Here is a 71,596-nt window from a genome sequence, read left to right on the forward strand (position 1 = left end):
TGAGCACTACGAATGGCACAGATCAGGGAGGAACGCCGGCGAGGTAAGCCCCTGCCTTAGCATGTTCGTGTTTACTTTTTCTTCGATGCGTTTCTCTTACAGAGTTCTGGCATTTGTATGCCGGTAACAGGACACTGGCCTATGGCCCACATGACAGACACTGAGTACAAAGCAAACAATGAAAAATACGCCAAGTCTAATAAGAAGACGTCTTGTGCCCTGCTGTGTCACCTGTGACACTGGAGGCGGCAACAACGCCGCGCTCCGGCGGTCTCGCGCCTGGTGCCGTCGGAGTTGGTGGGCTCTGCTTCAACTGCCTGGCGGCGGATCACGTCGCGGCGCGTTGTACCTTCCCGTCACGCTGCTTGCTGTGTCGCTGCACAGGCCACCGGGCCAGGAACTGCAAGCGCCCGCGTTCTCCTAACCATGGCCGTGTCGGTGGATGGCCGCGCCGCCATCGATTTGGCGACAATGGCACCGCCGGCGACGAGGCTGTGCCTGACCCGTCGCTCGGCCCAGGACGGGGCCCAACATTCCAGTACGCGCCCTGCCTCATCGTGGGTGACATCAGGTGCCCAATCCAGACGGGGGGCCACATCTCGGTCCGTCGCCCCACACTCCGCGGCCGCGATCTGCGGGGGGCCGACGCACGCGTCACCTGCGCTGTCGCCTACCGGGAGGCTGCTGCGCCAACAACCAGCACTGCCATTCGAATTTCAAATTCAGTCCAGTCGCGTCGTGATTCCGCCCAGGCTGGACCCGGTGTTTTGTGCTCTGCGTCCTCAGCCAAGTCCCCGGCGACTGCTTTTTGAGCCGGAGTTCGCGGTGGCAAAAGCAGCAGAGTCCGGCCAAACAATGGCGACGTGGGTGGCCCAGGACCATGACTCTTCGTCCTGGATGCCGGTCCTGTGCAACGGACGGCTCTCCGCCGGCGCTCCAGCAATGCAGACAGGTGCCTCTCCTCCTGTAGGGGCTGATGTGGGCTTCGGCCCACCAGCAGGTGCACACGCGGCGGCCAGCACACCGGTGACGCAGTCAGCCCGCCAGGCCGCTGTTGCCGGATCATCTACAGTCGCGTCTTCCTCAACAATGCTGGTACACGGGACGGACCGTCCTACCCCTGTTGCAACCTCGCCTTCAGTCCAACCCATCTCTGTCGAGGACTTCATCGCCGGTCTCAAGCTGCCGCTCGAGAAGCCGCTGCTACAGTCACCACCGCGCCTTCGTGTCTCGCGCGTGCGGGTCGAGAACCTGGTGCCACGCCACAGTGATAGACTTGCTGCCAAGTCCGTCTACTGCAACCCGAACCCGAAGAAGCGAGTCATGCTCAGCAAATGGCAGCCATCGGCGAGCGCCCCATGGTCAGCGTCGGCGATGCCTGACGCGACGACCATCGCCACTCGGTTCCACGAGACGTTCCAAGAGCCGTTGTCGTCGTCCAAGCGTGCGGCGATGCTGAAGCTTTTCTCCATGGCTGTTGCTCGCGGGAGGCGGGCGGCGACGCAGGCATCTTGAGCAAGGGTTCGCTCAACGTCGTAAGCTTTTCGGTCACACATTTAGTTTCTTAGTTAGTTACAACAGCGTGCGTTCCACCGTCTAGCGGTGTCTTGTGTTCGTGTTCAACCCCATCGTTCATAGCACCTCGCCGTGATGTGATATTGGACGTGTAAAACTTCCAACTACTTCTTAATGAAATACGTGCTAAACACGTTCTAAAAAAAACTTTAGGACTTAATAAGACCACTGCAATAAAGCTAACTAAACTATGCTCGTTTTGTTATAGGCTTGTAAACATCCGTACAAGTAGTTGCTGACTTGCTGGATGTGATCTAACAGGGATACGTACAGTACTACTAGCTATTTCATCTGGTTCTTCCTCCAATGGTAGAGTTGTACAGACACCACAGTGGGAGCAACACTGCAGAGGTTCCAGACACTGTGCCACCTAGAATTCGCTCGCTCCATCACGAAAACCTTTCAGCGTTGGAAAACACGAATCATAATGCTTTCGCTAGGCATCAGAAATTCACAATGTTTTCGCTGTACACCAATATCCCGTCATGGAACAGTTCACAATTTACACATGATTCACGCAAGAATATTATTATATCCTCTCTTGTTGATGGCATGGCAATTGACAAGCATAACGAATTGGTGCAGTTAACCGGCAGAGTAATAATGCATATCTGCCCCTAATTAGACCCAATTGCAAAGAAGACAGTCTTGCTATTTTCTTGTCACCGTACACAACAATACAAAATCATCAGTGATCATGTCAGTTAATCCATTTTGTATCAAACATATACAGGAACCAACGCCTCAATGGAGGTATCGTCATTTGTCAGTCAACTGGAAAGCCAAGAAATCTGTTTATCAGGGTGACAACTGGTCTTGCATCCCCTGGCTCATAAGGAACTAGTGTCTCGAGGTCCATTGCCCGGATGGTCTCTCCCAATGTTTGTGGGCGTGCACAGAAGAGATGCTTCCTTTCAGCCAATTCTTCTGCTAATTCACTCTGGTGGTTGTCCATCAAATCTTCATTTACAACAACGATTAGTGGTTTGCCGAGTCGTAGTGTCTCAAATATGCTTCCTGAACCTGCCAGAGCTAAATCTTGAGAAATTTAACAATAAATTACATACACAGACAAGAGATTTCAAACAAAAAACTTAGTCAATCGCAAGGTCTGGCTTTTGAGTGCAGTTAAAAGCTTATTGATTCAGATATGCAGAACTGCTCGAGTTGCAACAGGGCACCATGCCGATCATTTTGAGCATCAATAACTTAAAATAAATAAATAAAAACTCACACTGCCTGGAACTTGTGATACATTGCTGCAGAATAGTCCTTACACAAATTATTCAATGATATGCAAATGAAAACTTTTGATAGTAAAAAGATGGAGCACATTCCAAACAGTAAAAAGGTTAAAATATATTGTAGTTGCAATTAAGGAGTGTACTTTTTACATAGCCTTGAAGTGTCTGGGATTCTAGACTAATCCAGCAATCTTTCATGACCGTAGTGGCATAATTCTTAACACTGTTGTAGTCCTTAATCATTTACTGGTTTTCTACCATCTATTAAGGATGGATGGTTCTCAAATCTCAATCACTTCATCAGATGGCAGGGTGAAAATAGTTCAGGTCCAAAGCATATAATAAATTGGTACCTATATTGGAAGAATTTAGTAGGTCATCATTCTTAAATAGAAAGAGAAGAACAAGCCAGATGAAAGTTTGTTGTTCCACATTTTATGGTCTAAAATAAAATTACTGGAAAATTCACCGACGCATCAAGTTCAAGCTAGCAATTTCAAGATTTAGCCAAGAAAAGATATGATACCATGGAAAATATTCCAACATCTTTCTATTTTTCACCATTTGGAAACACTATACTTACCTGCATGGCTAATAACTAGGGAAGCTGTTCTCATATTATCAGCGATGCTTGGTGAAAATGTAAAATGATCAACTTGAAGGGTAGCATCTCCTGAGACCTGTAGTCCCAAATAGATAAATACTATTAACTTCACTGTATAATTAGAAACAGGGGACTAGGGAATTACATGAATATTTAAAAAAGGAAGCAAGGTTAATACAATTAAAGTAAGCAGCTGGTGAAACAAGTTGGATATATGAATAAGGAATGAACAGGACCGCGAAACAAACATAGGTTTGTTTTCTCAAACATAAAGTAAGAACTGCTGCTCAGAAAACATCAGTTCACACACCCTGTTTACTTAAAACAACATTTGTTCGGGAAAAGTCTTCGTCATAAAGCATCTGAATCATTATTTGCACAAAATAATTTGCATGACATCCATTTGCCAAAAAAAAAGAAAAAAAAAACATGTGTGTTTCCAGTTGGCTTTTCATTTAAGATGACTTAAATTACCAGTTAGGAAAATTCCTATAAGAAAGAGTAGAAATTGTCACAATGCAAACTAGACAGGAATTAAATGGTTGATAATTTACCACAGATGTATAAGCATACTAACCTTCAATGGAACATATGTTCCTCGGCCCATCTGAATAAGAAGATTACTATAACCTTTTTGCAATAAAGCCTTCTTCACTTCTGGAGAATCTACCGCCATGACAAGAGCATCAAAACATGTGGTCCCCACCGTGACAAACACTGTTCGATGCTCGCCATCTGCCATCGATCTTAACAAGCAGTGGGCTGTGTGTAAGTATATTTCTTATGCTGCAAAACTGTAGGTAAAGAAAACAGAAAATTAGATAATGTTGTAATGTTAGGTAAACTTATAACAAAGATAAATGCAATATAAGAACAGACAAAACTGTTTGTTCCAACCAAGTACTAGGAGCTAGTTTCTTGGTAGCTAGGACCATGGGTGCAAATCTTGTGCAAACACTATGTTCCAACCAAGTACTAGGTAATGTATGGCAGGCAGTTTCTTACTGTGGTGGAAAACATATGAAACATGGTCCATTTCGAATTTGAATTTGAGACTTAAATAGCTTCCATAACCACAAGGATCATAGAAACGCCCACAGGAATAGTAATAAGGCACCAGATTTCAGGTGTGGAGTCCAACACTATGTTTTTTTTCTTTCATTACATGTTCTCTAAGAAATTATAATGTTGATTAAAAAAATGGCAAGCTTTTTGCCAAGATTTCGTAAAATCTGCCATTTGTATTGACTGCAAAACTTTAGCCCCAGATATGCTTCCATGGCTCAGCTCGTTTGCCAGCTTAAGCTGGCTCGTTAAGCTTGTGGCCTATGACAATAGCATACATGTATATAACAGCAAGTCCACAATACATCACTTCCATACTTAACTCAAACCACTTAAGATAACGAGAAATCGCACAGATCTTGGAAGGCTCAGGAGGATACATTGGTTCCTCTCACTAGTAGCCAGAAAATAGGTTGGTATTTTTCTGGTCATCACAGCCTCCAATCAGATCCAGCGACAAACGCAAACAAGAATGGCAATAATGGATCAAGGAGCCCCTATGTCAGCCAATTTATGAACAAACCTAATGCTCTGCACACCTGCAGTAGCAACCGAAAGGATTGCGGGGGAGGGGGGTGATGCCACAAGCAGAGCAGGAGGCAAGGCAGGACAAGCAGAGCAGAGCACGAGCAGGGCAGCAGCTCAGGACACTACAAGAGGCAAGAGCAGGAGCAGGGCGGTGGGGATGGCTGGGTCAGTGTGCGCCGGCGCGCCACCACACGGCAGCAAGGTGCAGGAGGCGAGAGCAGCAGTGCAGGTGTCGCAGCATGCCCCAGTGTGTGGAGTACCATTTTTTAGAGGAAACAGTGCCTTTTACTTAGGCAGCTTGCACATATGAGTTACAAACACCTTCCGGTGGGTCAAAAAACCAAACATGCCTTCCTATGGCATCATACAGAGATCTTATAGCTAAATTGTGAGCACTGACATTGGATTGCCTTCATTAATGAATAAAATCAGCCCTCTGGAAGTGCTTTGCTCTTTCTCTGATCTCCTCGATAACATGGTCATAAGGATTCAATGATCCGTCCCAGATGTTCTTAATCACATCAGTGCAATCACTACATCACAAAAACTCGCAAGTGGAGATCACTTGCCAGGGTCAGCCCTTCCCTGCAAGGCACTGCTTCTAGCGTCTCTGGGTCCAACAATCCTGTTATTACCTCCACTGAGGCCCCCAAGAAAGCTCCCCTCAAGTCTCTGGCCACCACTGCACCTACACTCAAGTTCTATGATACAGTTGCATCAACATTGATCTTCATGGAGCCTGCTGGTGGCAGGATCCAATGGGGGCAAGATCCCCATTCACGCCTGCTCGGCTTCTGTGCCGCTTGGGGTTTGGTTCGCTCCAAATCAGCAAGAAAACTTTACAAAAACAATGAGTTGAAAGTGGACTTTGAAAAGAATTTTTCTGGTAAATAGCTTTGCACCTCTCGTGCCATATAGCTCTAGGGTCACCAAAGCTCCTATAAGATCATCCCCCGATAACGTAGCAAAAAACTCCTCAAGCCATCCCTGGGCTCCTGTTATTGGATTTCACATGAATGTTCAACCAAGTCATCGAGAGCCCATACACACTTGGCCATATTGCAGTCGATGAGTGAATGCCTACAAGAACCCGTCTCTCCACAAATAGCACAACAGCTTTGTGTTGTCATATTTCTGGCATCCCCTATGGAAGAGAATGGCAAGCAAGATGCCATAGGAAGACCCGAACCTTGGTTGGCACTTGCACTTTCCACAGAGCCACCCATTCTTTCTCTTCCACTCTAGTATTCAATCAGCCAGGTCTCCCTGCCAACCATGCATTCGCTCTCTCCCTACTTAGCAAAAAACATCATCAGGTAGCCTGATGTAACAGTGAATAATCCCTTGTGGTGATAGTGCCAAGCCCAAAAATCAGCTTGTCTCCTCGTACTTAGAGGTATGTTGTAAATCACTTCCATGTCCATCAGAGTGAAGAAGTGCTGTATTTTTTTGCTTCCACGACAAGGTGCAGGAGGCAAGAGCAGCAGTGCAGGTACAGTGGCTGTACTGGATATCGTGCGTGCAACATGCCCTTGTGTGTGTGCAATACCTAGGCTTGACCGCTTGAGGGATGTGGTGCCTGCATGGGTTGAGCTGCAGTTTGATGGGCAGTATGGGCTATTTTTGTTGTTGCTTGTTGGGCTGTATGCTCCAGGGTCTAGCTCGTTTTGGCTCTGATCATGATGCAATAATCTATAATGATGCCTTAACCATAGATGCATCAAATTGATGCAGATGCCTCTAATTACTCTTGTTGTATACATCTGCTACCCAAAAGCTAGGGTATACTTGTTCTTGGCCAGGCTAAGCAAATTCGCCAAATGACCATTATTATTTAATCTGAAATTTGTTTTACCTTGATTTCATTAAACTTTTTGTAAGGTATACAAGCCTTGCATAATACCAAGCATATCTTTGAACTCCAGCATTTCATGCCTCTAACGAAGGCAGGGGTAACTGTTAAAATCCCTATTTCTTTTCTATGGATCATGGGGCAAGCGGCAAGCCCCTCCTAATTAACAAAAAAGAATAAAGAGCTAAAAATAACTAAAAATTAAAATCAAGAACATCTAATTGGCCGTTTTGCGATTTCTAAAAAGTGAGGAAGTGAGCCTACCACAACTGGTTGGAGCGACATGTGATCATGCACCAAACCTCTTTGACTCAAATTTGAGTGTTTATTTTCTTCTTATTAAAAAAACACATACTTCCTCCTAGGTTGGCCACATTTTTTTTTTAAGATTTATGAAAAGTGGCTTCCGTTTTGCCCCATGGATAATCAAGGCAAATTGATGCTGGAATTTTCCCTTTCAAGTTGTTACTGTTGAATCTTGTTAATTTAAGATTAAATCATTTTTTATGTCCATATACTCCATCTCATTGGGATTGCAATTTCCATAAAAGAAGGGCACTGAAACTGTAGCTGTAAGCCCTGCTTCCCAGGCACATTTAGTGTATTTAAGTTTTTAGTTAATCTATGTCATTAAGTCCTTGGGTAGCCCAAGAGTTGTGCGGGTACCCAGGCAGCTATTCTGTCTAGTTAAAGCTCTAGTGAGCTGTATGTAATCAATGCAGTACTTATCCTCTATATATTGCAATGCAGTCGCCTGGGAGAGTAGCCCTGGCTGATTATTTCTCTGTTACCTCCAACAATTGGTATCAGAGCCTAGGTTAGACACTTTCTCACATTCTCATCTTCTCATCTTCTCCATGACGTCAACCTCCTCTGAGCGCCGGGCTAGGAAGACCAAGGGAGCCACTGAGGGCGAGCTGGGCGACCCCTCTGGCAGGGCTGCGCGCCTGAAGGCAGCAGAGGAGGCGGCGGCGCTGGCTGTCAAGGCGGCACAGCAGGCTGCAGCAGCCGCGGAGGCGGCGGCCAGGACAGCGCAGGAGCTGCGGGCGGAGATAGCAGCAGAGAAGGGAGATGAGGAGGAGGAGGAGGAAGAAGAGGAGGACCGGAGGAACCGGCGGCCGCGGACTCCGCCGCGGGACAGGCGCCGTTCGCAGTCACCATTGCGTGACCGAAGGCGTCGTGGCGGCGGTCGCTATGAGTCGCCGCAAGGCAGGGTGGTCTACCGCGATTCCGGCAGCGGCACATCATGGCCAATGCTGGACAAGACCAATTATTATGAGTGGAGCCAGACGATGAAGCTCAGGATGCAGGCGCGCGACCTCTGGGAAGCTGTCGAAGGAGGCCCAGTGCAGTTTCGCGACGACAGGCGAGCTCTGGAGGTGATCGTCGCTGCTGTGCCCAAGGAGTTGGGGCTCCCGCTCCTCGACAAGGTGACGGCAAAAGAGGCATGGGATGCCATCGCTGCGACTCGTATCGGTGTGGACAGGGTCCGCCGAGCGACGTTGCAGCGACTGCGTCGGGAGTGGGAGAACATTGACGTCAAGCCTGGCGAGCCGGTGGAGGATTTTGCCCTGCGGCTGTCAACTCTGCACCAGCAGCTGGTGCTTCATGCAGACAGGGACATCGATGAGGCGCGTGTTGTGGAAAAGTTTCTGCGCACGGTGCCGACCAAGTACGCGCAGATCGTCGTCGCCATTGAGCAGTTCCTCGACTTCGAGGCGCTCACGCTTGAAGAGGTGACAGGAAGGCTCAAGGCGGTGGATGACCGTGAAGCGCAAGCTGTGACAGAGCCGGTGTCCATCAACGGCAAGCTGCTGTACACTGAGGAGCAGTGGCGTGCGCGTTTGAGGAAGGAGAAGAAAGGTGCAGAAGAAGCTGGCGGTTCTGGTTTCAAGAACCAGCGCGGCGGTGGCGGAGGACGCAGCCGCGGAGGTGGACGCGGACGGGGCAGAGGTGCTGGCCGTGGCGGCGGACGTGGAGAAGGCAATGGCGCCGGCCGTGTTGGCCCCAACACGTGTCTCAACTGCCATCAGGAAGGGCATTGGGCGCGTGAATGTCCCCAGCCGCGCCGTGATGGAACAGAGCGCGGCGACGGGGGAGGAAATCGTGGTGGACGCGGCGGCGGAAACCGTGGAGGAGGCCGTGGCGGCAGTAACCAAGCTGGGCAGCAAGGAGGACATGAAGGGCGTGCCCAGTTTGCTGAGTGTGAGGAAGATGCAGCTCTGTTCCTGTCTCACGGCTTCATTGAGATGGAACAGAGCACGCCGGAGCTCAACTATACAGCGCAGCGCGTTGAGTTCTTTGAGCCACGTGCGCGTGCTTATCTGGGAGCAGATGATGAAGAGATGGCTGGCGGCTGGTACCTTGATTCAGGCGCAACACACCACATGACTGGGCGGCGTGACCTGTTTTCAGACCTGAACACGGACGTTCGAGGCACGGTTCGGTTCGGGGACGCGTCCAAGGTGGAAATCAAGGGCGTTGGCTCAATTGTTTTTGAAGCAAAGACTGGTGAGCATCGTGTTCTTCATTGAGTTTATTTCATTCCGGCGTTGAAGAACTCGATCATGAGCCTCGGTCAACTTGATGAGAATGGCTCAAAGGTGGTGATTGATGATGGAGTACTGCGGATTTGGGAACGCAGCAGCGGTCGCCTACTGGCCAAGGTGAGGCGTGGCGCGAACCGGCTGTATGTACTGCATATGAAGACAGCACAGCCAGTGTGTCTTGCTGCGCGCAGGGATGAGGAGGCGTGGCAATGGCATGAGCGTTTTGGGCATCTGAATTTTGAGGCCCTGCGGAGGCTTGGCAAGGAGGAAATGGCAAGAGGGATGCCAAAGATCGATCATGTTGAGCAAGTGTGTGACACTTGTGTCACCACCAAACAGAGGAGGCGATCATTTCCTGCTGCAGCAACATATCGTGCTCAGGATCACCTTGAATTGGTGCATGGTGATCTCTGTGGGCCAGTTACACCAGCAACTTCGGCAGGTAATCGCTATATTCTGCTGCTTGTAGATGATGCCACACGATTCATGTGGGCAGTGCTGCTGTCATCTAAGGATGCTGCAGCAGATGCTATCAAGAAGGTGAAGGCTGCTGCAGAGGTGGAGAGTGGGCGTAAACTGAAAGTTCTACGCACAGATAATGGAGAGTTTACTGTTGCAGAATTTGCTGCTTATTGTGCCAATGAAGGAGTCAAAAGGCATTACAGTGCTCCTCATTCACCACAGCAGAATGGCGTGGTGGAGCGTAGAAATCAAACCGTGGTGGCCATGGCACGTGCCTTACTCAAGCAGCGCCAGATGCCAGCCAAGTTTTGGGGGGAGGCAGTGATGACTGCTGTGCATATTTTGAATCGGTCACCAACCAAGGCTCTAGGTGATGTCACTCCCTATGAAGCATGGCATGGCCGAGCACCCACTGTTGGCCATCTGAAGGTGTTTGGTTGTGTGGCATATACTCGCCGTTTGTCTCAGCTCAGGAAACTTGATGATCGTGGTGAAGCTGGAGTATTTATTGGCTATGCTGAAGGAGCAAAAGCCTATCGAGTTTTTGATCCAGCATCTCAGCGTGTACGTGTCAGCCGAGATGTGGTTTTTGATGAAGGAAGAGGTTGGGATTGGACATCACCAGCAGCAGGTACGTCTGGGGCAGCTGGTAGTGATTTTGTGGTGGAATTTCCTTGGGAGGAAGAAGTCCCTGGAGCTGGAGGTTCAGTGCAGTCACACTCATCTCCTCAGCCCCATTCTGCCTCACCTGAAGCTTTCCCAGCAGCAAAATCGGTGCTTGATGCAAGAGAAGAGGTGTCTGAGACATCCAGAACGCCTTCACCATCACCAGCTCCAGCCAACCCACAAGTGGAGCACGTGACTCCCTTGGAAGATGATGAGGAACGGCTGGATACTTATCACAACGACGAGCAGATGCGCTATCGTACCATAGATGGCATATTGGGTGGGGAACAGGAAGTTCCGCCGCCGGCGCAGCGCTTGTTCGCAGAGCTCCACCTCACCCACTCTGGGGAACCCATTTCTTATGCAGAAGCAAAAGATGATCCTGCATGGCAGGCAGCAATGAAAGAGGAGCTGCGCGCTGTTGAGCGCAATGGCACCTGGGAGCTTGTGTCTCCCCGAGCTGGCCATCGGCCAATTTCTCTAAAATGGGTCTACAAGCTGAAGAAAGATGAGAAAGGAGATGTGATCAAGCACAAGGCTCGGCTTGTTGCTCGTGGGTTTGTGCAGCAAGAGGGTGTTGATTATGAGGATGTGTTCGCTCCTGTTGCGCGCATAGAATCAGTGAGACTGCTGCTTGCTCTAGCTGCCCAGGAAGGATGGACTGTTCATCATATGGATGTCAAGTCAGCTTTTCTAAATGGAGAGCTCAAGGAAGAAGTATATGTCCAGCAGCCACCTGGGTTTGCTATTCCTGGGGAAGAAAGCAAGGTATATCGCCTGCACAAAGCTTTGTATGGGCTGAAGCAGGCACCCAGGGCGTGGAACGCTAAGTTGGACTCTACTCTGAAGGAAATGGGGTTCAAACAGAGCAAACATGAAGCAGCAATTTACAGGAAAGGTTCAGAGGGCTCAGTGTTGCTGGTTGGGGTCTATGTTCATGATCTGATCATCACTGGAGCAGTCAAAGATGAAGTAAAGGCTTTCAAGGAAAGGATGAAATCCACCTTTGAGATGAGTGACTTGGGTTTGCTCAGTTTCTACCTTGGCATTGAAGTGCAGCAAGGCAAGAATGGGACCACCATGAGGCAGACTCACTATGCCAAGAAAATCCTAGAACTGGGAAGCATGTCTGATTGCAATCCAGCAGCTACACCAATGGAAGAGCGCCTGAAGCTCAGCAAGCATAGCACTGCCAAGGAGGTGAATCCAACTCAGTATAGGAGGCTGGTTGGAAGCTTGAGATACCTGGTTCATACCAGGCCTGATTTGGCTTTCTCAGTGGGCTATGTGAGCAGATTCTTGGAGAAACCGACCACTGAGCACCAGCAAGCAGTCAAAAGGGTGCTGAGGTACTTGGCTGGAACATTGGACTATGGTCTGCAGTTCAAAAGAGCCCCAAATTCTGCTAGGTTTGTGGGCTACTGTGATTCAGACCTAGCCGGTGATATTGACTCCAGCAAAAGCACAACAGGTTGTCTGTTCTTCTTTGGCAACAGCTTGGTCAGCTGGCAATCTATCAAGCAGAGGGTGGTGGCTTTGTCTAGTTGTGAGGCTGAATATGTGGCTATGACTTCAGCAGCAACACAAGCCCTGTGGCTGTCAAGATTGTTGGCTGATTTGTTGGAAAGAAAGGTGGAGACTGTGGAACTGAGGGTTGACAACAAGTCTGCAATTGCACTTGCTAAGAACCCTGTCTTCCATGACAGGAGCAAACATATCAGAGTTAAGCAACATTTTATCAGGGATTGTATTGAAGAAGGCAGCATCAGGACTGAGTACATCCCTACAGCTGATCAATTGGCAGACATTCTCACTAAGGCTTTGGGCAAGGCCAAGCTTGAAGATATGAGAAGCAGAATTGGCATCAAGCAGATCAAGAAGGGTTGAAGCAGGTCTTAGGGGGAGAACTGTAGCTGTAAGCCCTGCTTCCCAGGCACATTTAGTGTATTTAAGTTTTTAGTTAATCTATGTCATTAAGTCCTTGGGTAGCCCAAGAGTTGTGCGGGTACCCAGGCAGCTATTCTGTCTAGTTAAAGCTCTAGTGAGCTGTATGTAATCAATGCAGTACTTATCCTCTATATATTGCAATGCAGTCGCCTGGGAGAGTAGCCCTGGCTGATTATTTCTCTGTTACCTCCAACAGAAACAGTTCTAAACCTGCCTACTAGCATTTAGCTGATAAGGCATCTATTTCCTCAAAACTATATATGGGTCACTGTATATACACTGCTAGTCTCTCTCAAGTATGGGGTACCTAGCATCATTGGCGGACCCAGAAACCGCAAACACATTTGCTAAGCAATTAAAGGTTAGAAATAGTACTTGGCAAACTAAAAGACATAATACTAATAATAGATATAGTAAAGAGCACAAATAACGACATCCATTAGAACAACATTGCATCGTTATCACTGGGTTTCGCAAAATTGTCATTAGGCCCAGAATTCATAGACTCAGACGGGTCCATGTGTCATTCAATCAGTGGCAATCATAATCAAGGAGGCAACGTATTGAGTGGCAAATTTCCAATTATTTGCTTAACCAAAAGATCATATGCCCTACTGTACAAAATATTGCAATGCCATTTTTAGAAAATAACAATTGGCACTCATCAATCAAAATAGGATGCGTTGATGCAACGATAATAATCACTAAACAGTAAAAATTACTCACTGTCTGGCTGACTGTGCAGCAGCAGGAAGGGCGGAAGGGCTTGGCCGTTTGGGGGCTGGGCGCCTGGCGCCTGACGCCCTTGCCGGCTGGGCCGCTGCTGGCCAGTGGCCACTGGCGGGCTGGGGACCGACCGGCCAGGCAGGCGGCAAGCGGCAGGCGCAGGCAGGCGCCTGCTGCCAGTGGCGGGATCTGCGCTGGGGCGGCGGGAGCCGGCCTGCCGGACGGGTGCTAGGTGGCTAGCCGAGGAGGCGAGGTCGGCCGGACGGGTTCGTGGGGTAGGAGGAGGCGCCGCCACGGAAGGGAAGATGGAGGCGCAGGCACGGTCGTCGCTACTCGCTCGGGAGTCGGGAGCGCAGATTGGGGGCTGGGCCGAAGGACACCTCTTTCGTGTGGGCTGCAGCTGGGCTAAACTGATGAGATTCACTTTCTTTTTTGGAAAAAAATCCACATTACCTCCTCAATTTTCACGAAAATTCGTTTTTCCTCCTTCAACTACAAAATCGGATAAAACACCTCCCTTAACTTTTAAAACCATTCATCTTACATTCCTGGCCATGTTATAAGCAGTTTTGAAAGCGGTTTTATCTTTTTCTTTTTTATTTATTTCGGCTGAATCTTTAAAAAATCATAGAAAAATTATAAAATAAAAAATCTAATTTTGTTCGACTCTACATGAGTAGATCTACACATTGAACATATAATATGGTATGTTTTAGTACAAAGTTTTTGCTGTGGCTTTAGATCTATGCTTTTATGTAATTAATTGGAATAATTCATAGCTACAGTTTATATGGTCCAATTGTGATGAAATTTTTATGGTGGGCTAATTATTATATGATTGAACTGTGGTAAAAAAATCATACTCATTAAATCATGTATAGCTTAGTTATATATTTATTTCTATTTAACATGCATAAACCTAAATAAAATCTATAATTAAGTTATACATAATCCAATGAGTATGAAATTTTTACTACAGTTTAAGCATACAATAATTAGCCAACATAAAAATTTCATCACAATTGGACCATAGAAACTGCAGCTATGAATTATTCTATTTAATTACAGAAAAACATAGATCTAAAGTTGCAGCAAAAATTTTGTACTAAAACATACCATATTATATATTCACTGTATAGATCTACTCACGTGGAGTCCCATAAAATTGGATTTTTCATTTTAGGATTTTTATGTGATTTACTATGACTTTTCAAAGATTCAGTTGAAATAAATAAAAAAAATACAAAACCGTCTTCAAAACTACTTATAACCGGACCAGGGAGGTAAGATGAACGGTTTTAAAAGTTAAAGGCGGTGATTTGCCCGGTTTTGAAGTTCAGGTAGGAAAAGCGGAGTTTTGTAAAAATTGAAGGAGGTAATTCGGACTTTTTCCTTTTTTTGGATCATCCTGAGGCTGCAGGCCCAAGCCCGGTGTCCAAGTCCGCCCCTGCCTTGCGTGGAGGAAGAAGACGACAAAGTGGCCTTTGTTTCGGTCAATTTCAAAACAACGAAAATGGTTGCATGACAAGGGAGTTTTGATCCATCCGCGACTTTATTTAGATGCGCATGTATTCATCTTAATTCACATGTGTTGAAGTGGATTGAAGTGAAGTTAAACTAAATTCCATTCCACTCCAACACATGTGGATTTGAGTGAATACACATGCATCTAAACTAAGACCTGCAGCGTGTTTGGTTCACGTCATAAAATGGTGCAGAATGATCCGAACCTGTCTCTGATCTTAAGCGTGTCACTCGGTTTGACGCATCAGTCTCTGTGGGGGTATTAACCCCTATACCCTTACGGCTAGGCTTGGACCGGCCCGGATCAGGGGGTTTGGCCCACTAGAAGACGACGCGTGGCCCGGGCAATCTGTTCAGAATCCCGCGTAAGGAATCAAGGTAGATTTGGAGGTCAAGCAAGATCCTGGTCGGTTAGAATAGGAATCCTTATCCAGCCACCTATGGCAATTGTAACTGGCTAGGATTAGTTTCCAGATCTGTAACCCTACCCCCCGGACTATATAAGGCGGGCAGGGGACCCCTCTAAAAAATACCTCTCATTGACATACAACAATACAATCAGACGCAGGACATAGGTATTACGCCTTCACGGCGGCCGAACCTGAATAAAAACCTCGTGTCTGTCTTGCGTCACCATCTTGTTTGTAGCTTGCGTATCTATCTGCCGACAATCTACTACCTTGGGCATACCCCTAGGTAGACTACCGACCATATTTCATCGACAGTGGCGCGCCAAGTAGGGGGTGTGCGTACTGCTCTTCAAGCGAACAAGATGGTCACCATCCCCGGTTCCATGGCTACGCCGAACGGCCTCGCGTTCACCATTGGCCAGATCACCTAGACCACCGGCTCCGACGACTTCATCGCCATGACCACGGAGGAGGCGCGGATTCAATCTGCGTTGACCACTGCTTCACCTGCATCGGCTATGGCTCCAACCACGGTGGATCTGGCTCCGGCCATGCCTACATCGTCTTCAGCCACGCCGACAACTTGTTGTCCGCTTCCTCGCTACAAAGGGAGGCAGATCGACAACACCGACCTGCTCGACTCCATCAATCGGGTTGGCACCAAACTTGCTGAAACCCTAGCTCTGGTAAGTTCGATTCAAAGTCAACCTAATGAGTAGGTAAACACTACCCATAACAGATCTACCCGACCAGCTCGGGCCGGTCATCCTACACGACTCGGTACGGATCTCGTGGTCACATCTACTCCTGAAGGGCGCTCCGTTCGTCGTCGGCCAGCCTCCGCGACGGGTCTCCGGCTCTTCGAGTACGAAGCCCCGATGAAGAACTACTAGGCCCAGCCCTACGGCCTGCGCGACTTTATCAACATGGTTCGGATTGAGGATTATCAAGAAGGATCCGTCCACACAGTTCAAGAGGGTGGCTCAAGCTCCTCGTCCGGCATCACATCTAATGCCTCCGTCCACACTGAGCTCTAGCATCATGATGATGAAGGCGTTGAATACGATCTGGATATCCCAGACCACGCCTCGGGGTTCCCACGATTCCCATCTTTCCCACCAAGGCGAGGGGACTTGATCAATGTTGTCAGTAATGATGAACCACCAGCAGTTGGCGAAACAGAACAAGAAAGGCTAGCACGCGAAGCACGCAATATTGACCGGTTTAATCGCCGACAAATCGAAGCTGAGGCAGAAGAGGAGGCACGACGCATAAGGGTCCAGCCACACGACCTTAACAATGCCTTCGACATGGTGGGGGACAAACAGGTCTTCAGGACTCCAAGCGCCAATGTAGCTGTTGCTATGGCGATAATGCAACGACTACCCAATACCCCGGAAACCCAGGCAGTTCGCGATGATATACAAGCTTACCTGACGGCTGCTATGGCCCAAACCGCAGAGATTGTAAATCAAGCCCGGGCCCCATCCGTCTCAGTCGAGTCAAGCCACAGCCACCAGTACTCAAGTCGCTCACAGCCACCCAACCAACGTGGCTTGCGCAACGATGACCCCTCAGACAACCGTCAAGGCGGAAATGGTGGCCATGATGGTGGTCGGGACGACAACCGCCGCAACTACCGAGACGACAACCACCGAGACAACCGCGACAATTGTCGTGATAACCGCGGTCGTAGGGTTAACCAGGGTGGCAACCGGGATCGCCGTGATGGCAATAACGATCTCCGCCATTACCTCGGAGAACGCGATCTGCGCGATCGCATTAACCAAAGAGCCCACGATCGTGCATCCCATGAAAGCTATCGCCGTATGGAATACGATACTGCCCACGGCCCTCCGGGTTTGAAGTAGTTTACTTCTCACCTTCACCAAGTCATATGGCCCAAGAACTTCAAGCTCGAGAAACTTCAGAAGTACGATGGTAAGGAGAACCCCGAATTATGGGTTATGCTCTATGAAACCGCGTGCAGATCAGCCATGGCTGATGAGCACGTCATGTCTAATTACTTCCCAGTCACCGTCGGCCATGTAGGCCACCAATGGCTGGTCAGCTTGCCGGCGAACTACTTTGACTCTTGGCAAGAGCTCAAGTAAGCATTCATCGACAACTTCATTGCTACTTGCGAGCAACCTGGCAATAAATATGATCTGCAGCGGATTCGAGATCGCAAAGATGAGCCACTGCAGGAGTACGTTCGACGCTTCTCGGAGATGCGTATCAAGGTCCCGTCAATCTCTGACAATGAGGCAATCAAGGCTTTCATCACTGGTCTCTGCTTCCATGATGCCCTATGGGACAAGCTCCTCCGCAAGAGGCCTGAATCAGTCATAGCGCTCCTAGCCACTGCTAAAAAATATGCGGATGCCGATGATGCTAAAAAGATAATTATCGAAGAAGCAGCAAGGGTTCCACGCTCCGACCACCCCCCACACCGCGACGACTACCGCGACAACCATGGTCGGAACGACAATTTTGACCGCCGCAACCAGCGCAACGACTCCCGCGACCACCGCGACCAGCGTAATCAGTGGCGTAACCGCTGTGACGATTACAGGGGCAAGCGTGCTCAGGAAGATGATGGCGAGGTCAATACCGTTAAAAAAGGTGGCGGACGTCGTAACTACGAAGAAGACTACGCCAAAGCATTGAAAGGGCCCTACCAGCTCCATCGTAAGTCAAACCATACCATGGAGAATTGCCACGTTCTCAAGTCTATCTACACGCGTCAACAGGCTCTGGATACGTCCGACAAGCCTAACGACGCAGGGGAACAGCGCAACGAGGACAACGATGATGAAGACGCAGATCCCTGTCACAAGTACATCAAGCCAACTGATCGTGTTCACACCATCATTGGGGGCAAAGTGTCCATCGAGACCAAACGAGAACGCAAGCTGCTCGCCCGCGCCTGCTTGATTGTGGCCAACGCCGACAACCTCATCGCCGATCCACAACTTCCTCCTTGGTCTCACCGTGAGATCTCCTTCAGCAGAAAGGACCAATGGACTGCTATACCTGAGCCAGGGCATTTTCCCCTGGTTCTCAATCCTTGTATCAACAAGATTCAGTTCGACAGAGTACTGGTTGACGGCGGCAGCTCCATTGACATACTGTTCAAGAACAGTTCGCCAGCCCTGAAGATAACCCAGGCTGATCTCAAGCCATACGAGGCATAGTTCTGGGGTGTTCTCCCCGGACAGAGCTCTACACCTCTCGGGCAGATCATGCTACCTGTGCAATTTGGTACCCCAGACCACTTCCGCACCGACTACGTCAACTTCGTGGTCGCCAACTTCGAAGGCACCTACCATGCTATCCTTGGTCGACCAGCGCTCACCAAGTTCATGGCCATACCTCACTACAGGTATTTGGTGCTCAAGATGCCTACTGAGAAGGGGGTCCTAACTCTCAGGGGCAACATGTACGCAACTTACACCTACGAGGATGATAGCTTCAAAATAGCAGAGGCTCACGACCTCTCTATTCGCATGGCCGAGACCACGTTCGACGTCAAGAAGACCCTAGTCGATCGCCTAGAGATCCCAGAGCTCGAGGCCCCATGCAAGAACATCAAGTCCAAAGAGTACAAAGCGATACAGCTGGTCGATGGTGATCCTAGCAAAACGGCCCTTATTGGGGCCAACCTGGATCCTAAATAGGAAGATGCACTCGTCAGGTTCTTGAGGAGCAACGTGAGTGTGTTCGCATGGAAACCCGCTGACATGCCCGGTGTACCTCGGAACTTGATCGAGCACTCCTTAAATGTCGATGGCAAGGCCAAACCTATCAAGCAGAAGCTACGACGGTTCGCTCGCGACAAAAAGGAGGCTATTAGGGTAGAAGTTACATGGCTTTTGGCAGCCAGATTTATCAAAGAAGTGTATCATCCGGAGTGGTTAGCCAATCCGGTTCTTGTACGTAAAAAGAATAATGAATGGAGAATGTGCGTTGATTACACTGATCTCAACAAACATTGGCCTAAAGACCCCTTCGGCTTACCTCGCATAGACGAGGTCATAGATTCAACTGCCGGTTGTGAGCTGCTTTCCTTTCTCGATTGCTACTCTGGTTATCACCAGATCGCTCTTAAAAAAGACGACCAGATCAAGACATCCTTCATCACGCCTTTTAGCGTCTACTGCTACACGACCATGTCGTTCGGGCTCAAGAACACCGGGGCTACCTACCAACACGCCATACAGGCCTACCTCAAAGACGAGATAAAAGATGACCTCGTCGAGGCTTACGTTGATGATGTAGTTGTCAAAACCAAGGAAGCATATACCCTTGTTGACGACCTAGAATGCACCTTTGCAGCCCTTAACACATTCCAATGGAAATTAAACCCAAAGAAGTGCATCTTTGGTGTTCCTTCTGGTATACTGCTTGGCAACGTCGTCAGTCACGATGGCATACGCCCTAACCCGGAGAAAGTCAAAGCTATCTTGGACATGAAGCCGCCCAAAAAGGTGAAGGATGTTCAGAAGCTTATCGGATGCATGGCTGCTCTCAGTCATTTTATATCAAGATTAGGCGAAAAAGGACTACCATTTTTCAAGCTGCTCAAAGCAACCGAGAAGTTTGAGTGGTCGGAGGAGGCAGACGCTGCCTTTATACAACTGAAGCAATTCCTTACATCACCTCCGGTCCTCACTGCTCCCAGAGAAGACGAAACCCTCCTACTTTACATCACGCAACTAATCGGGTGGTCTCCACTGCCATGGTGGTCGAGCGTGACGAGCCCGGCCATGTCTACAAGGTACAACGACCAATCTATTTCATCAGTGAGGTACTCAATGAATCCAAGACCAGGTACCCATAGATTCAGAAACTGATCTACGCCATACTGATAACATCCTAAAAGTTAAAACATTACTTCGACGGATATCGTGTGGTGGTCATGACCGAGTACCCTCTAGGAGACATCATTCACAACAAGGATGCGAACGGGCGCATCGTCAAATGGGCAATGGAGCTATGCCCTTTCTCCTTGGAATTCACAAGCCGTACTACAATCAAGTCTCAGGCACTTATTGATTTCATCGTCGAGTGGACAGACTTAAGCACACCTGCCTCTCAGGGGCCCGATGAGTATTGGACGATGTACTTCGACGGCTCTCTCAACATCGATGGCGCAAGAGCAGGAGTCCTTTTCGTGTCACCATCCAAGGAGCAGCTCCGATACGTCCTTAGGATTTATTTCCCAGCGTCTAATAACGCCGCCGAGTACGAAGCATGCCTACATGGTTTGCGCATTGCGGTCGAGCTCGGTGTCAAACGTCTCTATGTCTACGGAGACTCAGCTCTGGTCATCAACCAACTCAACAAGGACTGGGATACGACCAGCGAAAAGATGGATGCATACTGCAAATCGATCAGAAAGATGGAAGGCAAGTTCTATGGCATCGAGTACACACATGTGGTCCGGGACAAAAATCAAGCAGCAGATGCGCTGTCAAAGTTAGGATCATCCCGAGCCAAAGTCCCACATGGCGTATTTGTTCAAGACCTGCTCACGCCTTCCATCGAAGAGGAAGATCCCACGGTCGACAAGCCTCCAGACCAGCTTTTTGTGGCTACGGTTCCGGTGTCAAACACCATCGAACCGCCTCCGACCACTAAGGAGCCTGACTGGAGAGTACCTTTCATCAAGTACCTGACAGATGGTAGCGATTACACCGATCGGACAGAAAACGAATGCCTGATGCATCGCAGTAAGCAGTATCTGCTTGTCGATGGCAAATTATGGTGCAAGAACGCAAAGGAGGAAATCTTGATGAAGTGTATAACCCAGGAGGACGGCGAACATCTCCTGGACCAAATCCACTCTAGCTCCTGCGGCAACCACATGGCCTCAAGAACGCTGGTTGGCAAGGCTTTCCGAGCAGGGTTCTATTGGCCGATAGCCGTAGCCGATGCAGAGAAGCTAGTCTGCCGTTGTGAGGGTTGTTAGTTCTTCGCCAAGAGAATCCACATACCAGCACACGAGATTCAGACAATACCAGCCTCTTGGCCCTTCGCATGCTGGGGATTGGATATGATCGGGCCCTTCAAACCGGCTCTAGGGAAATTTACATGTGTCTTTGTGCTGATCGACAAATTTTCCAAGTGGATAGAGTACATGCCTCTGGTACAGGCATCTTCAGAAAAAAGGTTGTCATGTTCATCAACCAGGTCATGCACCGCTTTGGCATACCCAACATCATCATCACTGATCTGGGTACTCAGTTCACCGGGAACGCTTTTTGGGATTTCTGCGATGAAAAGAGCATAGTAGTAAAATACGTCTCGGTGGCGCACCCTAGAGCTAATAGACAGGTCGAGTGGGCAAATGGTATAATCTTGGACGCACTTAAGAAGAGGATGTACAGAGAAAATGACAAAGCTCTCGGAAGATGGCTCAAAGAGCTACCAGCCGTGGTCTAGGGCCTCAGAACCTAGCCTAGTCGCAATACCAGCGTATCACCATACTTTATGGTTTACGGTGCTGAGGCGGTGCTCCCAGCAGATATAGCCTTCAGATCAGCATGGGTAGAGAACTTCGATGAAGACAAGGCCAATGAAGTGCGGGAGCTAGAAGTGAATAGTGCAGAAGAGAAGTGGCTCGATTCTTGCGTACGTATAGCCAAATACCTTGTTGTTTTACGCAGGTACTACAACAAGAATGTTAAGGAGCGGTTCTTTGTGGTTGGGGACCTGGTCCTGAAGTGGAAGACGAATCAGGCTGGTGTCCACAAACTCACAACTCCATGGGAAGGGCCCTTCATGATCAAGGAGGTTACACGACCAACGTCTTATAGGTTAGCTCACCTGGACGGTACAGACGTACCCAATTCATGGCACATCGACAAGCTTAGGCGTTTCTATGCTTAACTACTAAGATATATACTCCTCTTGTACTTTCGATTTAATTCAATAAAGCTATTATGATTTCTCTGACCACTCTAATGTGTCACTTCGAAGTCTATTGTTATTCTAACTCAACTAGTCAAAACCGACCACCATTCCTTCCCGGGTTTTCGGAGCAGGCCCTGTCTCCAGTTCCTCCCAACGCGTGCATGGGATCTGCTCTCTACGCTACGGGTGATCAGCAGGTCCCCTCTGGTTTGACTTGTGTGCGTCTACGTGTGCATAGGCTATGCACCTCACACTCCGACCACAGGACAAACCAGGGCCATACAAACCTATCAGGATGACATGTCGACTAAACTGGCACAACTAAACAGAACGCTAACATGTTCTCACTTAGTTACACCAACACAAGATCCAAGCTTAAATATGTTTTCTACAAAACAAACAAGCTTATGCTGATATACAGTTACGTTATTACAAGCTTGCCTGAAAAGGTCCAAGTTTATAATAACATAACTACATCTTCTTCTATAGCTATAGCCTATACTATTGGCTGGTCAGGGCACGCGGCACCTACTGCTCGCTGGGCCTGACATCGTGCTCGAGTCTCAGGGACTCTTGTACTGGTCGAGCTGAAGAAGATGGCCCCGCCGATGCCTGGCTGGTCGAGACCGCAGGCTTCGCCGGTTGGCTTCAAAATGACGGCGCTTCCAGCTGACTTGTTGATGGTGTACCCTGTACAGGTGCTGTCTTGCCTCCACATAGGTTAATGTCGCCAATTATTTTTGTTGACAAGTCTAGCTAGGTCATCTGAAGCTCCTCAGCCTTGTCTGGATCTACCTCCTTTGGATATCCAGCCTCCAGGCGCTTGAGATCGATCAAGGGGTAGTGAGCATGCACCATGCTTAGCACATGTGCGCCTGTGTACTCACCCGCCTCCTTCACGAACTCCTGGAACCATCCCCATGCCTTTTGGCATCTATCGACCAGTCCCAGCTGTGGCATCCTTGGCACGTCCTCTGTAAGCGCTGGATCGATAAGGTTAAGGACCGGCAAAATGCCCGTTGCCACCTCCTGGCACCGGTTTTTCCATGTGTCCCGATCCTTGGTGATCTCTTGGCACTACGCCTTCCAGCCATCACGGTCTTTTATCACGGCCTCCAGATGCTTCTTGGCATTGACTTTTAAAACTGCAAACCGCACAAGCTATTAAAACGTCATACCACGACAAGATAAGGCAGGCAACAAAAGTGAGCAAAGGGGTTTGGAAAACTTACTTTTCAGTTCCTCTTTCATCTTGGTCGTGTGGTCCCAGAGCTGCGACTGGTCGTGCGCCAGTTTTCTATTGTCCTCCTTCAGGCGATCACGCTCCACGACCGCATGACTATTCTCCTCTCGGAGACGGACCACTTTGGCTTCTAAGCCTGTACTACAGCTGTTACTACCAACAATGCAACAACACTTGTCATGCACTTGTTGTGATAAAAGTGACTACTTACTTGTTCTTTCCTGCTCTTTGTTACTGAGCTGGACGACCAGGTTCTGGTTCTGGGACTCTTGCTCCGTCCTCTCATGGTTGGCGGCTTTAAGTTGGTGGTGCAAGCGTTCCACTTCTGCCATAAGCTCTTTATTGCTTGCAGTGATCCCCTCGATCTGGTCGAAGCATTTCTTACGGTACCTTGCGGTCTTCATTAAGTCCTATGTGTAGAAAGCTAAGTAAGAAAGTTTGACTAGACAGCAAGATCAGGTGGTGAAGCAAAGCATACCTGGACCTCCGTCACCAGTCGTTTCGCCGCTCGTTCAACTTTCTTAGTCTCTTCGACCTCTGGGATTTCCTCATGAACAACCCATTGGTCGTTCCGCCAGCATGACACATACACATGTTGTCGCTTGTCCTGTGGATGGCCTAAGACCTCCTCTACTTCGTCCTCTTCGGGCTCTTCTTCGGGTATCGGTGCTGGTCCGGAGTTAGCAGCTTCTGCGATCACTATGGCCTTCCCACGGGCTGCAGCATCGACAAACGTGCTCTATGCTCTCACCTCCAGCCGCTGCTCCTCGGTCTGTTCCGATACCCTTGGTGCTGAGGTGTTGCCCTCAGCAGGGTTGGTGCTCGGAGCACTTGTGCTTGGCTCAGCTCTTCCCTCGACCCCTTGCTCGGGGACTGTTGTCTAACTGCTTGTGTGCTGAGGCTCCGACGGACCTTCTGCTATGGGTTCCTCCATGGCTGGCTACTGGGCAGTCTTCTCTGAAATTGCTGGCGGAGCCACACCGCTCCCGGCTAATTGGTTCGGATTTTCGGTGGACGCTGAACTAGTACATACGAGATAAGTTCAGAAGGCAACCATATTCAACACAAATTGCAAGCTTACATCAAGGTTACAAATACTTACATGTTGGAGGCGCAGAATGATGTGGCGAAGGCGCGTCTCTTCGGCCGTGCTTGTTCCACGTGTTGTGTAGGTGACACCTAGTCTCCCTCTACATCCAGCACCGTCGCTGGGCCTTGGTGCTCGACCCCTACGCCGCTTGTCCTTCGCGTTGCAGTGGTTGGCGATGTGGGTCCCACCTGCACGGAGGACCCACCTTGCTCCATCGACTCCAGTTGCCTCCTCCTCTTTCGAGGGACGAGTCAAAAGATGTCTACATCCTCTCCCTCCTCTGTGTCATCGTCCGATAGAGTAAAGATCGCCTGACGATGTTTGCTGGCCGCCGGCCGCTTACCAGCAGCTTTGGCCGCTGCCTCCTCTCCAACTCCGAGCACGGCCCAGCCGACGTCCTCGACCCTAATGCTGGTCTGGGTGGTTGGGTCGGCAACTTGCGGCCAATCTACTCCAGGGGGTGGCGACACAAACACTGTCGCTCTATCCAGACCATTAATCTGGGATACAAATAGGAGTGAACACAGTAAGTTTCTTCTACAATATAAGACTACGGGTACAAGGCAAGATGAGTTACCTTTGGGGGAGGTCGGGCGAGCTTGAAAGCGTGCTCGATGTTACTCAATCTGGCATAATTTGGATCAGCTAAGTTAAATAGCTCTCCAATTCTAGCCCTGACTTCATTCTTGTCAAGTGCCTCCTGTCACGTCCTCGTCGGGTCTACGCTACCTTGGTACTTGTAGCCAGGATGTACCCTCCTCTGGCAGGGCTGGATCCGTCGGCTGATGAAGCTCTCGACCACGCTCGGGCCATCCAGTTTCTTCCACGGGATCATCCCAAATATTTCTGGAATCTGTTTTAGGTGCTCGGGCTTCTCCGACCAGCTTGTCCTCTTCTCCGGAATGAACCCCACGTCGCACAGTGTGATCGTGTTCGGCTCTTCATGGATGTAGAACCATTTCTTGTACCAGTCATCAAGCGACGTGTTCCATGGGTAGTGCAGGTACTGGGCCTTCATCCCATCACGGAGGTTGAGGTACACACCTCCGGCTATCTTCGAGCCGCCGCTTCCTTTCTTCCACAGACAGAAAAGATGGCGAAAAAATCGAAATGGGGCTGGAAGCCACCATATGCTTCGCAAAGATGAATGAAGGTGGCGACAAGGAGGATCGAGTTGGGATGCAGATTGCAAATCCCAATCTCGTAGTACAGACAGAGCCCCTGAAGGAAAGGATGTACTGGAACCCCAAAACCCCGCTTAAAGAAGTCTTCGAACATCATGATCTCACCTGGTTGTGGATCGGGGTACCCCTCGCCCTCCGACGCACGCCATCCTGCGAGTTCCTTGTTGTGGAGTACTCCCATGGTGACGAGGTCTTCAATGGTCTGCTCGTTGCTTCTCGATTTCCACCACTCCTTCGCCATGACTCCTGCTTTCTTCTGTGCGTCACTTTTCGCCATGAATCTAGCCTTGCTGATGAACGAGGAGACGGTGGAGGATTGATTGGTGGTGATTTCAGAGGTGTTAGGGTTGGCAAGAGGAAGAGGAAGGCTGCGGCTGCGAATGGTAATGGGGTTCAGTAAAAAGTAACTTACCAAGTCTATACTGTATTTAACCAAGAGTTCTGCCGTTTCGCCTGCCCGAGATTCTTGGGAGACGTGCGCACGCGCCGCAGACGGTTGTTTTGACAGCCTCGAGATCTACACCAATATATACGCCTCTTCATTATCAGTGTATGCACCTCTTCGTTACCAGTGTGAGAGGGCCCATGCTGACGCACCTACTTACAGGTGCCACGTAACTATTTGCTTGAAAGGACAAGAAGACAGTATGACGTGCTATACCCGTCTACTTTTTTGACCAGACGTGTCAGATTGGACTTGACAGAGCAAGTAAATAAATAAATACACAAAATAATAGTACAAGTGGCATTTGGTTTTTCGCCACACCTCTCGTGCTCGGGGACTGTCCAGACCACCATCGTGCTCGGGGACTATCCAGACCACCATCGTGCTCGGGGACTGTCCAGACCACTATCGTGCTCGGGGACTGTTCCGACCACTATCGTGCTTGGGGACTGTTCCGACCACTGCTCGGAGACCGCTCTCCTCGGCTACATGTGATTTGTACTCACATACAGTCGAGAGGCATTTATTTAGACCTTACTACAAGGCTTATACTTCGCCTTCCAGCAAGCTCGGGGACTACATCGGTACGATGCACCTGCTGGTGCATCTTGTATTGCTTGTACAATGATTGGATTCTTAACTTCAGTGGAAATTCTTTTTAGACCCTAGCACCACGTGCCTACGTCACCTACTACCAGGCTCGGGGACTAAGTGGGCACACTTCACCTTGCGGTGAATGTGCTTATTTTATCGACCCCTACGCTCTGACTGTTTGCCATAAATACTATTGTCTAAAGGTCACTTACATTTCTTTTCAGAAATACAAGTGGGCATACTTGATAAGGAAAGAAATCTTTTTTCTTTTTTCTTTAGAGCACCATGCATTCTTCGGACAACCGGAATCTTCGGCTATAATCGTGGTCTACTGCTCTCTGTTCTGACCAGAATGCTGACACATTCAATTGGTCAATGTTTCAACCAGTTGGAGATGACATGAAGACGGATCGCATTAGTCGAAGGAGATCGAATGGCATGTCACAGCATAATACATGGAGCTCGGGGACTAGCTGTGGGGGTATTAACCCCTATACCCTTACGGCTAGGCTTGGGCCGACCCGGATTAGGGGGTTTGGCCCACTAGAAGACGACGCGTGGCCCGAGCAATCTGTTCGGAATCCCGCGCAAGGAATCAAGGCAGATTTGGAGGTCAAGCAAGATCCTGGTCGGTTAGAATAGGAATCCTTATCCAGCCATCTATGGTAATTGTAACTGGCTAGGATTAGTTTCCAGATCTGTAACCCTGCCCCCCAGACTATATAAGGCGGGCAGGGGACCCCTTTAAAAAACATCTCTCATTGACATACAACAATACAATCAGACGCAGGACGTAGGTATCACGCCTTCACGGCAGCCGAACCTGGATAAAAACCTTGTGTCTGTCTTGCGTCACCATCTTGTTTGTAGCTTGCGCATCTGTCTGCCGACAATCTACTACCTTGGGCATATCCCTAGGTAGACTGCCGACCATATTTCGTCGACAGTCTGTCCAACTCGTCTAGCACCAAATCATTCCACTAGTAGGCAAAAGTCACAGACCAATTCGTTCCCTTCTAAGGCTGTTGAGACCTATTGCGAAACCCAAATTTAAAATGAGTCTTTAACACAATACTTATAGCCTCCAACAGAGTACCTATATGGAAGACCTATTTTAGACGTCAGGAGAGACATAACCAAAATTTGAACATCCTCTCTTCTGTAGACCTATTTTGCAGAAAGTGTTGTCTTTTGGATCTTTGTTGGAGAAGACCAAAAATATGTATTGAACTATTTATCTATAGCGCTACTCAAAGGACGAATAAGTTTTGTATTTTGGGTCGCGGATGTTGGAGACAGTCTAAACCATCGGACGAGCGCATTCCCAAACTCGAGTTCACTCGGTTCCATACGAACCAAACACAATCAAAAGCATCAATATCCAAGCCTACCAACAGTGGTGCCATGCCGGACCAACCAATGCTACATAGGATCCAAGTGTTTGATCCTTGCATCGGAGTTGCATGTGAGAATCTTGGTGAGAGTCTGCATTCATTGAGCAATTTTGGAGTAATGAGAGACGGGTTTATTAGGACCAGCAGTCCCACGATGGAACTGGTGGATGAAGCCCATCGCTGCGTCCTTAGTCAGATCCCAACCGCATGGCAGAACCCCGGGGCTGCATTGGCGAGTTTTCTTCGGTCTGGATCTGATTGGTTGGCTGCATAGCTCCTTCTCTAAGTCACCATAGTGCAAATTGAGTCTGTTTGTTTACCTCACAGAGTATTAGGTAGGCTAGTGTTATCCTCAAAGCAGTCTAAACTTGCATGTCGCTATCCCCTCAAATCTAGTGTATTCAGCTACGCAAGGACTAGCCCCGGGCATAATTGACCGAAGATTGAAGACCGAACCGAACTAACCGAGACTGAGACCGGAGTGACCGAGGCCGAAGTTTTTGGTCACTTGTTTGGTCCTGAGTTCGTACTACCTGAACTTTTTACGGGTAGTTCGGTAACGTGCCTCGGGTAACCGAACATTTGGATTTTGTTGACATAATGTGTACTTTAGACTATTATTAGTGATATAATATTTATTCTAGTGGGTTTATATCGACCATCACTCTTATCACTTTGTTTAATCTATATGTTGTATCATTATTTTCCCTTCAAATAGAGAAAATATTGCTAAAATTTGCCATAAATTATACTATTTAGTAGGTGTTTTGTCTAGTTTGGTCAGTTCGGTCATGACCGAGACCGAACCGAACTAACCGAGACCGAACTTGTTTGGTCCTGAGTTTTAAAATTAACCGATCGTTCTCTGTTTTTAGATGACCGAACTTTTTAAATGACCGAAGAACCGATCGGTTCGGTTCAGTCAGACCGAACGCCTAGGCCTGTCAAGGATGCATTTGCATCTGCACTGTAGGCCCTTGCACCCATTCTGCACTTCCCGCTCCTCTTCCCCTGTTGTTGTGGCCTCGCTCTGGCGGGGCGCCACCACCATGCCCTACCTCCATGCGCCTTCTCCCCTTCCTCTCCATGAGCGGGTCCTCGGAGGCCATCATGACCTCACTCCGGCATGGCACCACCATCACGCAGCTACTGTCCCTGCGCGTGCCGTCTCCTCTTGAGTAGGTCCTTGGCAGCCCAAGGGGTCCTTAGCGGACAGCTCGATGTGACAGCACAAGCAGGTGTTGCGTCGGACCTCTACCTCTCCCCAAGCGAATCCTATACCTCTTCGCGAGTGAGTCATTATAATGTCTGAAGAAGAGACATTGTGTCTAAAGAGTAGGTGCTGGAAGCCGCGAAGAAGAGGCATTGTGTCTGAAGAGTTGCTGCCATGGTAGAGCCTGCTCCCCTTATCGTCCTTTGTCTCGTCGTCGCCGGCCACCGCGTGATCCAAGCATGGCAAGGAGTAGCGCGGCGTCAAGGTCGGAAGACTAGAGGAGGGGGTGGTGGTGGGAGCCACTGCCACCGTTGGTGAGCAGAGCGCCGAGAGGAGCAGGAGGGGGGAGCGAACGAGGACGCACCTAAGGTGTTCGATGAAATGTTGGTGTTTTATCTCACACGGTGCAACACAAGCAAACAAGGACGTGATACCTAATACACCGAACCAAACACAGGCACAAACAATGCAACAAACTAATATAGCCCAACCAAACAATACTAAATTGCATTCACTTATGCAAGCATAGCTTATTCCACGTAACCCTTTATGCAATGTCAGTCTTGTGCGAGGAACCAGTTAGACCATCTCTGTATAGTATAGGTTTCTTTAACAAATCCCATCCTGAATGTCTCTAGCAATCTAAAGAATATTTCTATATCTCTTGAAGTCTCAACATGAGATTTTTTTTTATTTTTAACACTTTTTGTAAACTAATTTTAAATCTAACACTATTTTATTTTTTTCCCAAAACTAACACTTTTGCCCACGCCTATTTCCCTGGCCCGGTGAAACGCCTGTGCCGCGCCATGCATGGTGGTGTGGTGAGAGGGATGATGTGGCGACGACCGGGGTGCTGACCGATGACGTGGCCGGGTCTACTGCGCCACCGATCTTGGTGCGGCAGTGACGCGCCCTGATCAGTGGCGCGGCAGTCCCAGGTAAATATCGCCCATGAGCCACCCTCCCTCTGTCTGCCTTAACGCGGTGGACGACTTCCGCGCCGCGCCCTCCCGCCACTCCCAAGTGCTGTCGGCGCCCGACCCTCCTGAAAGGATCAAGATGCCCAAGAGGGGAGGTGAATTGGGCTAATTCTAATTTTTTTTGCAATAATTAAATCCTACGGTTAGCCCAATTAACCCCTTGTGCCTAGAAAAGTGTTTCTATTAATCTAACGCACAACGGACTTGCAACCTATGTTCCAAACTTACTCTAGCATGGCAATTCTATGAATGTAAAGACAAGTATTGAATTGCTCAAAGTAAATGCTCAAAGTAAATAGAGAGAGAGGAACGCGGCGATGTTTTGCCGAGGTATCGGAGAGTTGCCACTCCCCACTAGTCCTCGTTGGAGCACCCGCGCAAGGGTGTAGCTCCCCCTTGATCCGCGCAAGGATCAAGTGCTCTCTACGGGTTGATTCTTCGACACTCCGTCGCGGTGAATCACCCAAAACCGCTCACAACTTGAGTTGGGTCACCCACAAGCTCCGCCGGGTGATCACCAAGCCCCCAATCACCACCAAGCCGTCTAGGTGATGGCGATCACCAAGAGTAACAAGCACGAACTCTCACTTGACCACGCGAAGCCTAATGAGAACGGTGGATGCACACTTTGCTACTCTTGATTCACTAATGAGGCTACTCTCTTGGATTCTCAAATCTCAATTACCTCACTAGGACCTTGCTCTTCTTGGCACTCACAAACGTGTTTCTCAGCTGTTGAAATGAGCAAAAGTAACTCCACACACGAGTGGAGCTTCTATTTATAAGGCAACCTGAAAAACGAACCGTTATGAGCTTCTGTGGGGTGACCGGACGCTCCGGTCAGTTCAACCCGCACACCAGTGTTTAAGTGTTGACCGGACGCTGGCAGGGTCCGATCACCACTGACCGGACGCGTCCGGTCGCATTAAACCCTCACTGGAACCTTACTGTACTCGACCGGACGCTGAACCCCCAGGGTCTGGTCACAGATTCTCTCTTCTGGAACCTTACTGGAGTTGTCCGGACGCTGGACCTCAGCGTCCGGTCACTTCGACCACTCAGCGTTCGGTCACACCGAACACAATCTCCTTGGTCAAATGAACTGATCGGACCCTGCGGCCAGCGTCCGGTCGCACCGGAGCCAGCGTTCGGTCAGCATTTGACCCTCCATTCACTTCCAACTCTCGATCATATGTGAATGAAGTTTGCTCCAAAGGATCTTAGGCATATTGAGGAGCTACCTAGTGCTAGTTATAACAAGTGTGCACCACACCTAACTCACTAGACTCATCTAGGTCAAGCTACCCGTCCATACCCCCCTTAATAGTATGGCCAAAGGAAAAACAAAGTCCTAAACTACTCTAAGTGTCTCTCCAACTCCAATCGACACTTAGAACTAGTCATCCTTAACCTTGTCGTCCATCCTTTGAAAATCGAAACGATTTCCATCGTAGGGGCATGACCACCTTGATTGCCCAATTGATCTCCATTACCATGACCTAACTTAATTGCCTCTGCAAAACACACGTTAGTCATAGTAATCTTGTATTGTCATTAATCACCGAAATCCAACTAGGGGCCTAGATGCTTTCACCTCCATTGCCGCCTCCCTCTCTCCCTTCCCTTCCATTCCCTGGCTGCCTCCCTCCCTCCTCGGCCTCGTTCAAGGTAACGACGTACTTTTTATTTTCATTTGAATGGTGGATTGAAATATTATGAATGAGTGTTAAGGTTAGGAGGAAAATTATGTTTGGGAACTATGAGCTATGGTTTGGAGGAAGATATTAGTTTGATTTTTGTCAATGTTAAGGTTAATTATTTAGTTAGAAGTATGTTTACCATGTATATTTTTGTTGCTATAAGTGTTGGTTATATTATTTGAGTTGCAATGCAAATGATTATATTTTACATTAATTTGTGTTGTTTTGATTGATGTTTAATTTAAACCGTTTTATTAGATGGAAGACATATTTCGGGAGCAGTTGTGGCAAAAACGGGGTCATCCTAGAGAATTGTACCCCGACGAGTCTAACAAAGATGCCCCCATCCCTCCTGACCTCCCTGCCCCTGATCGTGATTGTGGTCGTCCAGCTGATGTGTTTCAATCGAGACATCCGGACATAGCGGCTCGTTGCTTCTACACATGCAGTCGTTTTAATGTAAGTAATTGTTTCCGTATGTTTTTTTCTTCATTTGTATTACTAGGTTACTAATATTTTGTTGAAATTTTGTTGTGTAGGCCCATGAGAGGTGCTTTTTCTTTTAGTGGATCGATGGTGCAGACAAGTTTGACCCCAGGTACCTCCTTTTCGATGATTGGTGGAGAGGGCGACATCCACGAGAGCACTTCGAGCGGTGGGTTCCACCTCCCCCTAACCCCCTCCAATGACGGCTAAGGATAAGCACTTAGCCGCAGTTAGACGACTCGAGGAACCTCCTCTGTGCGATTGTGGAGATCGAGCTGTGATAAACCCTGAGAATACGTTAGAGTTTGTGTGTCCAAACAAGCATGAAGTAAGTGCAAAGTGTATATGTTGAAATGTTGAGCTATATGTGTTCATGTACTAATGTCACCTTATTTAGGTGTTTTCAATGGCGAAGTGTCAGTTTCAAGGAGTGGTTGTATGGTCCTAAGAACCAATGGCCGGAAGAACCGCCAAAGGTTAAGAAAAAAGAAAGAAAGAAAGGGTAATTTACAAAGCACCTCCTGTCATGTGCTAATGTGGTGTTAAATCCTACTATGGCCTAGTCCCTTTCGGAGCTTAGAATAGGCTATTATTGCGGCCATATGGTTGACTATGATGGGGTTGGTTATTGGTGTTGAAATCCTAAAATTGTATTTTCTAGATTTTTTGAAGAATTATGATATAATTTTTCATTTGAACATGGCACTAGGAAATACAAGTGGGAATCTTATGATGGTCAAGATAAGTTCTTGGATGAATTGAAGGGGATGCAAGTAATTGCACAGAAGAGGGGATATGGACGTGACTATGTCGACCACTTTGTTAAACTGCGAAAGAAGAACATACGTGAGTTTGCTAGAAAGAGCGGTATTCGTAACCCGATCGATGTCAGGCTTGACAAATGGGGGTCGGAGAGACAGAGGGCATTAGAGGAGCATAGGGCAAGGAAGGCTGCAATGGAGGAGCAAACAATACATATGCAGGTCTTGAACGACCATGTTGCTGCATTGTGTGCAAGTGAGTCATTGGAAGCCTTCTTATTTTCGTTGCCTGCTTTTAAATATACTATAATCGCGTTGGTAACTTGTTGCATTTTATACATGAAGGGATTGGATTGCAGCGGGGACCATGCCGTAGAGGTGGCCCGTGCAAGTTATGTGGAAAACAAGTTACATGAGCACAGAACTCGAGACGGTTGCAGCGTTTTATGTCCGATTGTGTTGGACAATGAGGGGGACAAGGATGAGGACGACATTGCTAGGTTGAGCGATCTCATCACTCTAGCGGAGGCAGGCTTATAGGTGAAGAAGGATGAGGACGACACTGGTAGACTGAGCGAGCTCATCGCTCTAGCAGAGGCGGGTTTGAAGGCGGAGGAGGATGAGGAAGCGTTCTTCTCTTAAGCCGCAGAGGCCGCAGATGAAGTGGATGCCGCTTACTACAGGCGACAGACAGATCAGGGCAACGAGGGTAAGCCTAGCCATATGAACGAGGAGGAAGAGAACGTGTTCTTGTCTCAGGCCACAAATGAAGCGGAGGCCGCTTACTACAGGCGAAAGGTAGATCAGGACAATGCAGGTGACCCTAGCCACAACAATAGGGTTGTGGTAGAGGATTGGTACTCGGACGATGAGTTGCTTACTCAGTATGTTTCTGACTGAGGGTTTTTGATTGCGCCGTCTGTTAGTTCCATGCTTTATTAATGATCAATGTAGCTATGTACTAGAACTTTCATTGTGTTGTCTTGTTTTTCATTTGAACTATTAATGTATTGTACACTCTAGTGAACCTGTCGATCTGAGCCTCATCAACTGGGTCCAAGTAATCAAAGCGCTCTATGATCCACGACGACGAAACACCGGAACTTTTTTTGAAATTCACCAAAGAAAATGAGACCCGGTGGATGCAGGGAAAGCAATGCAAGTATTAAATAGGCTTGAATTGCTCACTTATTTTTCTTAGAAACCTTGTCGTCCGGTGGAAGAAAGCGAGTGAACCGAACCACCAGCTCCCTCTAGTGATCGTTGTCAACTATACCTGTCACATCACACTCCACGACCGCACGACTTTCTCCTCTCGGACGGACCACTTTGGCTTCTAAGCCTGTACTACAGCTGTTACTACCAACAATGCAACAACACTTGTCATGCACTTGTTGTGATAAAAGTGACTACTTACTTGTTCTTTCCTGCTCTTTGTTACTGAGCTGGACGACCAGGTTCTGGTTCTGGGACTCTTGCTCCGTCCTCTCATGGGTTGGCGGCTTTAAGTTGGTGGTGGCAAGCGTTCCACTTCTGCCATAAGCTCTTTATTGCTTGCAGTGATCCCCTCGATCTGGTCGAAGCATTTCTTACGGTACCTTGCGGTCTTCATTAAGTCCTATGTGTAGAAAGCTAAGTAAGAAAGTTTGACTAGACAGCAAGATCAGGTGGTGAAGCAAAGCATACCTGGACCTCCGTCACCAGTCGTTTCGCCGCTCGTTCAACTTTCTTAGTCTCTTCGACCTCTGGGATTTCCTCATGAACAACCCATTGGTCGTTCCGCCAGCATGACACATACACATGTTGTCGCTTGTCCTGTGGATGGCCTAAGACCTCCTCTACTTCGTCCTCTTCGGGCTCTTCTTCGGGTATCGGTGCTGGTCCGGAGTTAGCAGCTTCTGCGATCACTATGGCCTTCCCACGGGCTGCAGCATCGACAAACGTGCTCTATGCTCTCACCTCCAGCCGCTGCTCCTCGGTCTGTTCCGATACCCTTGGTGCTGAGGTGTTGCCCTCAGCAGGGTTGGTGCTCGGAGCACTTGTGCTTGGCTCAGCTCTTCCCTCGACCCCCTGCTCGGGGACTGTTGTCTAACTGCTTGTGTGCTGAGGCTCCGACGGACCTTCTGCTATGGGTTCCTCCATGGCTGGCTACTGGGCAGTCTTCTCTGAAATTGCTGGCGGAGCCACACCGCTCCCGGCTAATTGGTTCGGATTTTCGGTGGACGCTGAACTAGTACATACGAGATAAGTTCAGAAGGCAACCATATTCAACACAAATTGCAAGCTTACATCAAGGTTACAAATACTTACATGTTGGAGGCGCAGAATGATGTGGCGAAGGCGCGTCTCTTCGGCCGTGCTTGTTCCACGTGTTGTGTAGGTGACACCTAGTCTCCCTCTACATCCAGCACCGTCGCTGGGCCTTGGTGCTCGACCCCTACGCCGCTTGTCCTTCGCGTTGCAGTGGTTGGCGATGTGGGTCCCACCTGCACGGAGGACCCACCTTGCTCCATCGACTCCAGTTGCCTCCTCCTCTTTCGAGGGACGAGTCAAAAGATGTCTACATCCTCTCCCTCCTCTGTGTCATCGTCCGATAGAGTAAAGATCGCCTGACGATGTTTGCTGGCCGCCGGCCGCTTACCAGCAGCTTTGGCCGCTGCCTCCTCTCCAACTCCGAGCACGGCCCAGCCGACGTCCTCGACCCTAATGCTGGTCTGGGTGGTTGGGTCGGCAACTTGCGGCCAATCTACTCCAGGGGGTGGCGACACAAACACTGTCGCTCTATCCAGACCATTAATCTGGGATACAAATAGGAGTGAACACAGTAAGTTTCTTCTACAATATAAGACTACGGGTACAAGGCAAGATGAGTTACCTTTGGGGGAGGTCGGGCGAGCTTGAAAGCGTGCTCGATGTTACTCAATCTGGCATAATTTGGATCAGCTAAGTTAAATAGCTCTCCAATTCTAGCCCTGACTTCATTCTTGTCAAGTGCCTCCTGTCACGTCCTCGTCGGGTCTACGCTACCTTGGTACTTGTAGCCAGGATGTACCCTCCTCTGGCAGGGCTGGATCCGTCGGCTGATGAAGCTCTCGACCACGCTCGGGCCATCCAGTTTCTTCCACGGGATCATCCCAAATATTTCTGGAATCTGTTTTAGGTGCTCGGGCTTCTCCGACCAGCTTGTCCTCTTCTCCGGAATGAACCCCACGTCGCACAGTGTGATCGTGTTCGGCTCTTCATGGATGTAGAACCATTTCTTGTACCAGTCATCAAGCGACGTGTTCCATGGGTAGTGCAGGTACTGGGCCTTCATCCCATCACGGAGGTTGAGGTACACACCTCCGGCTATCTTCGAGCCGCCGCTTCCTTTCTTCCACAGACAGAAAAGATGGCGAAAAAATCGAAATGGGGCTGGAAGCCACCATATGCTTCGCAAAGATGAATGAAGGTGGCGACAAGGAGGATCGAGTTGGGATGCAGATTGCAAATCCCAATCTCGTAGTACAGACAGAGCCCCTGAAGGAAAGGATGTACTGGAACCCCAAAACCCCGCTTAAAGAAGTCTTCGAACATCATGATCTCACCTGGTTGTGGATCGGGGTACCCCTCGCCCTCCGACGCACGCCATCCTGCGAGTTCCTTGTTGTGGAGTACTCCCATGGTGACGAGGTCTTCAATGGTCTGCTCGTTGCTTCTCGATTTCCACCACTCCTTCGCCATGACTCCTGCTTTCTTCTGTGCGTCACTTTTCGCCATGAATCTAGCCTTGCTGATGAACGAGGAGACGGTGGAGGATTGATTGGTGGTGATTTCAGAGGTGTTAGGGTTGGCAAGAGGAAGAGGAAGGCTGCGGCTGCGAATGGTAATGGGGTTCAGTAAAAAGTAACTTACCAAGTCTATACTGTATTTAACCAAGAGTTCTGCCGTTTCGCCTGCCCGAGATTCTTGGGAGACGTGCGCACGCGCCGCAGACGGTTGTTTTGACAGCCTCGAGATCTACACCAATATATACGCCTCTTCATTATCAGTGTATGCACCTCTTCGTTACCAGTGTGAGAGGGCCCATGCTGACGCACCTACTTACAGGTGCCACGTAACTATTTGCTTGAAAGGACAAGAAGACAGTATGACGTGCTATACCCGTCTACTTTTTGACCAGACGTGTCAGATTGGACTTGACAGAGCAAGTAAATAAATAAATACACAAAATAATAGTACAAGTGGCATTTGGTTTTTCGCCACACCTCTCGTGCTCGGGGACTGTCCAGACCACCATCGTGCTCGGGGACTATCCAGACCACCATCGTGCTCGGGGACTGTCCAGACCACTATCGTGCTCGGGGACTGTTCCGACCACTATCGTGCTTGGGGACTGTTCCGACCACTGCTCGGAGACCGCTCTCCTCGGCTACATGTGATTTGTACTCACATACAGTCGAGAGGCATTTATTTAGACCTTACTACAAGGCTTATACTTCGCCTTCCAGCAAGCTCGGGGACTACATCGGTACGATGCACCTGCTGGTGCATCTTGTATTGCTTGTACAATGATTGGATTCTTAACTTCAGTGGAAATTCTTTTTAGACCCTAGCACCACGTGCCTACGTCACCTACTACCAGGCTCGGGGACTAAGTGGGCACACTTCACCTTGCGGTGAATGTGCTTATTTTATCGACCCCTACGCTCTGACTGTTTGCCATAAATACTATTGTCTAAAGGTCACTTACATTTCTTTTCAGAAATACAAGTGGGCATACTTGATAAGGAAAGAAATCTTTTTCTTTTTTCTTTAGAGCACCATGCATTCTTCGGACAACCGGAATCTTCGGCTATAATCGTGGTCTACTGCTCTCTGTTCTGACCAGAATGCTGACACATTCAATTGGTCAATGTTTCAACCAGTTGGAGATGACATGAAGACGGATCGCATTAGTCGAAGGAGATCGAATGGCATGTCACAGCATAATACATGGAGCTCGGGGACTAGCTGTGGGGGTATTAACCCCTATACCCTTACGGCTAGGCTTGGGCCGACCCGGATTAGGGGGTTTGGCCCACTAGAAGACGACGCGTGGCCCGAGCAATCTGTTCGGAATCCCGCGCAAGGAATCAAGGCAGATTTGGAGGTCAAGCAAGATCCTGGTCGGTTAGAATAGGAATCCTTATCCAGCCATCTATGGTAATTGTAACTGGCTAGGATTAGTTTCCAGATCTGTAACCCTGCCCCCCAGACTATATAAGGCGGGCAGGGGACCCCTTTAAAAAACATCTCTCATTGACATACAACAATACAATCAGACGCAGGACGTAGGTATCACGCCTTCACGGCAGCCGAACCTGGATAAAAACCTCGTGTCTGTCTTGCGTCACCATCTTGTTTGTAGCTTGCGCATCTGTCTGCCGACAATCTACTACCTTGGGCATATCCCTAGGTAGACTGCCGACCATATTTCGTCGACAGTCTGTCCAACTCGTCTAGCACCAAATCATTCCACTAGTAGGCAAAAGTCACAGACCAATTCGTTCCCTTCTAAGGCTGTTGAGACCTATTGCGAAACCCAAATTTAAAATGAGTCTTTAACACAATACTTATAGCCTCCAACAGAGTACCTATATGGAAGACCTATTTTAGACGTCAGGAGAGACATAACCAAAATTTGAACATCCTCTCTTCTGTAGACCTATTTTGCAGAAAGTGTTGTCTTTTGGATCTTTGTTGGAGAAGACCAAAAATATGTATTGAACTATTTATCTATAGCGCTACTCAAAGGACGAATAAGTTTTGTATTTTGGGTCGCGGATGTTGGAGACAGTCTAAACCATCGGACGAGCGCATTCCCAAACTCGAGTTCACTCGGTTCCATACGAACCAAACACAATCAAAAGCATCAATATCCAAGCCTACCAACAGTGGTGCCATGCCGGACCAACCAATGCTACATAGGATCCAAGTGTTTGATCCTTGCATCGGAGTTGCATGTGAGAATCTTGGTGAGAGTCTGCATTCATTGAGCAATTTTGGAGTAATGAGAGACGGGTTTATTAGGACCAGCAGTCCCACGATGGAACTGGTGGATGAAGCCCATCGCTGCGTCCTTAGTCAGATCCCAACCGCATGGCAGAACCCCGGGGCTGCATTGGCGAGTTTTCTTCGGTCTGGATCTGATTGGTTGGCTGCATAGCTCCTTCTCTAAGTCACCATAGTGCAAATTGAGTCTGTTTGTTTACCTCACAGAGTATTAGGTAGGCTAGTGTTATCCTCAAAGCAGTCTAAACTTGCATGTCGCTATCCCCTCAAATCTAGTGTATTCAGCTACGCAAGGACTAGCCCCGGGCATAATTGACCGAAGATTGAAGACCGAACCGAACTAACCGAGACTGAGACCGGAGTGACCGAGGCCGAAGTTTTTGGTCACTTGTTTGGTCCTGAGTTCGTACTACCTGAACTTTTTACGGGTAGTTCGGTAACGTGCCTCGGGTAACCGAACATTTGGATTTTGTTGACATAATGTGTACTTTAGACTATTATTAGTGATATAATATTTATTCTAGTGGGTTTATATCGACCATCACTCTTATCACTTTGTTTAATCTATATGTTGTATCATTATTTTCCCTTCAAATAGAGAAAATATTGCTAAAATTTGCCATAAATTATACTATTTAGTAGGTGTTTTGTCTAGTTTGGTCAGTTCGGTCATGACCGAGACCGAACCGAACTAACCGAGACCGAACTTGTTTGGTCCTGAGTTTTAAAATTAACCGATCGTTCTCTGTTTTTAGATGACCGAACTTTTTAAATGACCGAAGAACCGATCGGTTCGGTTCAGTCAGACCGAACGCCTAGGCCTGTCAAGGATGCATTTGCATCTGCACTGTAGGCCCTTGCACCCATTCTGCACTTCCCGCTCCTCTTCCCCTGTTGTTGTGGCCTCGCTCTGGCGGGGCGCCACCACCATGCCCTACCTCCATGCGCCTTCTCCCCTTCCTCTCCATGAGCGGGTCCTCGGAGGCCATCATGACCTCACTCCGGCATGGCACCACCATCACGCAGCTACTGTCCCTGCGCGTGCCGTCTCCTCTTGAGTAGGTCCTTGGCAGCCCAAGGGGTCCTTAGCGGACAGCTCGATGTGACAGCACAAGCAGGTGTTGCGTCGGACCTCTACCTCTCCCCAAGCGAATCCTATACCTCTTCGCGAGTGAGTCATTATAATGTCTGAAGAAGAGACATTGTGTCTAAAGAGTAGGTGCTGGAAGCCGCGAAGAAGAGGCATTGTGTCTGAAGAGTTGCTGCCATGGTAGAGCCTGCTCCCCTTATCGTCCTTTGTCTCGTCGTCGCCGGCCACCGCGTGATCCAAGCATGGCAAGGAGTAGCGCGGCGTCAAGGTCGGAAGACTAGAGGAGGGGGTGGTGGTGGGAGCCACTGCCACCGTTGGTGAGCAGAGCGCCGAGAGGAGCAGGAGGGGGGAGCGAACGAGGACGCACCTAAGGTGTTCGATGAAATGTTGGTGTTTTATCTCACACGGTGCAACACAAGCAAACAAGGACGTGATACCTAATACACCGAACCAAACACAGGCACAAACAATGCAACAAACTAATATAGCCCAACCAAACAATACTAAATTGCATTCACTTATGCAAGCATAGCTTATTCCACGTAACCCTTTATGCAATGTCAGTCTTGTGCGAGGAACCAGTTAGACCATCTCTGTATAGTATAGGTTTCTTTAACAAATCCCATCCTGAATGTCTCTAGCAATCTAAAGAATATTTCTATATCTCTTGAAGTCTCAACATGAGATTTTTTTTTATTTTTAACACTTTTTGTAAACTAATTTTAAATCTAACACTATTTTATTTTTTTCCCAAAACTAACACTTTTGCCCACGCCTATTTCCCTGGCCCGGTGAAACGCCTGTGCCGCGCCATGCATGGTGGTGTGGTGAGAGGGATGATGTGGCGACGACCGGGGTGCTGACCGATGACGTGGCCGGGTCTACTGCGCCACCGATCTTGGTGCGGCAGTGACGCGCCCTGATCAGTGGCGCGGCAGTCCCAGGTAAATATCGCCCATGAGCCACCCTCCCTCTGTCTGCCTTAACGCGGTGGACGACTTCCGCGCCGCGCCCTCCCGCCACTCCCAAGTGCTGTCGGCGCCCGACCCTCCTGAAAGGATCAAGATGCCCAAGAGGGGAGGTGAATTGGGCTAATTCTAATTTTTTTTGCAATAATTAAATCCTACGGTTAGCCCAATTAACCCCTTGTGCCTAGAAAAGTGTTTCTATTAATCTAACGCACAACGGACTTGCAACCTATGTTCCAAACTTACTCTAGCATGGCAATTCTATGAATGTAAAGACAAGTATTGAATTGCTCAAAGTAAATGCTCAAAGTAAATAGAGAGAGAGGAACGCGGCGATGTTTTGCCGAGGTATCGGAGAGTTGCCACTCCCCACTAGTCCTCGTTGGAGCACCCGCGCAAGGGTGTAGCTCCCCCTTGATCCGCGCAAGGATCAAGTGCTCTCTACGGGTTGATTCTTCGACACTCCGTCGCGGTGAATCACCCAAAACCGCTCACAACTTGAGTTGGGTCACCCACAAGCTCCGCCGGGTGATCACCAAGCCCCCAATCACCACCAAGCCGTCTAGGTGATGGCGATCACCAAGAGTAACAAGCACGAACTCTCACTTGACCACGCGAAGCCTAATGAGAACGGTGGATGCACACTTTGCTACTCTTGATTCACTAATGAGGCTACTCTCTTGGATTCTCAAATCTCAATTACCTCACTAGGACCTTGCTCTTCTTGGCACTCACAAACGTGTTTCTCAGCTGTTGAAATGAGCAAAAGTAACTCCACACACGAGTGGAGCTTCTATTTATAAGGCAACCTGAAAAACGAACCGTTATGAGCTTCTGTGGGGTGACCGGACGCTCCGGTCAGTTCAACCCGCACACCAGTGTTTAAGTGTTGACCGGACGCTGGCAGGGTCCGATCACCACTGACCGGACGCGTCCGGTCGCATTAAACCCTCACTGGAACCTTACTGTACTCGACCGGACGCTGAACCCCCAGGGTCTGGTCACAGATTCTCTCTTCTGGAACCTTACTGGAGTTGTCCGGACGCTGGACCTCAGCGTCCGGTCACTTCGACCACTCAGCGTTCGGTCACACCGAACACAATCTCCTTGGTCAAATGAACTGATCGGACCCTGCGGCCAGCGTCCGGTCGCACCGGAGCCAGCGTTCGGTCAGCATTTGACCCTCCATTCACTTCCAACTCTCGATCATATGTGAATGAAGTTTGCTCCAAAGGATCTTAGGCATATTGAGGAGCTACCTAGTGCTAGTTATAACAAGTGTGCACCACACCTAACTCACTAGACTCATCTAGGTCAAGCTACCCGTCCATACCCCCCTTAATAGTATGGCCAAAGGAAAAACAAAGTCCTAAACTACTCTAAGTGTCTCTCCAACTCCAATCGACACTTAGAACTAGTCATCCTTAACCTTGTCGTCCATCCTTTGAAAATCGAAACGATTTCCATCGTAGGGGCATGACCACCTTGATTGCCCAATTGATCTCCATTACCATGACCTAACTTAATTGCCTCTGCAAAACACACGTTAGTCATAGTAATCTTGTATTGTCATTAATCACCGAAATCCAACTAGGGGCCTAGATGCTTTCACCTCCATTGCCGCCTCCCTCTCTCCCTTCCCTTCCATTCCCTGGCTGCCTCCCTCCCTCCTCGGCCTCGTTCAAGGTAACGACGTACTTTTTATTTTCATTTGAATGGTGGATTGAAATATTATGAATGAGTGTTAAGGTTAGGAGGAAAATTATGTTTGGGAACTATGAGCTATGGTTTGGAGGAAGATATTAGTTTGATTTTTGTCAATGTTAAGGTTAATTATTTAGTTAGAAGTATGTTTACCATGTATATTTTTGTTGCTATAAGTGTTGGTTATATTATTTGAGTTGCAATGCAAATGATTATATTTTACATTAATTTGTGTTGTTTTGATTGATGTTTAATTTAAACCGTTTTATTAGATGGAAGACATATTTCGGGAGCAGTTGTGGCAAAAACGGGGTCATCCTAGAGAATTGTACCCCGACGAGTCTAACAAAGATGCCCCCATCCCTCCTGACCTCCCTGCCCCTGATCGTGATTGTGGTCGTCCAGCTGATGTGTTTCAATCGAGACATCCGGACATAGCGGCTCGTTGCTTCTACACATGCAGTCGTTTTAATGTAAGTAATTGTTTCCGTATGTTTTTTTCTTCATTTGTATTACTAGGTTACTAATATTTTGTTGAAATTTTGTTGTGTAGGCCCATGAGAGGTGCTTTTTCTTTTAGTGGATCGATGGTGCAGACAAGTTTGACCCCAGGTACCTCCTTTTCGATGATTGGTGGAGAGGGCGACATCCACGAGAGCACTTCGAGCGGTGGGTTCCACCTCCCCCTAACCCCCTCCAATGACGGCTAAGGATAAGCACTTAGCCGCAGTTAGACGACTCGAGGAACCTCCTCTGTGCGATTGTGGAGATCGAGCTGTGATAAACCCTGAGAATACGTTAGAGTTTGTGTGTCCAAACAAGCATGAAGTAAGTGCAAAGTGTATATGTTGAAATGTTGAGCTATATGTGTTCATGTACTAATGTCACCTTATTTAGGTGTTTTCAATGGCGAAGTGTCAGTTTCAAGGAGTGGTTGTATGGTCCTAAGAACCAATGGCCGGAAGAACCGCCAAAGGTTAAGAAAAAGAAGAAAGAAAGGGTAATTTACAAAGCACCTCCTGTCATGTGCTAATGTGGTGTTAAATCCTACTATGGCCTAGTCCCTTTCGGAGCTTAGAATAGGCTATTATTGCGGCCATATGGTTGACTATGATGGGGTTGGTTATTGGTGTTGAAATCCTAAAATTGTATTTTCTAGATTTTTTGAAGAATTATGATATAATTTTTCATTTGAACATGGCACTAGGAAATACAAGTGGGAATCTTATGATGGTCAAGATAAGTTCTTGGATGAATTGAAGGGGATGCAAGTAATTGCACAGAAGAGGGGATATGGACGTGACTATGTCGACCACTTTGTTAAACTGCGAAAGAAGAACATACGTGAGTTTGCTAGAAAGAGCGGTATTCGTAACCCGATCGATGTCAGGCTTGACAAATGGGGGTCGGAGAGACAGAGGGCATTAGAGGAGCATAGGGCAAGGAAGGCTGCAATGGAGGAGCAAACAATACATATGCAGGTCTTGAACGACCATGTTGCTGCATTGTGTGCAAGTGAGTCATTGGAAGCCTTCTTATTTTCGTTGCCTGCTTTTAAATATACTATAATCGCGTTGGTAACTTGTTGCATTTTATACATGAAGGGATTGGATGCAGCGGGGACCATGCCGTAGAGGTGGCCCGTGCAAGTTATGTGGAAAACAAGTTACATGAGCACAGAACTCGAGACGGTTGCAGCGTTTTATGTCCGATTGTGTTGGACAATGAGGGGGACAAGGATGAGGACGACATTGCTAGGTTGAGCGATCTCATCACTCTAGCGGAGGCAGGCTTATAGGTGAAGAAGGATGAGGACGACACTGGTAGACTGAGCGAGCTCATCGCTCTAGCAGAGGCGGGTTTGAAGGCGGAGGAGGATGAGGAAGCGTTCTTCTCTTAAGCCGCAGAGGCCGCAGATGAAGTGGATGCCGCTTACTACAGGCGACAGACAGATCAGGGCAACGAGGGTAAGCCTAGCCATATGAACGAGGAGGAAGAGAACGTGTTCTTGTCTCAGGCCACAAATGAAGCGGAGGCCGCTTACTACAGGCGAAAGGTAGATCAGGACAATGCAGGTGACCCTAGCCACAACAATAGGGTTGTGGTAGAGGATTGGTACTCGGACGATGAGTTGCTTACTCAGTATGTTTCTGACTGAGGGTTTTTGATTGCGCCGTCTGTTAGTTCCATGCTTTATTAATGATCAATGTAGCTATGTACTAGAACTTTCATTGTGTTGTCTTGTTTTTCATTTGAACTATTAATGTATTGTACACTCTAGTGAACCTGTCGATCTGAGCCTCATCAACTGGGTCCAAGTAATCAAAGCGCTCTATGATCCACGACGACGAAACACCGGAACTTTTTTTGAAATTCACCAAAGAAAATGAGACCCGGTGGATGCAGGAAAGCAATGCAAGTATTAAATAGGCTTGAATTGCTCACTTATTTTTCTTAGAAACCTTGTCGTCCGGTGGAAGAAAGCGAGTGAACCGAACCACCAGCTCCCTCTAGTGATCGTTGTCAACTATACCTGTCACGAGATAGAGAGAAGGACGTGCGGCAGTTGGGAGCGGTGTACAGCGCGACAGTGAGGGCGGCGGCGGCAGTCGCGGGTGCTGCAGTGAGGCGGCGGCGCGGCAGTGAGGGCGGGGGCGGGCGAGGCGGGCAGCCGCCATGCGTGGCTAGAGGGCGCGGCGGGCGGCTGGAGGGGGTGGCGCGTCGACGTGCGTGGCGCGGCCGGCATGGCGGGCGACGTGCGGCAGCGGCCGGCGACAGGCGCGTGCATGCGTGCGGTGGGCAGGGCATGGCGCGGCGGGACTAGGCCGTGGGCCTTTAGTCGGCTCTGCCGTGCCACCGATCAGGGCGCGTCACTGCCGCGCCAAGATCGGTGGCGCGGCTGACCCTGCCATGTCACCGGTCAGCGCCCCGATCGTCGCCACGTCATCCCTCTCACCACGCCACCATGCAGGGTGTGGCACAGGCGTTTCGCCGCGCCAGGAAAATAGGCACGGTAAAAGTGTTAGTTTTGGAAAAAAATAAAATAGTGTTAGATTTAAAATTAGTTTACAAAAAGTGTTAAAAATAAAAAAATTCCAACATGAACACTGTCGTCTGATGTTGGTAATAGATATGGGACACATACATTAATTTGTTTACACCCATTCATCTCAATCAGTGCACAAAAAGGAATAATCAATATAGTGTCTACCACTATTTTTTTTGAATCGTCTTCTACTACTATTAATTTGGGCACTCCAATGCAGAAACCATCATTATGAACATGGTTTCTATATACAACATCTATAAAAATTAATAGGTATAGAACTACGTAATTCTAGCGTTGGGAGTGCCCTTAGGTACACGGCATAATCTCTCTAACCAAACCTCTTGATGAACTTTGCGATCCGACCAGTGCATATATCGGTCGGGTCCACCTATCACTCTGTCACAGTTTCACCAATCTCTTCTCAAGGCCGCAGCATGTACAGCAGCATTGCTTATTTGCTTACGGCCTAATAATCCTTGCTGATATGATTCAGCGTGTACACGCGCCCGCGCGCATGGCGCCACGGCAATCAGCAGCCAGTTAGCTAGCTAGCATTTGTCGACGTCCCTCCACTTGAGGTACTCGACTCCGGCGAGGTAGTGCGCATACGCGCCGGCGATGACGAAGAGGTGGAACAGCTGGTGGCTGTGCCCGACGAGATCGAACCTCCCGGGCGCCCACCGCTCGGGTACACGCGCGGCGTACACGGCGACGCCGAGCGCGTAGAGCGCGCCCATGAGCGCCTCGTACCCAGCCGATGCCACGGCGCCCGGCGCGGTGCCGCCGTAGAGGAGCAGCTTGTGCGCGATGGGCACGGCCCCCGACGCGCCCATGCAGGAGAAGAGCGCGGCGCGGAGCGGGCGCAGCTCAGGGCGCCTGGAACGCCGGCACCAGCGACGCCGTCACGGCGGCGGCGCCCAGCGCCGTGATGGAGCCCATGTAGAGCCGCCGCAGCGCCGCGTCGCAGAGGAAGGAGTAGTAGGCCAGCGGGTAGAAGGAGGATGACGATCAGCGCGGCGATGCCGGCGTAGTCGAGGCGGAGCGTCACGTACGCCGTGCGCTCCGAGTGGCACAGGATCAGGTGGCACGCGCTGCTCGTCAGCAGGCACACCATCGCGCCGCCCAGGTACGCGAACAGCGGCCACCGCGTGATGGGGTCGGCGGTGGTGGCGGTGCCGGCGGCGTCCATGGTGGCCGCCGTATTACCATTGCTGCCCTGCATGCAAGCGCAGACATCACGTACAGATCATCAGATGCAGGTTCTTGTCGGATTTAATTTTATTTATTTACTGCAGTAAAGAACTATCTGGTCAGCGAAGCAGGAATTGAGGTCCCTCGTCAGATCTCAGATTTCGTAAGCGAAAAATTACACTTGATATGCTATTACAGCACAGTGGATCTGGATGTGTGGTCCTGTGTCAGGTGAAACGACATCCAGTTACTCTTGTTTGCATGTCTGCTTTTCTGTGTGAATTCCCAAACACAAACAGAACAGAGATCCAGAAGGAACAAGCAGGCATGGATACTCTGTCACCATCTACAAATGCATACCAGTCATGTACAGTAACGTGTTTGTGCCTTATTTGTTGCTCGATCAAAATCTTATGATTTGGACCTGGTTTGAAGCAATCTGTTAACTGTCATCCTCACACCTCACTACTGTATTTGTTTTTATCAATATGCACGCACCCTATATTTGATTATATATATTTGAAAGTTAGAAAAAAAATACTACATATATACGCTCGCGTGTTCAGTTGCAAATGCAAGTGTCGCTGTCAAAATGCAGTTATCATGCACGTCGCAATCATGATTATAACTGCTGCTGACCAAAGCAAATCCAGGCTTAAACCGTTTCATATACACATCACTCCCAGTTTCAGTCTTTCAGACAGATTTGCAAACTCCAGCTGGTTCACTCTGTTGGCATTTGGCAAGAATCATAACTATTCTAGTACTACCTTCAGCGCTTACTGGCACAGACATGAAAAGATTGAATGAAGAAAATAAATTAACAAACCAACCAAATTTGTACTGCTGCTTGTGCCAACCTTGATGAGATTTTGAAAAGCAGAACACAACAACTAAAGGCTAATAAAGCAGATTAAAGCATGCATCAACAAGCAGTGCTGTTTAGAACCGTAGCTAGCAGGGAAAGTAGAAAGGACCTGCTGTGTGTAAATGAATGCAATGCAGCTGCAGCCTGCCAGCAGCTAGCTAGCACTAGCGCAGCCCATTAAACACATGGCAACTACTAACCCAGAAGTTAATAAGGAAGCCACCTACCGGAGATCAGTACCCTGACAGGGCCCATTAACAACAGCACATAACCACATGACACTGACAGTCTACTCCTACTATTTGCTTATAAGGTCAAAGACTAAGAACAAACATAATCTTCTCCCTCCCATCACAAAATAGTGTCATTTAGATACCTAGTTTATTATGGTCACCAGCACACTATTTTGAACACGAATTACTCATGACATATATGTATACATATCAACGTTGTAATATTACGAAAACGACTCTCCAGATACTAATTTCTCTAACTATATATACCACTTGCAAAATTCAATCGAAATATTTACAAATGATACTGATGGCCAAAGTTTTCAAATGTTAAATATATGCAACCAAAACGGCACAAATTTTGTGACTAGAGAGTGTACGTACTACTGGCCTGGTTAACAAACAAAAAAAAACAGTCTAGTAATTTAGTACCTGGATCTGGATGGCATTATGGTGAGAGGAGGAAGTGTTGGGTGGATCGCTGGTTGGGATCTGCTGACCATCTTCAGACAAAGCAGCTGAAGCAGCAGCAGCAGATGGTGGCAGCAGGAAACACGCTGCAAGTGCCTCGTGCCTCAGCGCTACCGTCATGTTGGCCTTGGCCATCTCCACCAGATCTCCCAGCTGGTATGCAGTGCTGCTACCGCTGCTCCTGCTGCTGCTGCCGTTCCTTGGGATCACCATTGCTGTGAAGATTGTGAGGCACAGGAACAGCAGGAACCCTATCAAATGCCTGCCAGCAGAATAGATCGATGTCAGGTAAATATATACCTGCAGTGCAGGAATTATTGTCCGAAGAATATCAACTTATTAGGGACTTACGACCAGACATTATTGTCAGATAAAAATGAATTAAATTGTAGAAATCCTGATGAGGAGAGTGGAATATAATGAGGGACTTACGACCAAACATTGAGGGTCTCGTTGTGGATGGAGAAGATGCTGAGGATGGTCTCCTTCATCGGCCACTCGCAGCGGTAGTAGCCATGGATGAACTCGTTGTCCTTGAGCCACTCCGGCAGTGCTTCGTACCCGATGAGCTCACACTTGCGCTTCTCCTCCTTCTCATCGGCAGTGCCATTGCAAGCTATGCAGGAAGAAGAAGCCATGGGTTCCTCGCTCCTCCAAGCTCACCACCACCAAGGTCTTCTAGCTAGCTTGGAGATGTATAATTCCAGTACCTCTTGGTTGTAGCTAGCCTTGGCTGGTGCAGCAGTGGCCCTGGCCTTTTCTTGCATAAGACCAGAACAATGTGGTTGTGTTGTGAAGCTGGTCAAGACAAGGAACCATGCATTAGAAGCAAGCTAGCTATGCTGCCTGGCAATGGTGGTTAGGTTGTGCAAGGTATGTATATAGACTGAAGTTTTGTGTGTGGAAAAACTGGATGTATGCATCTGCCTCTCTCTATATATACACGCATAGCCCTCTCTCCTAGCTAGCAGTCTTCTCTTGTGCTTGGAGGCATGTTGCTCTATGGAGCCAAACAAGGAGTGCAAGCAAATTGGGATCTCTGAGACCATATACTAATAATATTCCAATTTGAGTGGTTGATTCCTCCACGTAGATGCGAAGAGGGACCGAGGGAGAGAGAGAAGTGGTTTAAATTGCTTGTCCCATACCCCATGTGTGTGTTCACGAGAGAGGAGAAATAAAATCTGTCCCATGTGTCCCTTTTCTGTTCTTTATTAAGTAGGAGTATTGTATTGTATATATTTATGGCTTTCTTGCAGGATTTGGTTTATTTGCATGGAGTACGTACTGAGCATTGACAATGTGGGGTTTATTTCGTCCAAGAAATCAAGGAACTAATTCTTCAGATCAACTTTTCTTTGCTGTTGTTGGTTTGTTACTCGATGATGGTTGCTTATCATCTGAACACTGTTTTTTTTAGGGAAAGAAATGATGCCAGATTAGGTGAATTGAGCAAGAGAAAGCCTAGTCTCAAATCACACGTAACAAACAAACAAGATATTAGCGTTAGGAGAATTACCAAAACTTTTCTCCAGTTGCGGTAAATCTCTGAGTGACACATCCATATATATATATGCTCCAACTTTAGCATTTCAACGCTGTGAAAAGCCCCCAAATCACTACCGGATTCAGGTTCTTTGCCGAGTGCCTGAGGCACTCGGCAAAGGCCAAATTGCACTCGGCAAAGCCTTTGCCGAGTGCGGCACTCGGCAAAGAACACACGGCAAAAAATTGATCGGCAAAGCCCTCTTTGCCGAGTGTCTTTTATCGGGCACTCGGCAAAGGCTTTGCCGAGTGCCCCGGGGACACTCGGCAAAGAAAAGCGACCGTCATGACGCCGGTCCCGTTGACGATCACTTTGCCGAGTGTCAACCCTGCATGCACTCGGCAAAGATTTTTTTATTTTTTTTAAAAAAAAAATCTTTGCCGAGTGCCAACCCTGTAGGCACTCGGCAAAGATTTTTTATTTTTTTTTTAAAAAAATTCTTTGCCGAGTGTCAACCCTTCAGGTACTCGGCAAATATTTTTTTTATTTTTTTTTAAATTTCTTTGCCGAGTGCCAAACCTTCAGACACTCGGCAAAGATTTTATTTTTTATTTTTCTTTGCCGAGTGCCATGGTCACAGCACTCGGCAAAGTTTGAATTTTTTTTTAAATTTCTTTGCCGAGTGCCATCTGGCTGGCACTCGGCAAAGTTGGAAAATTTTTTTTTAAAAAAAATTCTTTGCCGAGTGCCCCCTGGCCGGCACTCGGCAAAGTTAGAATTTTTTTTTAAAAAAAATTCTTTGCCGAGTACCATGGTCTTACTATAACTAGCTCCACCATTAACTTTTGACAATTTGCTATTTCCATCTGCTTCCAATTCCATTCCACCTCCAGTAAAAAATATATCATCATCAATCTCATCCTGATTATTAGCATGGGTATACCCAATATCACCAAAAACACCTGACAATAAGTCGTCATCGTCAGGGAGCAGGTTCCCTATTATTTGGGTCTCAATTTCCTTTGTCAACTCAAAAGGCTCGCCATCGGCATGGTTGAGATCAACTTTTTCAACCAGCTGACCAACAACACTGTTCTTTGGCGTTAATCTTACTGCACAGCAGCAAATGAACATGAGATTAAATTGTTGCTGGAACCAGACCCTTTTTTTTCTTGGATGCAGTATAAAAAATTGAAAAGATGAAAGTTCACTAAGCCAGCGGATTCTTTCAGCTAGTAGAAAGGATCAGTGAATAAAGAAGCAAGATTCTTAAAGGTAAAAGGCAGTAAATTCGCTTTGTTTATATTCTCTTCTATTCATCTTTTCCCAACTACTTCCCAGACCCTTTCTTCCTTTTTATATTCATGCACTGATTTTTTAACTATTGCTAGTAGAAACAAGCTGCTCCTTGTGCAGTACTACAAAATACATTCACTCAAAGAGAACATAAGAAACAAAGTATGATGGCTCACTTTTCTTGTCAAAAATGTCTGGAAGGGAGCTGGAGAAAAGTCCGCTTTCATATTGGATCCCATTTAAACTTCCCCTTCTACCTTCCAGAGGTGAAACCAATGGCTTGGGAAAAGAATCACGTTGGTTTGCTGGATCCTGATCCTCTCTCCAGGAAGATGGTGGCAGCTTAACATCCAACAACTTGTCATCAAGGCCAAATGACACTTTCTGGTCCATTAGCTTGTATGGCTGCATAATATCTAGCTGATCCACTACTGTTGCACCAATAGGCTTGAGCTTTTGCAGGGGAGAACAAGCAAATCTGCCTGTTCGGAGAAAAAAACAAATCAGTGGCCGCCAAACCGTGACACCAAAAGCCCAAATAGGTATGATGGAGTAATATTAGCAATGTTTAATTCAAAAAACTGTGCAGAGAACACTGCAAAGACACATAACAAAAACAGTTGCCAACTAAATCAACTGTTTGGCTTCTACATAAAATTGCAGCTACCTAAAAACTTCCTGGAAATGTGATACACATCCTCAGGTCTTGCTCAATCCGTAGACCAAACTGAAGAAACATGAATGCCAAATACCCCAAGTACTACCTTCGTTCTTCATTCACTTGCGATTTAGAGCATGACAGTCATTGATCATTACTATTTCTAAACAGGTAACAGAAACTTTTAACAAAACTATAATGCATAGAAATATGTCTGATGACAAATCTATTAACATCATTCTCATGTGAACATCTAGATACTTTGATGTATAATACTGGTCCCAGATAGTTCGCTGCTCACAGGTTATAAATATGCTAGTTTTCTAATTGCCACAATTCTTTTTAGTCAAGAGAAAACTAATTCAACCACAATGTGAACCAAATGCTCAGGCACTCACCAGCATGCTCAGGAAAGCAACCTTGCTTCAGTAGTCCAACTTGCCTCTACAAAAGAATTTGGCATTATGAAACGAATTAGCCTTAGTTCTAGTTCTGCATCATAGTAGTAGGCCGTAGACACCAAAACTAAAGAGCTACTGCTTGGCCAGAAAATATATAGGCACGAACCATAGGCTAGTTTTAACATTTAATTCTTATATACTATGTTGTGATAAATGCCGTCAGACAGGCGTTGCAGGTCAGCAGGATAAGTTGATAAAAAAAGCTTAACAAGTAAGTTACCGATAAAAAGAAGATACAAAAATGAGCGAGGTTCAATAATTGTTCTCCTAAAAGGGTTCAATAATTTCATACTGAAGTGGCAACGAAGAAAGCAATCCTAATCCACCAACCGTACCATCCCCAAAAGTATCACCATCCAATCCAACACTGCATCTATATCCAAATCCAAGGGACCCCCAAATATCTGTCAGATATCCAAATCCTACACAGGCTAATTGGTAAGAGTAACTAAATTCCCTGTTCTCAACGTAGCATTTCGCCAATCAGCATCTCGAGCACCTGCCTGAGCCTAGCAGGCACCAGGCAGCAATCGCGTAATCAGGAATTCCTCGTCCTCCGAAAATTAACATTCACTGAGAGCACCAGAGCTATGAGAGAGAAGACGTGAATAGCCTTACATCCAGCCGCGGGCGCCGTCCCCTTAGTGCTTCTTGCTCCGCGCGGGCTGCCTGGACCCGTCCGTGGCGAGCCTGTAGATCCAGTAACCCTGCGACGGAAAGCCCAATTCATACCCCCAATCTCATCCAGCAGGTGGCAATAACAGGAGATGCAGCGGAGGATAGTTGGGAGGGAGGAGGACGCACGAGGGCGAGGACGTGGGCGGCGATGACGAGGACGACGAGGAGCGGGAGGAGGTCGACGAGGCAGGGGCGGAGCGCGGGCACGGCGGTGGCGGTGGCGTCGCGCGCCATGGTGACGCGGCGGGAGAGGGAGAACGCGCCGGGGTGGCGGAGGAAGGAAGAGAGGGGGTTGGCCGCCTGGTCGCCCGAGCCCATCCGCGTGGTGGTCCGGAGCACCAGCTCTCTGTCTCAGGCTTCCTCGCGGCATGGGCTGGGCTGCGGGGTTAAAACCCCTTTTGCCGAGTGTCACCCCTTTGCCGAGTGTCCGCGATCTGACACTCGGCAAAGGGTTTTTAATATTTTTAATTATCTTTTTGCTGAGTGTCATCTGGCCTAGCACTCAGTAAAGAAGGTTTTTTTTATTTAAAAAAATTCTTTGCCGAGTGTCTCAGATCTAGCACTCGGCAAATATTTTTTTGAAAATACTTTACCGAGTGCCCCTAACAAGGCACTCGGCAAAGATTAATTTTTTTTTAAATGTCTTTGCCGAGTGCTCCTGTGAAGGCACTCGGCAAAGAGGAATTTTTTTTAAAAAAAAATTCAAAACCCTCTTTGCCGAGTGCCTTATTCTTGGCACTCGGCAAAGACCCCTTTTGCCGAGTGCCATGCCCCGGCACTCGGCAAAGTTTTTTTTTGTTTTTGGCCTTCAAATTTTTTGTGCAGCCCTTTTAAAGCATCAGGAACTCCTAGTTAGAATTTGGGAATTTTTTGTGGTTTTTTGATATATTTAGTTACTTTATTTTGTTTACTTGAATTTTTTTGAAAAATATAATTTTGAACTGCACGTGGTACGAATAATGAAATTTAATGATTTAAAAAATAATAGTCATGTTACTGAGTGTAGTGTGAGGCCGTATTCAAGAACAGACCAAAAAATTCGGACATCTTGTTCATGAAACATGACCGCGAACTTGCGTGCGAAGTATTTTTAAATTCTATAAAAAGCAAACGAAGTCCGAAAATCATAAAACTTGTTAAGATGTCATGATATCATATGTGGAGGCTATGATAAAATTTTCAGAAGATTTCGTGCACGTTGTCACGTACGATGCTTACAAACCAGGACATCTCTACATGCACATGTAGAGATGTCCTGGTTTGTAAGCATCGTACGTGACAACGTGCACGAAATCTTCTGAAAATTTTATCATAGCCTCCACATATGATATCATGACATCTCAACAAGTTTTATGATTTTCGGACTTCGTTTGCTTTTTATAGAATTTAAAAACACTTCGCACGCAAGTTCGCGGTCATGTTTCGTGAACAAGATGTCCGAATTTTCGGGTCCGTTCCTGGATACGGCCTCACACTACACTCAGTAACATGACTATCATTTTTAATCATTAAATTCCATTATTCGTACCACGTACAGTTCAAAATTATATTTTTCAAAAAAATTCAAGTAAACGAAATAAAGTAACTAAATATAAGCCACGAAAAATTCCCAAATTCTAACTAGGAGTTCCTGATGCTTTAAAAGGGCTGCACAAAAAAATTTGGAGGCCAAAAACAAAAAAAAAACAAAAAAACTTTACCGAGTGCCGGGGCATGGGGGTCTTTGCCGAGTGCCAAGAATAAGGCACTCGGCAAAGAGGGTTTTGAATTTTTAAAAAAAAAATTTCCTCTTTACCGAGTGCCTTCACAGAGGCACTCGGCAAAGACATTTTTAAAAAAAAAATTAAATCTTTGCCGAGTGCCGTGTCAGGGGCACTCGGCAAACTATTTTTTTAAAAAAAAACTTTGCCGAGTGCCAGATCTGGGACACTCGGCAAAGAAATTCCAAAAAAAAAAATTAAATCTTTGCCGAGTGCCAGATCTAGGACACTCGGCAAAGAATTTTTTTTAAAAAAAATAAATCTTTGCCGAGTGCCAGATCTAGGACACTCGGCAAAGAATTTTTTTAAAAAAAAAATAAATCTTTGCCGAGTGCCTAACAGCAGGCACTCGGTAAAGAAGGACGCGGCCGAATACCGTTATGCGTGGCAGCCTATGCCGAGTGCCGAGCTTTTGCCGAGAGTTTGGCACTCGGCAAAGAAGTCCTTTGCCGAGTGCTCTTCTTTGTCGAGTGCCCGACACTCGGCAAAGGACTCTTTACCGAGTGCAATTCTTTGTCGAGTGCGGCACTCGCCAAAGAATGTCCGATTTTTTACACTCGGCAAAGAATTTTGCACTCGTCAAAGTCTTTGTTTCCAGTAGTGAATATTCAGTTTCAGTAAAACATTCCAGCAACTTGAAGAATAACATCTCTCTTCTTCAATGTCTGTACAGAAGTGAGCAGGGATGTCTTAACTCAGATTGGCAGGATAGATCAGGATGGAAGGGCGAACAATCAGCATGGTCCAGATCTACGGATCGCAGTAAAAAGTTTTAGTTGTAGAATAGTTTGTAGTTACTTCTTGTCTTACTTCATTCACGTAGAGGAGAATCAGTATCAAGCATGTGAGATGGAATCATGCGATTTTTTGTTTTAGAATAATTGGTATCATGTTTCTGTTCGGCTGATCCAGTTTGTAACTTATTTCGGCTGATTTCGGTTGATTCAATAGTGTTCTGTGAGAAAGAATAAGCTGAAACAAGCCGAGACTAGACAAGAGAACATGCAGGCTACTAATAACTAATTTTAATTTCTCTTGTTAGGATATTTTGGCTACTATTAGGATCAAATGCCGTGTGGCAAACGCATTCGGGCCCACCAATAACCTAAGTGTAGCCATATTTTGGTAGGATATTGGATATCAGACACTCTCAATAGCACGAGATAGTTACTAGCTTTAAGATAACTTCTCTAATCATATTAACTTTTAGCACATAGCTCACATTAGTGCAGGACTGAGCATCAGTCACGGTTGGAAAACCCCCTTTAGTCCCAGTTTCCCAACTAGGATTGCGAATCCGGGACTAAAGGCTCCCCTTTAGTTACGGTTCTGAGAACCGATACTGAAAGTGGACCTTTAGTACCGGTTGCTATTACCAATCGGGACTAAATGTGCCCCCAGACCTTGCCTCGGGGATGACACGTTTAGTCCCGATTGATGTTTCCAACCGGTACTCAAGGATCTTTTTTTCCCATTTCTTTCCTTCTTCTTTTATGGTTTCTTTTCAATTCAATTCTTCTTGATTTCAATTAGCTATTCATGCTAATATACGTCGACATATATGTATAAGGTTCTGTTCCAGCTTTATACATAAATAACACACTAATATGTATGAAACTATATATACAAATAGTTCAAGAGGTTATACATGCATGGAATATATACATAATAAAGTCACAAAATGCTTGTACTCATGTCCTTGGGATTTTATTCAACCCTAATCTTCAGTCGTCGTATGACTACTAGGTTATATTTCTTTTCTATCATAGTAGTACGCACCTTTGGGATCTATGACCTCATCCATAAGAAATCCAGATAATGCCTCTTGAATTGCTTTGATCTGGTTAGCTCGTAGGACCTTTTGCTGTCTCCATTCAACCTTCAATTCCAATAAAAGGAAAAGTATAAATATATATATGATTATATATATATCAACATAATGGTAATAAATAAATTGTGTATATTTTTTACGTATTTCAAGGATCTCTTCACTTGTTCTCATTGAGTAATGCATGAGGAACTCGTAAACGTAGTATCCACATAAGTTGTTCCCCGATTCCTGCTCCACTTTATGAGCAAAAGATTCATCATCAACCAATGAAACATGGTAATAATGAATTAAACTAGATAAAGATGCGATGACTTAGCTAGTACTTATTGGGTATTGGACTATATCTAGAGGCACTTTCCAATTACCATAATGGTGTTTCTGGACGAACCTAGCCCAAGCAATGCCCAACAAAATAAATAAATGGAGTTATATCAATAAAATGGCATTAGAGAGTATATATACAGTGTACGAGACCGAAATTACCACTGGAAAATATCTATCATTTTTTGGTAATCTTCTCGGGGTTTTGTCGCTGAGTCAAAGAATTTTACAAAACTCCTAGGCATATCGATGACCAACAGTATCCAATGAAAGCTACATGTTTATACGTAGGCACAACTCATTAACTAAAGTCAACATGGAGAGCAAAATAAAATATGCACAAGAAATTAACATTCACTTGAAGTTGTAAGGGAAGACTATCAGTGTCTTGTCATATTGCTTATCTAAGAACCTAAACAGATTATTCTCCACTTGAGGTCACCATCTATCATATGGAGTAACCGTGTCCCCTGAATGTGCGATTCGGATACATGAAACTAACATCAGTCATCCATTTTTTTCTTTAGTTTCAGCATCTCATATCTGCATATATATAGTACAAAAGGATATATATAGTGTGAGGATAACTATTTATAGACAACGAACTAACATGCAAGTTACTTCAATTGTAGAAAGAATCACTTACAAACACCAACAGCTGAGGAGAGATTTGTCGAGAGCGTCCTGATTTAATAGTTGGTGTAATTCATTGAACTCGATATGTACAATGTCATAGCCATTGAAGTAATGCTCTGGTCTAACTCTAGCAAGAAGCCATGCCTCTTCCTTCGCACAAGCATTTAAGTACCACTTGTTTAACAAGAACATTTGCGTACCTAGTGATGACCAAGACATAGGGTTGACAAGACTCCTACCATACATATAGGTCCGGTAAATATCAAACTTGGTTGTTGGTATCGATCCTCCCCCAATGAGTTATTGAGGTGTATGACCTATTGTGTCCATGAAGTCTTGGAGTGCCTCCCTATCGATTGGACCGCCTTGTGCATTTGTAAAATCATCCTCAACAACTAGCGGGTCGATAGATTGCTTAGATTGCTGTTCGAGCTATGCAACATCTTTCCTTGATCTCTTCGCTTTCAGTGATGCCTTATATGACTTGTCAAGAGAGCGTTCATAGTCCGATAATGGCGAGGGCTTACATGCCTCACGCCGCTTTTTCTCCACTTCAATGACTTTTTTCCTTAGTTTTCATTGAGCTATGTAGTGCGGCTTTGGCGGGTTTTTTATAAGTTCCTTCTTTGCTATTGATTCTGCTACACTTTGTCGCCAGTTATCCAAATCTTTTTGTGCCACCGCTTTTGATTCCTCTTCAGACTTCTCATAAGGCAGCTTCTCTGGGGACTTTGTTTTACAGCGGTGAAAGCCCTAGTTTGGTTTTGGATAATTGATGAAACCTAGCACTAACCTTTGTCATGAGTTATGATATGAGCTGGGTTGGTGCAATCCAAGTGCTTGAGCAAGATGAGGTCCATGGTGATGAAGGTGGACATGAAATGATGATGATCAAGCTGAACTTGGAAAAGAAGAAAGAGAAAAACAAAAACCGAGATGATCAAGGTAAAGGTATATGATAGGTTTTTGTTTTGCACTCACGACACCATAAAGGGTGTGAGTGACTTAGGATCGATAGCCGTACTATAAAGAGGGGAAATCTTTAGCTAAATAGTTTATCAAGTGCCACTAGGTGACGTGACTTTTGCATATGCATTTAGGAACCTAGTGTGCTAACTTTGACCCTTGTAAAATGCTAACACACGTGCACACAAGTTTTACACTGTGTGGTTAGCAAGTTGGAAGAAAGGGCAAAGCGGTTGAGGAGATAGAAAAAGAAAAGGCAGTGTCTATCACTGACTAGACGCTGCACCGGACGTGGGACCTGACCCTAGGCAGCGTCTGATCATTGATAGCGAGGTGGCGCAAAGCTGGTCGAGAGGGGCAGAGAGTGATCAGACGTAGGGTTTTAGGCACCTACGCATCCGGTCATCTTTTGCAGGCTAGCGATCGAGCGCGATCGGATGTGCAGGGTCTGAGTTAGGTCGCGCTGACGTACGATGACGTCGACCTTGTAGGCTCGCGCAGTGAAGAAGATAGGCGACTAGACGCACGGGCACGTCAGGTCATCTCTGACCTGACATGTCTGGTCATTGAAAATCGGCTCTGTAACCTTTCTGTTCGTGACCTGATGCTGAGTACTCTAGAGTCTGGTCGTTCCTTCTATGAGTCCGGTCATGACTTAACCCTGGGGCACCTATTCACTTGACCGTTAGAAATCGATGCGCGAGATTTGAATGAGGGACGCATGGCAGCCATCTAGTGACTGGACTTAGGCGACCTAACGCGAAGCAGCGTCCAGTTAGGTGCGTCTGGTCGGCTCATGGCTGGCCAATGGCTCTATTTCGAGGAGGCGCCTATAAATACATTTTGGCTGGCCCTAGGCTCACTCTCTTGGCCATTTGACATCCTTGTGAGCTGAGAAAACTCCCTCCCACTCATCTCTCTTGCTTGATTGCTAATTCAAAGTGCGATTGAGTGATTCCAAGTGTATTTGCTTGAGTGATTGCATCTAGTGGCACTTGGGGATCGTTGTGGCTATGGATTTCTTGTTTCTCTTGGTGGTTGCCACTACCTAGATGTTTTGGAGCAGCGGAGGAGCTTTAGCATGAGTGGGTGATTGTTCGTGGCCGGCTCCGGTGATTGTGAGGGATCTTGTACCTTTCCTGGTGGAGAGCCAAAAGGTAACTCTAGTGGATTGCTCGTGTCATTGAGTTACCTTACTTGTGTGTAGGTTCTTGCGGTGTCCAATTGTGTGGATGAGGTTCAGGCAACACCTCTTAGTCGCTGAACCACCAAGTGTTGGTCGACACAATGGGGACTAGCGTGCCAGCAAGCACGTGAACCTCGGAAGAAAAATTGGTTGTCTCTTGCCCTTTGGTATTCTCTCTATGATTGAATTGGTATTCATCTTGTGATTGGTTCACTCCTCTATGCGGCGGTATAATCACCCTACTCACTCATTTACATTTCCGCAAACTAGTTGTAGCAAGCTCTTTAGTGTAGCTAGAATTGAGAGCTTGCTTTGTAGCTTAAGATCATCTAGTGGAGCTCTTTAGTGTAGCAATTGTGAGAGCTCTTAGTGAGTAGTGACTTAGCCATTTGTGTGCCTAGTGATTATAGTAATTAGAATTATTCGATAAGTGGCTTGCAACCATTTTAGAGCTAGAGCAAGTTTATATTTCGCTATTTATCATACTAATCAAATTGCTCTAGTGATCTTGTAGATTTTTTAAATAGGCTATTCATCCCCCTCTAGCCATATTAGGACTTTTCAAGTGGTATCGGAGCCGTGGTCACCATTTGAAGGCTTAACAACCTCGATGCCAAATTATGGCTCAAATTGTGTTCAACCATGTTGGGGGAAAACCACCGTTCTTTGATGGCACATGCTATGATTATTAGAAGAGAAAGATGAAGATGTATCTTGGTTCAATCAATGACCAAGTGTGGGATGTGACCAAGAGTGACTATGTGATTCTTGATGCAAACAATCTCACCAACACCGACAAGGCCAATGTTGGTATAAATTAATGCACACAGAATAATTCACAAGCGCACGGATATTATACCGATGTAGTACTTCACCGGGAGTACCCAGTTTTATATCGAACTCGAGGAAACATGTGTGAGAATAACTAAATCTAACTTATCCCAACTTCATAATCAGGGCTAGATAAAAGGAGCATAGAGGAGACTGCTAAGGTCTTCTAGTTCTAACTTTGATAAGCTTTGTCTTCTATTATTCAATTCTGGGGATATTACTAGAGAAAACACATGCATAGTATATTTCCTATAGCAACAATGTCCTTCTAGGCCTACTAATAGGAGGTGGACTACAAATGATTCAACGAGGCTATAAGAGTCACCCTCACGAGCTACCACCGATCCAGAAAATAGGGTACATCCATGAGTAACCAAGTCTAAGCACCATGCTTACACTACGAATACTACTTTAACCCAGGAGCTAAAAGGATTAAAGTACTCAAAAGGAAGTCACAAACCTAAAGAACAATATGAACAAGATGCTTACTTGAATTAGAAGTCAATTATCAAAGAAATCTCAAAAGCAAGCTCAAGAAGAACTTGATTTCGCTAGGGTACAAGCCATAGAGAGAGCACCAACAGGCCATGACTCCTCCAAAACTCTTCTCTCTCACTATCTCACTATCTCTAATACATGACAAGATCCTATTGAGGACTAATCTTCTCTTGATTGCTAGCCTTGATCCTGCTGGGCATATGAATTAGGGTTTCTGGCTTCTCAGCTCTTAGGATCAAATGTCAATGCCCTAGATGGGGGTGCAGATAGATATATATAGGCTGGAGCTTCAATCCTGAGCCCTCGGATCAAACCGACTTGAATAAATGGTGTAGATGCATCCTAGGAGGCGGTGGAGAACTGACATAGCAAGGAGACTGACAGGTCAGACCCATAGGGTCAGGTGGCCTGTATGTGGGGCCGGCCGACCCCACATGTCAGTGACACGGGCTCCGCTTCGGTGATTCACCTTCTGGAGTCTTCTAGAGTCTTCCCACATCGATTACGCGGTGGAATTCTATAATTTTCTTTGACGAATAGGCCCTCCTTGGCGATTTTCTGATTAAAACCTACTGGGAACACAGATTCACCAAGACTCATGGAATTTGTCAGTTTAAACCTCTAAGTCTACATTGGTGATCCTTTTTAGCCTTTTATACAAGTTATATTGATGGTTTATAATAAATGTTAACTACCATCAACAAACTCCCCCACACTTAGGCTTTTACTCGTCCTCGATAAAAGGATTGATTACTCAAGACATAACTTTAGAACAAGACATCAACATAAAACCATTCCCAGTCATGTATGCACTGCATGATTCAAAGTGTCTACGATGAAACTTTGGGAGGTTGAAGAATGGAACTGCTTGAAACAGATCACCATCTTCCTTCAGTCAAGTCAATTGGAGAAACATTTTAAGATTTTTGAAAACAAAACATAACTTACCATCTCCTTTTGTAGTACTCTCAAATCACTCTGTAGATATGGTATTTTTGGATCCTCACCATGGCAATGATGACTTTGCCTTCTTTTTGCCTACTTCTAAAAGCTTATGTGGAGCTTAGGTAGGGATGAATATGAAAACATACTTGCATTGCATATGTTGTAAAGTCAAAATAAGAATCTAAGGAGAAAAATGTCATACTCTCAAATCAAGATGTGCATGTGTGTGGATATGTATATGGTGGCTAACCTAATTCTACTATGCTCCTTGAAACATATCTCTCTTGTTTGAAACTTGAAAAACTTTTGCAAGAAAACATGAGCTATCTTATTCATCTCTCTTTTTTTCAGGCGGGCATCTGAGTACCCATTGTTTTTAGTATCTTGAACACTTGTCCATTTTTTCAATACCTTTTCTTTTTCTTTCTTTTATGAATAACTTTTGCATAGCCCATGCCTCTCTTTCCGCAATTGAAACTTTTCCAAAGAGACATTTACAAGAACTTGGAGCATTTATCCTACCAAACATATTTTTGTGTCTATTCCCAGTGTAGGAGTAAAACATTTTTGGGTGGATGGAAAACATGTTTTTGGGTACTCCCAGTGTAGGAGCAGCAGATATATGTGGAGTGTACGTGATCTTGATCTTGAGAGCATGATAAGTTTCTCAACAAGGGTCACTAGGTTTGACCAAACTCAATACAATGACAAGTAGTATATGTAGAAGGTTTCTCTAGTCTATATTTGGCTCTGGTGAGATATTGCTTACCACAAAGGAGAGATGTAGCTATTTTTTTACTTCTTTGAAATAAAATTCTCCAATAACAAGACAGCAAGAATCAAGTTCTCATTATTCTACTATATCTCATCCCACAATAACTTAAGTAATATGGGATCCCTAATAATAAGTTCCCAACAGTAGCATGACTTCCAGGAAAAGTATTATGTGAGTCTATCCTTAAGTCATGACTAAAATAATCTTTCTTCAGGTTTTAAAGTTATTTTATTAAGTTATTTTCAATTCGGTTTGAAATGGAAAGCAAAACATATAAAAATAGAGTATATTGGGCTCAAACCTGATCGTGGACGAAGCGCGAGGTGAGACGGCGCTGTGATGGGCCATGATGTCGACTAGGCCCGATCTTCTGATAGGTATGATAGCGTCGATTGGTGGAGACTCGACGTTCACGATCTAGGCTTCGAACTTAGATTGATTCGGACCCCCGCAACCGTTACACCACTGCTCTGTTGGTTATCAACCACGCGAACACGATTGACCTCGCCGAGAAGGCTTTCCTGCAAGCAAATCGAGAACACAAGCAAGAACGAGATGAACGCAATCTGAAATTGCAAATAAATATGAGGCTTATAATAACGAGAAGGAGTTCAAGTCTTTATTCGAAAGGACTAATCACCACAGGCAAACAAGATCAAGAACAGGGCCCTAGTTCACAGCAAGCGGCCTTGGCGGCGACAGTTGCAACAAACGACGTCTGTTTCACGAGGAAATCAAGAACTAAATAATACTCAAACCCTAAGGAGAGCGACGGCTGCTATTTATAGAGTCTTGGGCGTCACCCCCCTGGATGAGCCCCCTAATGGGCCCAAACACGATACACGGTCCAACGGACCAAAAGACGGTGTCGCAGCACCCTAGCAGATTCTGGATGCTGACTTGTTTCGACGATTCCTATTGATTCCGAAGGTATTTTGATGTGAAACCACTTGGATTGGTTTCCTTATCAAATTAGCTTTCCAACCATATGTAGTCGTCAAAAACGGAGTCCGGATGCGTCCTGGGTAACCAGTTTAAGGCAGACTGATCCTAGAGCCCGAGCCGGACTCGAACTTGAGTTGGACTGGGCTTCCACCATGAAAAAGATGAATTGGACGCCCATGCTGGACCTCCTCCTCTCCTTGGCTTGTATGCGACGAAGTAGTGATATCCTCATCATCCTCCCTTTCTTGAATTGAAGTCGTCCTCGACTGAAGTAGATCGTCTCCTCCATTGGATGACAACAACGATGGTTCTGGAAGAAGACGTTCATCTTGGCACCCCATCCTTCGCAAAGGCGGCTGCCATGGTGGCTTCCCTATTGGGAATTCATCCTCCTTCTCCGGCAAAAGGTTAGTACCAACAAGAGGCATAGCACTAGGAGTAGGACCAAGTGGACATATAGGCGATGTACAAGTTAGAGCATAACATGGTTCATCATGAACAACAAGAACAGATTTTAGAGCAAATAAAACTTCTTTCATGTTACTTGAAGGTTCATTTAATGGTTTGCTAGAGTCGTTATCAAGGCCTTTCTTTTTCTTTTCAGCAAGTTCCTTTTCATATTGCACAATTTCAGCAGGTGTTAAAGGAAGTAAAGCAATGGTCTTTCCTTTAAACATAAAAGTATATCTATTTTGCCTACCATGATGTACAACATTATTATCATATTGCCAAGGGCGGCCTAACAAAAGTGAACAAGCTTGCATAGGCACGACATCAAAATTAGCATAATCATGGTATGACCCGATAGAAAAATGCACATGAGCAGATTGTGTTACCTTTGCCTTACCACTATTGTTGAACCACTGAACATGTTATGAATGTGGAAGAGCACATGTAGATAAACAAAGAGTCTTGACAAGCTCAGAACTTACCAAGTTATTGCTGCTCCCTCCATCAATTATAGCACGAACACAGAAATTATTGACAATGAGGAACATTTGAAACAAATTATGGCGTTGTAGCTTGTCTACTAGCTCAACTTGTGTACTCAAAACACGCTGAATAAGGATTGATTTGTAGTCTGCAGTGCATGCCACACTATTAATTACCCCATCAGGATCTTTAGCACTATCCACAAATTTATCTGCATAAAGATCAGTTGCAAGTGCAAATTCATCCTCTTCATCACTAGCACTAGCATACCCACCATCACCAGTAGCAATATATGCGCATTTGCTGGGGCATTCTTTAGCAATATGTCCCATGCCCTTGCAGCAGTGGCACACAACTTTAGAAGAGCTGCTAGAGAAAGGTGTAGCAGATCCACTAGAAGAAGGTGTGATAGGAGAACTCTTCTTTACAGGCGCTGGTGGTGTCTGCACATTAGAAAATTTACTCACCTCGGTTGGACATGAAGGAATGGATGGAGTCACGGATGGAGTCATGGATCGCCTAGGTTGTCATCCCTATACTTCCCTTTCAGCTTTAATAGCATAATGATATAATTGGGAAAATCTAGTCCATTCTTTATAGTCAAGAACATCCTGTATTTCACGACGCAAACCTCCAAAAAATCTAGAGCACTTATCCATTTCATCCTCTTGTATGTTACTACGTGCTAGACCAATTAAAAACTTCTGATAATATTCCTCAACAGTTTTACTACCTTGATTCAAACGTTGCAGTTTTAATCGCAGATCACGCTGATAGTATGGAGGAACAAATCTTGATTTCATTTGTCATTTAAGTACAGTCCAAGTTTGAGGTATTTGAGCATTAGCATTAGCATTATTGCCAGTGTTCGCCTACACGGCCGTGTAGACTGATTACTCGGCGTGTAATCGCTACTCGGTAGCCGAACGTGCAGTTTAGGCCATAAACGGTAGGTTACATGGGATCGCCGTGTAAATGGTAAAAAACGGCTGTGTAATCGGTCTACACGGCCGTGTAGGCGAACACTGGGTAATATTTTGAAAATAAATTATTTTCAAAATATTACCAATGTTTATGATGTGTAATAAGTACTATTAGATTAGTTATGGAATATACTTTCATAATAAAATTATTTGAATATACAAATATTAATATTACTTTCTACATACTTAGTCAAACTTAAAAGAGTTTGACTCCTCGATAAGCGAGATGTGCACTTATTTTAGGATGGATGGAGTATTTTATTAGGCACTTAGGCTATTAGGTCTAGCACTTAGGTTCTTAATTCTATATTATTGGACTAACAGTTGTGTAATTCTATATTATCTATGTTATAGGAATATATACACAGGTTATTATAGTTATTTTTACAAATAAAGTAAAAACGAGTAATCCATGTAAAACCGTGTACACGCCGTGTACACGGTCTAAACGCTACACGAGACCTCGCCAACTGTCTACCGTTTACCGTTTAGGAAAACATTGATTATTGCAAATATCATTCCACTAGAAAAGAGCAAAACTAGTAAACTCACTAGTAGCAAGTCTAACTCTATATTCTTCAGGTACTTGATGGGAGCTAAATTTTTGATCTACAGCCATCTCCCAATCTAAATATGCTTCAGGATCAGCAGATCCAGCAAAAGGAGGTATCTTAAACTTGGTTTTAGAGAAAGGATCATTATTACCTTGGTTGTTACCTCCCATACCGCGTCGGTTAAAGTTCAACCGATTATGGTTACGTGCATCCTCAGCACGTCGTTGAGCTTCGGCTTCAGCCTCCGCGTCGCCATCGTCCTCCTTAGAGAGATCATCATCTTCTTCTTCAGGACGTGGTTCAGGATGTCGTTGTTCAACATCTTCAATCCACTTGGCCAAATTGGTGATTTGTTGAAGGATCTCATTGAACTTGTCATCAAGAACGTCACGAAGCTCATTCTTAGAAACACAATCATTGAAATCTATAGGTGCGTCCTCGTTTCCTTGGCCGCTGCCTCCGGCTTTTCCTGACATGGTTAGTAGAAAGGAAAAGACAATACAAATAGTATTATCCCTACCAACTACTTAGGTTGTGGACAAGAAAAAAAATAAGGCACTCAACTCTCAAGCGTCTTACCACGGTCTTACAAGTGTTCTTACCAAAGCAACAGGCGGTGTAATCGGTTGGTGAGTGTGATACCATTGTAGCTTGAGTGTATCAGTTGCAAGGCGAACCTGTACTTGGTTAGAAGAAAGTGGAGCTTGGACAGACACAATATAGTAGCAAGGAATAACAAAATTCGCAACTGAATAGCAAAGCTGAATAAGTATCCTAAGTACTTGTCTTAGTTGCTGGCCTACTCACGTTCCAAGTACCAGATGTATCAAGTGATGTGAACAGCAAGAATATGATTAGGAACAAAGTAGAAATCAGCACACGCAAACACAGCTCAAATGATGCTCTCTATGTGCTCCTCTAGATATTGTTCCTCTTTTACCCCCTCTCTTTTTTCTATTTTTTTGGGCTATCGTTGTTTTTTTGAGAAATTTTGACTTTTTCTTTTTATTTTTTTGATATTTTTTCTTCACTTAGGAGCACAAAAGAAGTAACCATAGAAAATATAAGCTTAAACAAGTGAAAGACGTGGCCTGTGGAAATTTCAGAAGACGTGCTCAAAATCGACAAAAAGGTTGTGACCACGAAAAGAGGATCTTGTGACCACTTTTTGACCAAAATAAAAATCTCTGACCCTAGCTTTGTTGGGGATGGACGGATCCAAAAAAATTTTTTGATCGATTTTGATATATGGAACGTCGAAATCCGAGTTCGTATGCGAAAACTAGACCAGTTTTACGAACACACTCCGAATTAGAGGACAAAACGGGAACAATGCGCGTAAAATTGGTCACGACAGCAATGATTTGATGGAAACAGTGAAGACAAGTGTAGGAAATTAGATGGCGTGGACTAGGGTTTGATGGATGCAAAGGAAACTCAACAAGACTTGGAGATGTTCACGGATTATGATGAAAAACAAAGAGGAAAACACAAACTGGACTAAAAACGATCTAAAACCAGCAACCAGAACTTGACCTAGGGCACAAACTCAACAACGCGAAACAGAGACAAAATTGTGACGATGTATATTTTTTTGGCTTTTTGTGTACTATAGGTAATGCAAAAACAGTAACAATCTAAAGGAAAAAACAAAGTTATACCTAATGGGCAACAAGGGCTCTAATACCACTTGATGTCGACTAGGCCCGATCTTCCGATAGGTATGATAGCGTCGATTGGTGGAGACTCAACGTTCACGATCTAAGCTTTGAACCAAGACTGATTCGGACCCCCGCAACCATTACACCACTGCTCCGTTGGTTATCAACCACACGAACACGATTGACCTCGCCGAGAAGGCTTTCCTGCAAGCGAATCGAGAACACAAGCAAGGACGAGATGAACGCAATCTGAAATTGCAAATAAATATAAGGCTTATAATAACGAGAAGGAGTTCAAGTCTTTATTCGAAAGAACTAATGGCCATAGGCGAATAAGATCAAGAACTGTGGCCCTGGTTCACAGCAAGCGGCCTTGGCGGCGACAGTTGCAGCAAAACGACGTCTGTTTCACAAGAAAATCAAGAACTAAACAAAACCCAAACCCTAAGGAGAGCGACGACTATTATTTATAGAGTCTTGGGCATCACCCCCCTGGACGTGCCCCCTAATGGGCCCAAACACGATACACGGTCCAAAGGACCAAAAGACGGTGTAGCAGCACCCTGGCAGATTCTGGACGCTAACTTGTTTCAATAATTCCTATTGATTCCGAAGGTCTTTTGATGTGAAACCACTTGGATTGGCTTCCTTATCAAATTAGCTTTCTAACCATATGTGGATCATTGAAAACAGAGTCCGGATGTGTCCTGGGTGACCAGTTTAAGGCAGACTGGTCCTAGAGCCCGAGCCGGACTCAAACTTGAGTTGGACTGGGCTTCCACCATGAAAAGATGAATTGGACGCCCATGCTAGACCTCCTCCTCTCCTTAGCTTGTATGCGACGAAGTAGTGATGTCCTCATTAGGCCGCCCGGCCCATGTAGGAGGCTAGGTGGCCCACTCTCGAGCCTGTTTCGGTCCAATTTTGGCAAGCATGGTTCTTGTTCCATTGCTTTCTGGTTTCATGATTTTCGCGATCGAATTCCGTCTTGATGTCGAGGTGTGTCTCCCCCACACTTTTTTTCCTATATACCTTTATGCACAACATGTGGAGACAAAACACATATCCAAAATAGAGAGCATATAATAATAATAAGACTACATTAATATATAAGGCACTTTATTACACAAGCACAAACTAAGCACAGACTTTTGACTACCTAGCACAAACTTCAATTATTCTAACGATCTAAGCTAAGTGAGTAACCTAAGCATACTATCTTTAAACACTTGACCTAACCACTCATGCCTTATTATTAACTACCTAATTCTCACTTCTTCATCTTAGCAACAAAATGATTTAAAGCATTTAGGTAATGTTGCATGCTCTTGCGATAGACGTGTTCTTCGTCGATCCTTTACTCTAGGGTATAGATAACATCGGAGAGGTCTTCAATCTTCTTCTCTAAGAGAGCAATAGTCATCTATGGTCGCTTTTAGCCTTTAGGATAGGTGGTAATGGTGCCTTCCTCTTCTTCTCCTTCGGAGGAACAACCTTGATCTGATCCGGCATAGCCCAGACTCCATCAATGATGGTACGAGGGGTGACGGACTTGTATTTTGCATATGTAACGTCTCTAAATTTGTTGGTCTTCACTCTGGTCAGCACCTCGTCTCCCTTCGGAGGAAGGAGGTTGATCTCCTTCGTCACCTTGATCAACTTCTAGACGTCTAGATGAGGCTCTTGTTGGCGTGGCTTGCCTTCAACAAGTGGATGTGGCGGTGGCGGAGCGATCACCGGGTGATGGATAGCTTGGGTGAAGTAAGATTAGCTTGAGCGAATGGGGGTAACTTCTGGAGGAACAACGGTCAGCACAAGCGTGTTGGGGTTCTTGCTAAGATCAAAACCATAGGGGGCGATCTCTTTGTTGTCCATGGGGACTAGAGAGGAGGAGAGCTTTGCTACTGTTGGAGGGAGAAGGCTTTAATGGAATGGTTGTGGAGGAGGCAGAGGCCTGCTTAAATAAGGGGGAACAACTTGTAGCAGTGGTCAAGATCTATCCATACGAGGTCTCATAACGAGGAAAAACCGAATGCGTTGAAAAATTGTGGGATTTTAACAAGGAAAGATCTAGAAGACATGAGAGAGTTGACCGGGCGCGAGAGGGGCTGACAGTGGGCCAGGCGACCTCTAGGTGGGGCCAGCCGGCCCACATGTCATCCTCTCATGGTGATTTTTCTCGCGGCAGTTTCTAATCCCTATCAAATCCTAAAAAGTATATTTTTGCGTTACGAAACATAAGGAGGATGGCAGAGGTGTAAATCTATGGTAAAATCAGAAAATCTACCTCATCCAAATCCTCAGGTGTTTTTTTTCAAGTTCTAGAAAGATCTTGAGATGGTGGCCATTTACCTTGAATAATGTACCTTTGTCATTTTGAGGTGTTACCACTCCATGTGACGAAGTGGTTATCACCTTGAATGGTCCTTCCCATTTGCTCCGAAGTTTTTCGTGCCCCAATAATTTCACCTTGGAATTAAAAAGTAATACCTTATCTCTAGGGGCGAACTCCTTTTTCTTAATCCTCTTATCATGCCATCTTTTGGTTGTCTCCTTGTATATCTTGGTGTTATGATATGCTTTTTCACGCCATTCATCAAGTTCAGAGAGTTGCATCTTCCTCTTGGTTTCGACAGCTTCAAAGTCCATGTTCCATCGCTTGATGGCCCAATGAGCTTTGAATTCTAGCTCAACAGGTAGATGACAGGTCTTCCCATAGACTAGTTGATATGGTGACATTCCAAGTGGTGTTTTATAGGTCGTTCTGTATGCCCATAGTGCGTCAAGTAGTCTATCCTTCCATGCTGTTCCTATCTCATTGACCGTCTTTTGCAGAATGTTCTTGATTTGTTTATTTGATGTTTCTGCTTGGCCACTTGTCTAAGGGTGGTATGGAGTAGCAATATTGTGATGAATCCCATGCTTTGACAAGTAGTTATGAATGTTCTTGTCGGTGAAGTGAGTGCCTTCGTCACTAATAACCATCCTTAGAACTCCAAATCTTGGAAATATTGTCTCTTCAAACATCTTCTTGTAGTTCTTTGCATCAGCAGCCTTGCATGGCGTGGCTTCAACCCACTTGGAGACATAATTAACTACCACCAAGATGTATTCATAGTTCTTTGACTTCAGAAAATGTCCCATGTAGTCGATTCCCTAGACATCGAAGAGCACAATCTGGTGTTGATGAGTGGCATGGCATCTCTTGAATTAATGTTTCCATGCCTTTGACATGCTCCACACCTCCTAATGAAGTCTTTCGTGTCTTCATACATGGTTGGCCAAAAGAATCCACTTTGCCAGATCTTTGAATGAGTGTGGAATGCACCATAATGTCCTCCATATGGTGATGAGTGGCATCGCTCGATGATATTGATGCCTTCTTCCACCGGTACACATCTTCTGAGCAGACCATCAGAGCA

General features: G+C 46.4%; 2 protein-coding genes, 1 non-coding gene and 1 pseudogene across 7 annotated transcripts; all 4 read right to left on the reverse strand.

Moving 5' to 3' along the window:
- Positions 1 to 2,206: 2,206 nt before the first annotated feature.
- Positions 2,207 to 13,579, reverse strand: LOC136505070 (uncharacterized). 3 transcript variants are annotated; one of them, XM_066500160.1, is made up of 4 exons: positions 13,219 to 13,579; positions 4,001 to 4,169; positions 3,403 to 3,499; positions 2,207 to 2,607 (listed from the first exon to the last, which is right to left on the reverse strand). In XM_066500160.1, the coding sequence occupies exons 2-4, from the start codon at positions 4,163 to 4,165 to the stop codon at positions 2,342 to 2,344; spliced, it is 528 nt and encodes a 175-aa protein (XP_066356257.1). In that variant the 5' UTR covers positions 4,166 to 4,169; positions 13,219 to 13,579; the 3' UTR covers positions 2,207 to 2,341. The 3 variants fall into 3 exon arrangements, with proteins under 3 accessions (XP_066356257.1, XP_066356258.1, XP_066356256.1); XM_066500161.1 differs by having other exon boundaries at positions 2,207 to 2,598; positions 4,001 to 4,217; XM_066500159.1 differs by having other exon boundaries at positions 4,001 to 4,217.
- Positions 4,849 to 4,932, reverse strand: LOC136506292 (small nucleolar RNA R41). The gene has a single exon (XR_010771507.1). It is a non-coding gene; the product is annotated as a small nucleolar RNA R41 (small nucleolar RNA).
- Positions 13,580 to 46,444: 32,865 nt separating the features above from the next.
- LOC136505295 (heptahelical transmembrane protein 4-like) lies at positions 46,445 to 49,845 on the reverse strand (annotated as a pseudogene).
- A 1,232-nt stretch (positions 49,846 to 51,077) lies between these two features.
- LOC136505517 (uncharacterized) lies at positions 51,078 to 53,698 on the reverse strand. 3 transcript variants are annotated; one of them, XM_066500683.1, is made up of 5 exons: positions 53,476 to 53,698; positions 53,290 to 53,378; positions 52,609 to 52,654; positions 51,729 to 52,030; positions 51,078 to 51,368 (listed from the first exon to the last, which is right to left on the reverse strand). In XM_066500683.1, the coding sequence occupies exons 1-2, from the start codon at positions 53,665 to 53,667 to the stop codon at positions 53,313 to 53,315; spliced, it is 258 nt and encodes an 85-aa protein (XP_066356780.1). In that variant the 5' UTR covers positions 53,668 to 53,698; the 3' UTR covers positions 51,078 to 51,368; positions 51,729 to 52,030; positions 52,609 to 52,654; positions 53,290 to 53,312. The 3 variants fall into 3 exon arrangements, with proteins under 3 accessions (XP_066356780.1, XP_066356779.1, XP_066356778.1); XM_066500682.1 differs by having other exon boundaries at positions 51,078 to 51,364; positions 51,729 to 52,034; XM_066500681.1 differs by having other exon boundaries at positions 51,729 to 52,034.
- Positions 53,699 to 71,596: the final 17,898 nt, after the last annotated feature.

Source organism: Miscanthus floridulus, chromosome 14, assembly GCF_019320115.1.
Source record: "Miscanthus floridulus cultivar M001 chromosome 14, ASM1932011v1, whole genome shotgun sequence".
NCBI lineage: Eukaryota > Viridiplantae > Streptophyta > Magnoliopsida > Poales > Poaceae > Miscanthus > Miscanthus floridulus.

What these genes read in the sequence shown, in the direction of transcription:
- LOC136505070 (XM_066500160.1), bottom strand. Translation starts at nt 4,165, where the DNA reads ATGGCAGATGGCGAGCATCGAACAGTGTTTGTCACGGTGGGGACCACA. An exon ending in GAACATATGTTCCATTGAAG is followed by an intron (nt 3,500 to 4,000) that starts GTTAGTATGCTT and finishes TTGGGACTACAG; the next exon opens with GTCTCAGGAGATGCTACCCT. An exon ending in CCTAGTTATTAGCCATGCAG is followed by an intron (nt 2,608 to 3,402) that starts GTAAGTATAGTG and finishes CTCAAGATTTAG; the next exon opens with CTCTGGCAGGTTCAGGAAGC.
- LOC136505517 (XM_066500683.1), bottom strand. Translation starts at nt 53,667, where the DNA reads ATGGGCTCGGGCGACCAGGCGGCCAACCCCCTCTCTTCCTTCCTCCGC. An exon ending in CCGCCCACGTCCTCGCCCTC is followed by an intron (nt 53,379 to 53,475) that starts GTGCGTCCTCCT and finishes TTTCCGTCGCAG; the next exon opens with GGTTACTGGATCTACAGGCT.